The sequence below is a fragment of the Mytilus trossulus genome, chromosome 5 (assembly GCF_036588685.1).
Source record: "Mytilus trossulus isolate FHL-02 chromosome 5, PNRI_Mtr1.1.1.hap1, whole genome shotgun sequence".
Classification (NCBI taxonomy): domain Eukaryota; kingdom Metazoa; phylum Mollusca; class Bivalvia; order Mytilida; family Mytilidae; genus Mytilus; species Mytilus trossulus.
The window spans coordinates 74,858,574-74,930,662 of record NC_086377.1 but is presented as its reverse complement, the minus strand read 5'-3'; the positions used below and the strand labels follow the sequence as shown (position 1 = coordinate 74,930,662).

Here is a 72,089-nt window from a genome sequence, read left to right as displayed (position 1 = left end):
TCCTTGATTTAAGGTAGTTTGAGGGTTTAAATTTTCGCGCCGTCTGCACATAAAGTTGCGCAATGATATCGTAAGTCATGTATAGTACATTGTCGTAATTTTCCATACAATAAAATATGATCATTTAAAAATTCTTTTTTTATTCAAATACATTGAGAAAGAGTTGAATAACTTCTAAATGCAATTTTAAAAATTAATAAAGTTTATTGTTACAATTGTCACTGTCGAAATAGTACTTCCGTTCTAAAATTAAATATGGAGCATGAGAAGAATGAAGAGAGAATAACTTATATTAATAATCGAACACGTGAACTGCTTTTCATGAATACTGTAATGCAGATCAAAATTATAGATAACGATCTTCATTTTGGTAGCTTATGAAGCAGTATCACCCTTGACTTACACTAGAAAAGGTCCAACAAACATGCGAAAAGGGGTGTAAAAAAATCGTGAAAAGGGAGAAATTCAAACTGAAAAGTAAGTACTAATGAATTGTATATACATGCTGAAAGAGCGATTCACGACCACTGAAAAATAATATGTAAGCGTAAAATTAGAGGAAATAATTTCAAAACAATATCCGTGTCGAACAACAAAACAATGTCACCCCTCTTTTCAGGCTGAAAATTAATTATACATGTAACCATAGGCCTCGCCATAGGCATAGCTCATGGTACTTCTATTATGTAATAGATTTGAAAATTTGTGGACCTGAGAATTATGTCATCTGCATAGGGTGCGGACCATTTGGGTTGCTATTATTTTGTACTGTTTACGTATGGATTTATAAGTTTTTGCTGATATTTTGTATAGTAATCTGTTCTTATATAGTGGAATGGTAGAATTTAAAAAATAGATTCATTTGATTATAAAATGTATTATGTGCAATAATAGATAATTTGTGTAAATGCCTATTAATCCATGATGAATAAAAAAAAAATGTCCGTCCTTAAATACTTGATGCTTGTGTTTATTGATTCTGTATGTATATATATTCAAAATTTTCGGAAAAAAATGACTGACAAGAATGTATGTTTATTATAAAATTTCAACCCTATTTTTGTCGAGCCTTCGACTTTAGTCGAAAAACGAGACTAAGCGATCCTACATTCCGTCGTCGTCGGTGTCGTCGTCGGCGGCGTCCACAAATATTCACTCTGTGGTTAAAGTTTTTGAAATTTTAATAACTTTCTTAAACTATACTGGATTTCTACCAAACTTGGACAGAAGCTTGTTTATGATCATAAGATAGTATCCAGAAGTAAATTTTGTAAAAATAAAATTCCATTTTTTCCGTATTGTACTCATAAATGGACTTAGTTTTTTTCTGCGGGGAAACATTACATTCACTCTGTGGTAATTTTTTTTAAAAGTTTTAATAACTTTCTTAAACTATCTTTGGTTTGTACCAAACTTGGACAGAAGCTTGTTTATGATCAAAAGATAGTATCCAGAAGAAAATTTTGTAAAAAAATAAATTCATTTTTTACGTATTTTACTTTCAATTGGACTTATTTTTTCTGCGGGAAACATTACATTTACTCTGTGGTTAAAGTTTTTAAAATTTTTATAACTTTCTTAAACTATCCTGGGTTTGTACTAAACTTGGACAGAAGCTTATTTATGATCATAAGACAGTATCCAGAAGTAAATTTTGTAAAACGATAACTCCATTTTTTCTGTATTTTACTTTTAAATGGACTTAGATTTTCTTCCAGTTAACATTACATACAGTCTGCAGTTATAGTTTTCAAAACTTTTATTAGATTCATTAACTATCCTAAATTTTTACCAAACACAAGATAGTATCAAGAGGAATATTTTTATTGATTTTTTTCCTCATTTTTGTTGAGCCTGCGATTTACAGCAAAAGTAGGCGAGACACTGGGTTCCGCGGAACCCTTACAAATTTTTGTTTGTTTGTTTTAATAGTATTACCTTATAACATCTACATATATATGTGTACTATGGTACAGTTTTGAAAATTGTATTCACTGTGTTGCCCAACTATCCTTCCCGTCTTGATTTATTCACATTATAGATCGCATTTCAAATGCACACTATCGGTTTCGTTCTCAAAAAATGCAATTATACTAATTTCACTCGTGAATGCGCATTTTCGTTTTTCTTATCTATATTCAGGACACGGCTGTAAGAGATTGACATGTGACTTGCATGCACGGTCATAATTACTCACTTAATTTATTAGACCAAAAACAGTCTGTTGATAAGATGACCCAATCAGTTATATGCCACAGGTTTCGTTGCACATGTACATTGGACTTTAGATTTATCTATACAATTAACATATCCATTAGTACAGACGACTTCAATAACGAGTTGAGAACATGAAAGTCCATGCAGAAAATAAAATATAAAGATATGATAAAGTAAATGCATGCAGAATTCCAGTTTATAAAGCAAACTGGGTGCATAAATTTATATTGCGATTGGTTTGTGCAATTTGCATAAGTCATCCGGTTTGTAGAAATTTGGATTTGCAAAAGGGTTACCATCTGGAAAATTATATACATTCCCAAGTACTTAATAAAATAGTCTAGCTTTAAAATGTATATTCAAAACGTAGATGTAAATATTCACTATCAACTGACTTCTTCTAATCACAGTCGTTTATTTCATCTCAAAGGCAAATAAAAATTCAGCAACAATCTTTTGATGACCCAGCCGTCAGCGGTATTAGGTTCACGTATTGCTTTTCTTTTTTTTTAAAGAGAACAACTTGTTTTACAAAGTAGCTACACGTACATATGTTTGTGACATGGTGCATTCGCAAATTTATGTGACAGGGTTGAGTTATATATTTCAGTGACGGAGTACATTTAATTAGTTACATATTTCTGTGACCGGGCAAATTTACAGTTTTTTTTACAGAGTAGCTACCTATGTTTGTGACAAGGTGCATTTACAAAATGATGTCAGTGACAGCGGAAAGTTGCATATTTCTGTGACATGGTAAATTTACAGTTTATCTTACCGTGACAGATGTTACATATGTTTTTGACCATGTGTATTTACAAATTTCTGTGTCAGGGTAAAGTTACATATTTCTGTGTCAGGGTAAAGTTACAAATTTCTGTGTCAGGGTAAAGTTACATATTTCTGTGTTAGGGTAAAGTTGCATATTTCTGTGTCAGGGTAAAGTTACATATTTCTGTGACAGGGTAAAGTTACACATTTCTGTGTCAGGGTAAAGTTACATATTTCTGTGGCAGGGTAAAGTTACATATTTCTGTGTCAGGGTAAAGTTACTTATTTCTGTGACAGGGTAAAGTTACATATTTCTGTGTCAGGGTAAAGTTACAAATTTCTGTGTCAGGGTAAAGTTACATATTTCTGTGTCAGGGTAAAGTTACATATATCTGTGTTAGGGTAAAGTTACATATTTCTGTGTCAGGGTAAAGTTACATATTTCTGTGACAGGGTAAAGTTACACATTTCTGTGTCAGGGTAAAGTTAAATATTTCTGTGACAGGGTAAAGTTACATATTTCTGTGTCAGGGTAAAGTTACATTTTTCTGTGGCAGGGTAAAGTTACACGTTTCTGTGTCAGAGTAAAGTTACACATTTCTGTGTCAGGGTAAAGTTACATATTTCTGTGTCAGGGTAAAGTTACATATTTCTGTGTCAGGGTAAAGTTACATATTTCTGTGACAGGGTAAAGTTACATATTTCTGTGTCAGGGTAAAGTTACAAATTTCTGTGTCAGGGTAAAGTTACATATTTCTGTGTCAGGGTAAAGTTACATATATCTGTGTTAGGGTAAAGTTACATATTTCTGTGACAGGGTAAAGTTACATATTTCTGTGACAGGGTAAAGTTACACATTTCTGTGTCAGGGTAAAGTTACATATTTCTGTGACAGGGTAAACATACATATTTCTGTGTCAGGGTAAAGTTACATATTTCTGTGACAGGGTAAAGTTACACATTTCTGTGTCAGGGTAAAGTTACACATTTCTGTGTCAGGGTAAAGTTACATATTTCTGTGTCAGGGTAAAGTTACATATTTTTGTGTCAGGGTAAAGTTACATATTTCTGTGTCAGGGTAAAGTTACATATTTCTGTGTCAGCGTTAAGTATCATATTTCTGTGACAGGGTAACGTTACATATTTCTGTGTCAGGGTAAAGTTACATATTTCTGTGACAGGGTAAAGTTACATATTTCTGTGTCAGGTTAAAGTTACATATTTCTGTGTCAGGGTAAAGTTACATATTTCTGTGACAGGGTAAAGATACATATTTCTGTGACAGGGTAAAGTAATATATTTCTGTGTCAGGGTAAAGTTACATATTTCTGTGTCAGGTTAAAGTTACATATTTCTGTGTCAGGGTAAAGTTACATATTTCTGTGTCAGCGTTAAGTTACATATTTCTGTGACAGGGTAAAGTTACAAATTTCTGTGTCAGGGTAAAGTTACAAATTTCTGTGTCAGGGTAAAGTTACATATTTCTGTGACAGGGTAAAGTTACATATTTCTGTGACAGGATAAAGTTACACATTTCTGTGTCAGGGTAAAGTTACAAATTCCTGTGTCAGGGTAAAGTTACATATTTCTGTGACAGGGTAAAGTTACAAATTTCTGTGTCAGGGTAAAGTTACATATTTCTGTGACAGGGTAATGTTACAAATTTCTGTGTCAGGGTAAAGTTACATATTTCTGTGACAGGGTAAAGTTACAAATTTCTGTGTCAGGGTAAAGTTACATATTTCTGTGACAGGGTAAAGTTATATATTTCTGTGTCAGAGTAAAGTTACATATTTCTGTGACAGGCTAGGGTAAAGTTACATATTTCTGTGACAGGCTAGGGTAAAGTTACATATTTCTGTGACAGGCTAGGGTAAAGTTACATATTTCTGTGACAGGCTAGGGTAAAGTTACATATTTCTGTGTCAGGGTAAAGTTACATATTTCTGTGACAGGGTAAAGTTATATATTTCTGTGTCAGGGTAAAGTTACGTATTTCTGTGACAGGCTAGGGTAAAGTTACATATTTCTGTGACAGGCTAGGGTAAAGTTACATATTTCTGTGACAGGCTAGGGTAAAGTTACATTTTTCTGTGACATGGAAAGTATCCTAGTTTTGTGACAATTGTTTTTTACTGTTTTTATAAAGACCTTATAATGTACTTGCCCGTGCTGAGACCTGGTCAAGTAACTGTGAAGCTTTTGATTTGTTTATCTGTGTCATTATGTGAGGGTGTGGATGGGGAGTCCCGGTTCATTTCTTTATTCTTTATTTTTTTTCGCTCGTTATTCTTTATCTTTAAAAATAATGGCTTTTCTGTAATAACTTGATAACTGTATTCTGACGGAACATTGTTCTTTTCTGTAATCAGTATATGTTTACCCAATTCTTGACATTTTGCAGCTGTTCATTATATTTTAGCACCCCATTATTCTCTATTCTCTATTTTGCCAATTTTACTCTATTCTTTATTTTTTGCCCATTTTACTCTATTCTTTATTTTGCCCATTTTACTCTATTCTTTATTTTGCCCATTTTACTCTATTCTTTATTTTGCCCATTTTACTCTATTCTTTATACCCCATCCACACCATCTTTATACCGTCTGTCTAATGGTTGGATGAACGTGAGGGTGGACGATCTAGTAAACAGAAAATAACTTAAAATTGTCGACTGTTAACGAAACTTTTACCAGGAGATAAATTCTCAGCAAACAGAGGATTTGAAATATCAGAAAGTGTTAAGACTTTTGTGTGTGGAAGTGAAAATTCCTGCATTTCCCAAGGGAACACGTCAATTATTTTTTTCTTAATATAAAGCCAACAAGAAAATTAAGTGCACGTTCATGACTGTTTTCGCATACAAGTTGAACTTGTAGAAAACAAATATACTATTCTACAAAAAACATTGCTAATTAACTTTCTGAATTTACATGTGTCACTGAGTTGAATCAGTTGTTCTACGACATCCTCCTCCCCCATTCCACACCCCCACTGAGGTGACAAAGTCTTAAGAAACTGTGGTATGAGTGCCAATAAGCAATGAGCATACATCAAACTATTGAAATTTTGTAAAATAGTTTAAAAAAAAAATGTTTGACGTTTTTTTACTAAACATTTATATATTTTTATGTGAGTTCGTGGTGTTATGAGGGGGGGAGGGGTCCTGATCCCGAAATCCCGGGCTTAAAAACATGAAATCCCGAGGTCCCGAATTTAAATAAATTCAAATCCCGACATCCCGAAATTTGAAAAAAGAATTCCCGGATCCCGGAAGGGTCAATCTCGAAATCCCGAGCTTAAAATCACCCGTTCCCGACGTTCCTAAAAAGGTCCTGCCACCCCTTCTGTTATGGTTAAGACCGATGGCTACAGTGCTGAAGGTCCCGAGTGGGGTGCTAAAAATATCAGTACATCAGAAGGGTAATTTTTACCCTCTCACACACATCTCTGGTACCCAGACCGGAGTTTAAACTAGAATGGGTACTTTGGGGGCCTCGGTTGGTCAAAGTTGTCCCCTACTTTGACCTGGAGATCAATCTTTTGATATCTCTCTGGTTTGTTTGTTTCCACCGAGTGGCCCGGTGGTTTTCTCCGAGTACTTCCCCAGACAACATGAGTATGTTGGCCCAACATTGGCACAACGTATATCATTGCATTAGCCCATCGTTGTATTTTAATGTTGGCCCAACGTATAAGTGCAAAGTGGGCCTACGTTGGCCCAACATGATGGCTTCATGTTGGCCCAACGTTGTACGGTTATATGCAATACATAGAGCCAACGTTGGCCCATTGTATGAACAACGAAATCCATGTTGGTACAATGTTGGACCAACGTAGAAATATCTTTTCTTATGTTGGCACTATGTTGGCCCAAGGTAGGTATTTCTCATTTTTATGTTGGCAATACGTTGGTCTATTGTTTCAACCAAATTACAATGGATGCTGCACGAGGAGCTGTATATAATAAATACTCCGGAGCGCATTTGATTTTTTTTTGTATTCCAAACTGCCAAAGTTTAAGGTAGCAATTCTGTATTTTTGTATTACCCATTGTTGTTACTGTCCTTATTTTTTTCATGAACTTTGCCTCTTTAATTATATTTATTGTGTGACGCTAAGATATTTCTTTGGCAATGTTTGATGGATCGACAGATAAAGTTAAAACTCTGTGTCATTTGGTGTCTTGTAAAGAGTTGTCTCATTAGCAATCATACCACATCTTCTTTTTTCATATTAATTTCATTTATTTCTTTAACAGAACAAATGACGTATGGCTTATGGTTAGGCGATCGATACAAATAGTTTTTCGGAGATGTAATTTTAGTTGTATTGGTTTCAGATCCAGAATAAAAATTAAATAATTCAGAAGATGAAACTTTATTTATTTTAAATTTGATATCATTGGTCGTCACCACGAGTAGTGTCCTCCTCAATTTGAACTTCAACAGTGTCATTATTATTTATATATGTTATTCTTTTTTTCCCTTCTCTGTTTCTTGCCACCTTCTCTGTCAAGGCTTAAGCACTGCCAATCTTTAGCTGCATCATCTATCTCCTTATCCGAAGACTCTTTACAGCTATGGTTTTTTTCTAACCGACTCTGTAATAAAGTTATACGTAAACTTGAATTGCGTATGTGTCTAATGCGTGCGTGCGTAATCTCCCTTCTAGATATGTAATATAAATTAATGTATATTCTAAATATTTTAAACACTATTTAATACAAAATAAAATCTTAAATAACAATTTTTTTGTATATTGGTTATTTGTTTAATGGTCAGAAATTCATTAGTATTAGACGGATTTGTGGGTACAACAAACCCTTATTACTATTATTTCAGAATTCGGTATCATACTTTATATATTCGTAATATACATGATATATAAAGAATAATTTAGATGTGTATTAATGAACAGTTATATATTTGATATATAAAACACTGTTACACATTCAAGTGTGTATATGATTAGGTTTCACATATATATCGTATCTGTTTGCATGCGATTTAGAAATACAATAAAACTAACAAATTCATTTATATTTTAATGAAGTAGAAATCATTATACCACATTTTTGAAACATAACGGAATAAGGTACATCTTAAGACAATTTTATTCCATTAACTTCAGTAATGATCATACATGTTGTGGTTATAGATTTATATAATTTACCATTTGTTTCAAGATATTAATGTTCAGTGGCAAATATTTCATGATAATTAATAGGAATGAAATGATTTAAAATCTAGTAAATATTTCGCCCGAAACGAATAAACTTCCAAGATCTGCATTATAAAATGATAGAAATCAATATATGTTTTGATTTTTAAATCGTATATATATATATATCAGATTTTTTAAAGTTACAACTTACATGTTACTATCTTTCTCTTTGAATCTCAGATGACATGATTTTCTCTTTTTGTTTTCTTCGTATCACTGCTTTCTTACAAATACACAACAGGAAATAATCACAAAAGTGACCATCCCATTACATTCAGATTTTCTATAAACTTAATTACCATAGCAACTATCTTTGAAATTTGTCGAACATATGGTCAACCTTATCAGAATGGGCTTGCTTAACAGACTGGCTGTATCAAATATCACTCTGCATATAATTGCTATTATTATCATGATTATGTTTCACAAAGTTTAATAAATAAAGTTATTATAAATAATGATTGCAATAAATTTTAATTTTTAACCAGACAATCCATGTTTACAATATACATTTTTTTATTACAGTTATGATATTCCAGTATGAATTTTACCTGACTAATATATAGAGTATAATATATGATCACGCAACGTTGGGCCAGCATTGGCCCAACATAGAGTTGTAAATGTAATTTCAGTTGATAAACACTTTCGGTATAGCATTAACTTTTCATAAAGTCTGCTGCAATCGAAATTATCCGCCTCCCAAGAGAAATAAAGCGTAAAATATTATATAATCAATTCTATTAACAAAATTTCATATCGGCCCTATGTTGCTACTAACATAATGCCAACATGCGACCAATGTACCGACAATTTGCCAACGTTGGGCCAATGTTGTGCAGCCAACATAAACTTGAGACCAACGGACCGACAATTTGCCAACGTTGGGCCAATGTTGTGCAGCCAACATAAACTTGCGACTAACGGACCGACAATTTGCCAACGTTGGGCCAATGTTGTGAAGCCAACACCAACGGTCGACCAACGGGCCGACCATTTGCCAACGTTGGCCCACTGTTAGTCTGCTGATTGGGTCGGCTTCGGGTACAAGTCAAATCGGCACCAGGTTAAATCGGCATTTAAAATACTGAAAACAAGATATTAACATATTCAACATGTGTGCCGAAATGACTACATCGGGTGCCGAATTGACTATACCGGGTGCCGATTTGACCAGGTGCCGATTGAACCAGGTGCCGATTTGACTAGAATTCTTCGGCTTCCTCCACCATAATAACAGACTCTTCCCGGTGGCCTAGCACTCACGTTGTGTTGGGTGGGGATTGATTGTCCTTGTAAAAATAATTGTCGTATAAATTTACTTTTTGACACATCACCATTATTCCCGATAGAGAGTGTACATGGATGCCACTGTACCCTCGCAGCTTTCGAGAGGTTCTTCGGATAACGGAGGCATTTACCAGTACATATACATATTGCGTGAAAAAATATTTATTATTTCTGGCGATCAAACAAGGGGGTCTTACGTCCTCTACCCCCTTTTTCCCATTGACTCAACCGTTTTAAATGGGTCAAATCATTGTTTCAACCTGGTCCGATTTGTCTTTCAATCTAATTCGAGTTTCTTTAAAAGTGGTCCTAGTTTTCTTGGTCCGACTTGTCCCAATCCCGATATTCAGTGTCTCGTTTTGACAAAACTTCCGCGTTGCTGCTATCGACAAACTGCGAACAATTCTTTTTCACCAAGAAGACGTCATTTCGAGGGCTTTTAAGGGTAAGTTTTAAATATTTCTGTTATATTTGACTCATGTGAAGAAATGACATACTATTTTAGCTCATTTTAAAAATATTTTTTACATTTTTGAAACGGGTCAGCAACAGAACAGGTCGATGGAAATATTTCCGGGTTTCCATATCTCTTCTTCTTCGCATAAAGACGAAATATTCTGAACAAGTACAGAAGAAATGTTTAATTAATCATTTAACTAAGTGATTTTATTTTCTTCAAGGTAAAATTGTTTATAATGGAAACAAATTTGTAAGTTAAAAAGTGCATTTGAAAAGTGTAAGAGTTTTTAGACACCAGGCGGCGCTGATGTTTGTCACATTTTTTTTTTTAGATTTTAAAAGTTTTCTTTTTTAAAAAGCTTGCCTGAACCTTCATTTATAATGCGTATAGAATCAAAATTGTGCATACAATATATAATCTTTGTATTTGAAAATTAAAAAAAAGTTAATAACTGATTATTAACATCAAGTTAGGTTCCTCATCCACAGGTATGAGACAATATTAATTAAAGTTGTTACATTATTATATTCTCAGATCTGCAGTGACATCACAACATGTAACTGACCAATCAATGATTAGCATTTTTGTTATGTAAACAATGTTGATAGGTGATGCGGATAAGATTCCTCTAGATTTTCCATAGACTTATTGCAAATTAATTTAATTGATATATATCATAACCAGTTAAAAACACTATATACTATCTCCATTTTGAATTTTAACATACTATAACCTCTGGTTAAAAAATAATCAGCAATATTAATAATCAGTTATCCCCTTCAAATAGATGAAAAATCTAGAGGATTCCGGATTTCATCACCTCCTGACAAGTGTAAATGCCAGGATGTCCGGATCTGAGAATACCACAAAAAGTATACATGTAACCTGGGAACAGTATATCTAATATAGTTAATATATATGTTCCTGATGTAACTTAAACAAGTTATTTCAGAAAATAACAGGCATACTGTTATTTGGGAAATTCTTATAGAGTTATCTCCTCCTGTCGTGAATTGTGTTGAAATAACCCTTTATTTTACAAAGAAACAATGTATCATGTGTAATAACGCCTTTCAGTCATCACAGTGGGTCTCATTGGGGTCTTACTAAGTTAGCGTGATGCAGGATTGGCCGATTTTTGGTAAACTTATTTTGCGTGAAAACGGGAAACAAAAGTCGAGCGGGACACATGAAATTACTAAAAAAAATAGCAGGGAATCCGGGAAAATTATAATTGTATTAAGCATGATATCAAAATTTGTTGTCAAAAGTAGTGATGACTTGTTCATGTTGTTTGTATGTGTGACATCCCGTTAGTCTGACAACCATTATTCCGACAGCCCATTACTCTGACAGCCCACTATTCCGACAGCCCATTATTTTGACAGCTCTTTATTCCGACAATGCATCTGTTTTAAGTGTATGGGTAAAATTTCTCTAAAAAGACCAACTCCGTTCTCTATAATATTTGTGATGACAAATAGGACAAAATATGTGCTCCAAAAAGATGAGCAATTCCAGATTCTACCAAGACACCAACCATGCCAACCCGTGCGATTTTATGAATATCATGTTAGGGAATGTGAATCTACGAAATACAGAGACAGTACACAGCACTTCCAATAACGATCGATCAGACAAAGTCTGAGAGATGACACTTGATATATGTGTAGGGGTACCGATTTTATATCCCGAGCTTATTTTAAAATCTAGAAAAACATGCCTCTTTTATAATGGTTGGGGGAGAGGCAGGACTGATGAATTACAACAAAACTATTTACGAAAAACAAATATGACAGACATGAACAAACGACAACTACTAAACTACCAGCTACTTACTTGGGAGAGGCACATTACAAATGTGGCGAGCAGGGTTGGAAATTAGTTGAAAAGGGCTTAACTCATCAGATCGATACAAAGCACACAAACTTTTTGTGATTTAGCTGATATTGACAGCTAGCTCAAAGCCTATAACAACTAATAAAAAAATCATATATCTAAGACATGGTGTGACATTCTTGTCCCGCATGTGTCTTTGTCAAATGATTTGTTGAAAATAGTTCGATGAGAATCTGTACAAATAATTCCCTGTATAATGTACAGTCAGGGGTACTACTTCATGTACTTGTACAAGTACTTTTTATTTACTTGAAAAAGTAAAAAAAATATACTTATATAAGTAAATTTGTAGGATACTTTTACAAGTGAATTTTATTTACTTGTATAGGTAAAAAATTATTACTTAGTTATGTCCCTTAGACATTCAGATTCATCGTAAACAGATGTCTTATATTAAAAGCCTAATATTTCAGAAGGTAGAAGACCTGGATCCTTCATCCTTCGTACATTTGATATGCCTTATGTGATGAAGTTTCTATCTGTCATATGTCCATTGTCCTTGATCTCATTTTCATGGTTCAGTGACTACTTGAAAAAAAAATTAAGATTATTAGTATTCTTAATTTCTCTCTTATTACAGGGATGATTCCACTATATAGTTTAGGGCCGCTTAGCGGCCCTTAAATCAGCCAGCGGCCCCAAAAATATGTGTGTGAATATAAATTCCCAATTCAGGAAAAATAAAATAAAAATCGGTATTTCCGCAAAAGTTTCTGTCACCGATTACAGCAACTATAATTTTTCATAGTTTGTTGTCAAAACGTAATAAAATCCGGATAAGAATGCTGTTTAAGATCGCATTTTATTCACCACGATTTAATTATGTAAACATGAGGTAAACAATTTTAGCAGCCATTTTCAATTGATTAAAATGTTATGGCAGTATTTGCTCTCGTAAAAGTAGATCACTCAGCAGGTTGATCAAAATAAAATTGAGAATGGAAATGGGGAATGTGTCAAAGAGACAACAACACGACCAAATAAAAAAAAACAACAGCAGAAGGTCACCAACAGGTCTTCAATGTGGCGAGAAATTGCCGCACCCGGAGTCGTCCTTCAGATGGCCCCTAAACAAATATATACTAGTTCAGTGATAATGAACGCCATACTAATTTCCAACTTGTACACAACATTCACAAGAAACTAAAATTAAAATAATACAAGACTAACAAAGGCCAGAGGCTCCTGACTTGGGACAGGCGCAAAAATGCGGCGGGGTTAAACATGTTTTTGAGATCTCAACCCTCCCCCTATACCTCTAACTAATGTAGAAAAGTAAACGCATAACAATATGCACATTAAAATTCAGTTCAAGAGAAGTCCGAGTCTGATGTCAGAAGATGAATTAAACCAAAGAAAATAAACAAAATGACAAAAGCATGCATTTTGTCAGAATGGGTGTAAAAGCAGACCTCGGCAAAGAGCAAATTAAAATTTTGATACAACATTAATGTATACTTTTTGTTGGGCGACGATCTTGAATAGCAGATCACCCAGCAGAGCCGGTTATGTAATTTGATTAAAACTTGTTTTGTAATTAAAAATCTTTTACATTTTGCTCTATTTCCTCAAAAGACAAAAGTTTGAGCGTTTTTGAAAATAATTTTTTGATGGTAAACCATTCATGATATGAGCCCCCCTCCCCCCATCACTGAATTACGATGTCATCAATATGGAACTGTTTCAAAATTCAAAAGATATGAAAATGATCTAAATAATTTTAAAGTTCACTGGTTCAATTGCTTTAAATAACTTATCAATTAAGAATATAAACTTTTGTAATTGATTTTCCGAATTAATCAATTAGCCAGTACAATTTGCAATCCATTTGAATCAAGGCAAAATTATAAAGATGATCTTTTGAAAAAATACCCAATGGATGATTTTTTTCAGTGGTTAATATGGCAGGCCGTTTTGCTATTTGATCTAACTGTCTTCAAGATATCTCATAAACTTTATAAAATATCTTCTATAATAGTTCATAAGTTATCTTATATATAGTTTGTAAGATATCTTATAAAGTATATAATATATCTAATAAAGTAAATACGGTATCTTTAAAAGTATATATTAAGATATCTTATCAAGTATAGAAGATATCTTATAAAGTATAGAAGATATCTTATAAAGTATAGAAGATATCTTATCAAGTAAAGAAGATAGCTTTTAAAGTATAGAATATATTTTTTTTTAGTATAGAAGATATTTTATAAAGTATAGAAGATATCTTATAAAGTATAGAAGATATCTTTTAAAATATAGAAAATAACTTATAAAGTAAAGAAGATGGCTTATAAAGTATAGAAGATATCTTATAAAGTATAGAAGATATTTTATAAAGTATAGAAGAAATCTTATTAAATATATAAGATATTTCATATAATATAAAATTGTAGCCTTTGTATGAGGTCAATACAAGAATATATTGACCTGAAAGAATTATATTGACTGAGTATGAAGTCTTAGGTCGATATACATCTTTGGGTCAATGTATCCTGTATTGACCTCATAAAGAGGCTATAATTGTTATATAATTAATTTCCTACCATATTTATATCAAAATCTTAATCTGATTTTGTTGATATTTTATATATCGTATTGTCTACTTGACAATTACAACATATTAGTTGTAAATTCATTTACTTTTTTGTTTGTTTGACTTCTTATAAGTGTTATGTATTTGAAGATTTTTTTTCGTCAAATAATGGATCAAAGATATCATTTGTTTCAAAACGTTAACAATATCCTGAATTTCATAACATGACGTCACAAAGAATATCGGTGCAATATGCTTTTTGCTATCCGCCGTTTTCTCTCTTCATTCAAAAATATTGTTTTACATGTGACTATCCCTAAACGAATCAGATTTGTTGAAATATACGAATTAATAATATTATCTTTTATAGTATGACATAATTTGAAATTCAAATAAATAGCTAAAGGGCTTGCAACAGGTTTATGTGAGCTGGAATATGTGTTTTGTGATACCCTATAAGGCATCGTATACCAAAGTTAAGATGATAGTGAATCATGTGCAATGATATTCATGTATTATTACAACTTCCCTGCTCTGAATCCATTAACTTCTTCAATAAGTGTATAGGTGAAACTTAATATACATTTTCTGTTTTTACATGAAAATGATAGTATTTAGTATTACATTGTATGCATACAAAAAATCCCAATTGGGATAAAAATTCCCAATTTGATGTTCAAGGGACCCATTTGAAAAAATCTGGAATCATCCCTGTATTATGAGTAGTTGGATAACTATATTTGGTATGGGTGCGTACCTTGCAGGGTCCTAGTGCCTGTCAGACAGTTTTCTATTCATGGATCCAGAGCTCCAGATAAGCTGTGTATTTGCGTGATCATGCAATACAAATAATAGAAAACCCAATGCAATTGCCCATTGCAGGGTTCAATAACCCAATTAATTTAAAGGAAAACCCAATTTTATGCCAAAACCATGAGTTCTCAACCCCTTTGTTGGCTACCGTTTGCGTTATTTACCCGTATCTGTTTTCACTTGTTGCGTAAATCTGTTTTGATTGTATTTATAATTGGAAATGTCCTTTCGTTCTAAAAATAGTTCCCTGCATCAAGTAGCTGAAATGGGTCCCTGTTGGAATTTTCCCTTGCTCAAAAGGTACACGTGTTTTTGAAATCATTTCGATTTTCTCGGCGTTTATCCAATTAGCGTGTGTCATGTTGTCATATTTTTTTCGAATTGATCGAGATTTATCATAACATACATTGAATTAAAACGAAAGTGAATGTCCAATAAAAATATTGAATAGAAGCATGTTTACGGCTTCTTTTGAATAACTGAGGGAAAGATATGATGATAACAACACTCAGCCAGTGTTTTTAGGAAGCGTCCGTCGAACCCATGGGCGTGTTTGCGTACCTTAACGAGAACATTGCTAATAAACACGAGACTTCCTCAAAACTGAATAAGTTGCCGTTAGAAAATGTGAAAGGCCAAATCAATTATGAAATGATATGTTATTGGAAACCAAAAGTTCTAATAAGGGATAACTTAACCCAGATTTATGTTAATTGAATAAAACAAAAACATTCAAGTATATTTAGAGTTTATATACTATTTTTTTTTCGTTTTACGGTTAATGAGTGAATACACACCCAGGCATTCCTCTCAGAACTTTTATATAAAGGTATATAAGAGAAAAAATAGATTTGAGGCGAGTGCCTGGGAATACTCATATCCGTTATTTACAGTTTACATAAGATGTGAGAAAATACAAAACTGGCAGAAGGTTTGAAACGGGACACAAATTCAACCTACAATTGCTTGTCAGTGAATTAAGAAAATAAAATAGCTATATTAATCAAAGAAAGAAACATATTTAAAATGGAAAAACATCCGGGGTTGATATTGTCTAAATATTAAATAGTATGCTGATGAAAAAACCCAATACATTAAGGAGCTTGGTGGTGAAAACCCCAATTTGTAATTAACTCGAGGGGTGAATTTGAATTGATAATGCAATTAAAAATCTGTATCACCCAATTACATAAGAAAATGGTGGGTAAAAAACCCAATTTGTGAATTCTTATCTGGAGCTCTGTGGATCAGTGAACATGCAAGGTTAAATTTGTATGGGTCGAGTCCATATGCATGTTTTTAACTTCTCTGTAACCTATGTACTTCATGGTTTTATGAGAATAAACTATCTATCATATCTCAAATACTGTAATTAATAGGTCTACTATATTTATGCCCTTGTTGGTCTGTGCATCCATCTGTCCCTACATACATGTATATCCGTGCGTCCCAAAGTTGGTATCCGTTCTCTAACTTTAGTTTGCCTCAACCAAATGTTATGAAACTTATACACAATGCTTATTTCCAGAAAGGACAGATCAAGTTTGAATTTTGGTGCTTCACTTAAACCGTTCTAGAGTTATGCCCCTTTACAAATGGTAAAGGTGCTGAATTTTTCGTTTCTGTTCTCTGACTTAAGTTAGCCTCAACCAAATTTTGATAGTGACCTTTACCGTTCTTCAGTTATGTCCCTTTATAACTTTATATGATATGCAAACGGGGGCAACTTCTGTGTCCCATGGAAACATTCCCAATTTATTTGTATATGGAATCATTATAAGATGTACATGTCCAACTGGCAGCTGTCACCCGACGTTGACCTCATTTTCATGGTTCAGTCAGTCAAGGATATAACTCTATAGAGTTATTACAGAAAAATAAAATACATTTGTTATTGTGGACTAAAAAATCAAAGAACTGTGATAACATATATGTATGTTACATGTTTCAAAGGAACAATACATCATTATTAGTTTTGTTAAAATGTATACAAGTTCTATTGATATTAATACTATTGTCTTTATGTACCGGTATACTCAACTATAGCATGTATAGAAAGATATAACAGTTCATAGTTTTCCAATCATGCATAGTCAGATAGTACACCTATGTTATTACAGAAAAAGTACATGTATGTCTGTAATAACTAAAGGGTGTTATTACAGCTTCTCTTCATCACCCCAAAGCATTTGCTCAGACATATACATGTACATGCTTAATTACAATGTATTTTAATTTATTGTAAGAAATAATGATCAGAGCATGTAATGAGGTTCTGCGCAAGCTTCCCAGTAATTCCCAAGTTTCTCATATATACTAGGTTACATGCCTTAAATAACTAAGCCTTGTTATAACAGCTAAGTTCATCCCTTAAAAGCCTCGTCTCATTGATTTACCATGGTTAATGAAAAATGTATTAATTTAATTCAAAAATTAGTTATCATGGCTATGCATTTAGTTTCTGTGCACAGTTTCAAGAGTTCCCTAGAGGCCACTAAAAGTTAAAATATTTATGATTTATTTTACAAATAACAAACATATTTGCCTTTACTTTGCTGAACTAGTAATCATTATTGTTTAGCCTTTAGGGGCCAGATCAAGTGTGCCTCTGGGTGCGGAATTTTTTCGCTGTGTTCATAGTGTTGATGACCCATTGTTGGCCTTTGGCTGTCTGCTCTCTGGTTGGGTTGTTGTCTCTTTGACACATTCCTTGTGTCCATTCTCTATTCTGTTTAATCTGTTTACATGTTTTAAATTTTAAAACTTTTTTTCAGATTCTGATTGACTGGTGGCAGAAGGGGTATGAAGGGGTATGCATTTAAAGTGGCATTAAGGCCTTGCAGACAGACTTAACAATATATAACATGCTGAAGTTGCAATAACAGTTTGACGAAGACCCACATGTAATCCCATATTGACGGTTGTAGAACTCGTACCAACAGATTTCACTTTGGGTATTTAATTGTATTGTAATAAGTAAGGGACTTTACTTTAACACGTTTCTTTAAAATTACATAATCTTCAGTTTGCATGCTCAGATTGAAAAAGTTTTGCTTACGAGCTTCACTGTTCGACTTTCTTTCTCGCCTTGTAAAAGTAGTTAAACAGGTTTTTTCCATTGTTATGCATTGTACCTGTGCAATAATTTCACGACTTGAAACTTGAAATTTCGTATGAAATGATTACTGTCAAGTATGACAATTTTGTAATCTCTTTAAAACATATATAATGTCATTCCAAAAAAATTTCTGCCTCGAAAAACACAAAAACTGGCACAGAAACACTACTATATGTACTGGATGTGTAAACTTTTTATCAGGATCTGAACATCATAATATTCAGTATGCTAAAAATAAGTGTTATTAAAGCTCGGACGGTAAATAGCTAAACATATTTTGTATAGTTTCATCACTCGATGCATAAAATTGAGAATGGAAATTGGGAATGTTTCAAAGAGACAACAACCCGGCTATAGAACAGACTACAGCAGAGTCCGTCATAGGTATTTTTATCATTCGGCTGCTGTCCTGTGCAATATCTCCGATTATAGAAATAATCTGGATCATAGTGGGTGCAATATTACCTATTAACATGATTAAGTTAGAAATACGACGATGATGTATGAGTGCCAATTGAGATATCTTTCCATTCAATACACAATCTAGTAAAGTAAGCAATCATAGGTTCGTTGCTGAAAAGTAAGCTTTAGAGGGACCAAAAATTATTTGTGTAAAATAACATAAAAAAGAACGGCCTTATTTCATGTGTATTTTATATGCAAAAATATAAATTTTTATATCCAATGCATAAAAGAAATATAGTAGGTTTAGGTGTAACGGTGCAATTTTCACAAAATATATCAAATTTCCCACGTTGTCGAACATAAACATGGATTTTAACATGATTAATGATTTTATTAAGATTGACAAATGTTTGAGTCAGAGTCCGTTAAAAATTAAAAAAAAATTTAATATCTCCATTTGAAAAAAAAACTTAGCAAAGACGAAAACCATATGAAACAACAGTTGTTTTCCACTACCGTCAGAGCAAAGGGAACAGTTTGAAAGTGGCAATTACTGAAATATGTCAAAAATCAATACATTTTTGTAAACACTGTCATGTATGTAAATACTTTATAATAGTGTTGGATAATCGGTTGAAATTACCATCGGATGACAGCAACCAACCGACTATCGGTTATAATTGCTTCATAATACCTTGCCCTTTTGTTATAAATGAAACCATGCATTTAGTCTCATTGTACATGTCTAATGTGTATATTCCATATCATTGCAAAGTTTATATATTCATATTTATGATCTTTTATTTCCCTTTTATATTCTGACGTACTAAATTATAATCCTGGTACCTTTGATAATTATTTATTTAGCAGTTAAAACAATGAATTAAGAAGAATCAAGATTCATATTGAACATATTTTATCTCATAATTACAACATTAATTACCAACAGTGACACTAACCATGCTAACATTTCTAAATTTCAATGGTGTAACTCACAATAAAATTTCAATAGCATAGCTGTATAAACATTTGAATGCTTCTAATTAGGAAAAGATATATTAAGTTTTTAACTTTAAGAAATTTAAAACAAACAGGAAAAAATCCAACAATGCATTTGCATTATACATGTTATAATATATACAGTGAACAAAGGGGATTAAGCTAAAGTCTGTTAATTCGTGTAGAATGCTTTTTTGTTCATTTTTGTGTTCATTATTTTCTGTCAATTGTGTCATTTGTGCGTCTGAACTTATAATTGCAAGAATGCGGAATTATAACATAGTTGAACCATATCCGATTCGTGATTCTTATATTTATTAATGGCGGACAAATTTCGGAAAATTTACAAAAATAAACGATGTTTGGCAAGCAATTTGGAAAGAAATATTACGTTTTGTTATGCTACAAATGGATAAAACATTAATAAAAGGCAATTTGCAATACGTTCTAATGAAGCAAAGAAATTATTTTGTCTAAAATCAGAATGATTTGTACGCTCTCAAGTAACAAGTACCGGTATTGAAAGAAAGTATTTCATACAATGTTATTAATCTTAAATAACATTCCTTCAATCTGCAAATATGTATAGTCAATGCTTTTGTCACGTTTATAAAGAAGGAAATTGGTTATTTAAGAAATAATTAATGGGGTCTGGAATATATCGTGATTTTACCATGGGTTAGCCCTTTATGACAAATATTTTACCCTGAGCGATAGCGAGGGTTAAAATATCGGCCTAAAGGGACAACCCGTGGTAAAATCACGATATATTCAAGCCCCCATGAATTATTTCGATTCTAATAGGACAAATACGGCAACAGTTTGTGAAGTCATTATTTGCCGTTCCCAGAAATAAACGCACTGTCTATTAAATTGACGTAAAAGAACGGAGAAAACTGAATAAGAAACATGCTAAAACTATTTACAAAACATATTTAGATAGATATAAATAAATCTAAATGATAATTGTACTTATATGTCTTATTTATTTACAAACAATGGCTGATATAACACATTTTAGAATCGTTGTTTACGTTTCCTTGTTGTAATGATTTTCGGGTTCAAAAGCGTGTATTTTCCCGTAAAATGCTTATATTCTGACGTCATCATTCTATGACGTTGGATAGCTCATTCGTATAAAAGCATATGACGTGGGAGTACGATCGTAACAGCCCAAACAATATATTCATATTTTACCACGGGTGTGTACTCTAAGTGTTTGAAGGACGTCATGTTAGAATGGTAATTATAGGATGTTTTACATTGTTATTGTCATCGACTGGTATTTTTGTTAATATTTGTTTGACTGCACATATAAAACGCAAACCGTAAACGGACCGGAAGTTTACAAGCTAAAAGTCCGGAAACTTTTAACGACAGTCGATTGAACAAAATCCCAATGGATTATCGACATCGCCAGGCCGTACCAACTGATTTCCGACTTATTCCGTTCATCGGAACAACACTACTTTATAATGGAAACCCGAACTTCTGAGGGATGTTTATATACAAAAATTAAGAGATGGGGTATGATTGCCAAATGGGACAACTATCCACTTAAGCACAAATAAAGTGGATGTAAGTAATGATAGGCAACTGTAACGCCTTCAACTATGAGAAAACCCCATACCGTAAAGTCGGCTATTAATGGCCACGATTGATGATTATACGCTATTCCCTCTTAAAGACAAATATATAAACACATTTTGTCCTCGATTTAAATTACTTTTTAAACATAAAAGTAGGTGCAATATATATTTTTAAACTCAAAAAGTTTAGTGACCCCATCAGATACGTGACAAACTCTTAGTCTTTGTCTTTTGTATGAACACAAAATTCATGGATCACACATTTCTCTTTAACTATCTATACGAAAGTTTCTGCACTCATGAATATTAGCATCGACTGTAATCGACGGGTAACTTTACACTTGTATGTTTGTCTGATGTGTAATTGTGATTTTCACTGTTGTTTCGTTGCTGTCTGGTGGACAAATACATGAATTCTGCATGTCATCATCAAACACGTGAATAGCTATATATCTGGTAAATCAAACACTTTTTTCTTCGCATAGAAAGAACTCTTCATTAATCTGAGCATGGAACGAATACTTTATATCACGAACTATAAATGTGGATACAAAAAATGAAAAACTAAGCGAAATTGTTAATCCCGCATTGCACGACAAAATGTGTTTTATTTAAGTAAGTAGCACGTGTTCTTGGTTGTTGTAAACACGTAAATGTCCATAATGCATTGTTGCTCATTTAGTGGATTGGTAAAAAAACTTTTTTTTAAAGTCATGTGTGTTATGAAGGTAGATGTCACAGTTGTTATGTGGTAATTCATTTTTGCTGTGTGTGTTTATGTTTATTTTTTTACATGATCCTGTTTGTGTTTCAGATTTGCAAATATCATTTTCATTATTAATCAAAAACGTACTTTCAATAAATTTTAGGGAGGAAGCTTGATGGTTCGTGGCATTCCCTCTTAATTAGAAAATAATCTATTATAAATATTCAATCAGAATCCAAATTCAGAGCTGCTTTAAGCTTAAATGTTGTGTCCATACTTTTTCAACTGTTCAGGGTTCGACCTATGCAGGAAAATCCAGTTTGCTGTCACTTGACAGCCTCTTGTTCTTATTGTAGAAGGCCGTACCGTTGCCTATAATTGCTTACATCCACTTCATTTGAACTTAAGTAGATAGTTGTCTCATTGTTTTAACATATCTCCTTATTTTAATAAATATACAATGATTTCATTTTCTTTTACAGGATATAATGGCAAGTTGGGATGAGGTAAGTTTTTCTTCTTAACTCATTCGCCCCTAAGAGATTTCTGGAAAATCAGGCATTTTCGAAAATTTGCAATCATATGCAACCCATCCCCACTGAAAAATGGTCATTTTCCGTCTTTTTTCCGATTTTAAAACGACCTTGAGAGGTGGACATTAACCAGACTGTGTTTCTTTGTCATTCAAGTATTACCCTATAGTTACAGCAGTGCATGCATGCTAACTGGGAGTATATGGGACTTAAGTGTCTTGCTGGCGAATTATTATCGTCAAGTCGGGTCTGCCTAAATGTCCGTTTTTACGGATTTTTGACAAAACGGTGACCTAGATTTTACAGACTAGATTCCTATTGGCCATATTATACCTCTTTGTGTTCCTATACCACCTATGCATGCATTTACGATAACAGTTTATACCTACAATGACTACCAGTTAAGTAGTGGCCATCAAAAGATGCCCACCCCCACCTGATTTTGGCGACTTTTCACGTTTTTCCGATTTTGAACTCTTAAGCGGCTTTCAAAATGCCATATTTTCATAAACAGACGTCTGAGAAGAGTTTATGGACCATGAACTGCTTGGTTGAAGTCCCTGCTATCATGACAGTTCAGGTGGGGCAGTTCAAAAAAGGTATGGAGGGTCATACGGGTCATCAAAGAATGGTTGTCACCATGACGCCTACAGGCGTCATTGGGGGTTAATGGGTTAAAAGTCATTGTGATGTGACCTATGTCATGTGACTTATGTTGCCTATAAACTGTACATAAAGATACAGGTGTGTAGTATTCTCAGAGTCAGTCAGTGTCATGTGACCTACACAATGTATGTCATGTGATCTATGTTGTCTACAAACTGTACATAAAGATACAGGCGTGCAGTATTCTCAGAGTCAGTCAGTGTCATGTGACCTATGTCATGTGACTTATGTTGTCTATAAAATGTACATAAAGATACGATACAGGCGTGCAGTATTCTCAAGAGTCAGTCAGTGTCATGTGACCTATGTCATGTGACTTATGTTGTCTATAAAATTACATAAAGATACAGGTATGTAATATTCTCAGAGTCAGTCAGTGTCATGTGACCTATGTCATGTGACTTATGTTGTCTATAAAATGTACATACAGATACAGGTGTGTAATATTCTCAGAGTCAGTCAGTGTAATGTGACCTATGTCATGTGACTTATGTTGTCTATAAAATTACATAAAGATACAGGTGTGTAATATTCTCAGAGTCAGTCAGTGTCATGTGACCTATGTCATGTGACTTATGTTGTCTATAAAATGTACATACAGATACAGGCGTGCAGTATTCTCAGGGGGAGAACAGGAGAAATCAAAATGACTACAGTGAACAGAATTTCAAAAAAAATGATGCCTTTCCTTTAAACCTTTGTCAGTCTCTTGTATGATACTATATCTGTAATGTTTTTAGGTCAGATAATGTATTATGATTAGTTGGTCCTAACTACTAAAGATAATAGCAGTATGTGCTCTGTTTAAAAAATATTGTCCAAAATTGTACCTCAAAATGTCAGGAGTGTAACGCTTTTAGTGTGACATTTAGAAGAAAGCATGTGCATTCATTGATGATATAGAATAAATAAGGGCAGATACAATACCAAACAATATCTTTCATCCAACTATTATATCTTGACTATGATTTCTTGTTTAATTCTTCCATATATTTACATTTTTATGAGCCTCATAAGGTAAGTCAAATAAGTTTGTGTTAAAAAAAAAAATGTTAGTAAAAGTCAATATGCTGCCAGAAAATGTCTTTGTAGGTGAAATAACATGTTTCTGTACATCTTGCACGGTTTATTTTTTTTGGTAAGTATCATAGCTTGGCACAGGTGCATCCAGTTGACCCTGAAGTTCTACTACTGAAATATTATGGTTACAATTAGAGGACTACCCAGGTCTGTCAGGAGTGTAACAACTGGGTTAAGATGTATTTTTTTTAGAAACAATGTTGTTATAGTTGTTGTTTTTTCTTGAATTTCAGTGAACATTACCTGTTACAGTTTATCAGTAACAAACATGCCATTATTATGGCCTTCATTGCTTTTGTATGCTCAATACTTCAATGTCAGGAGTGTAACACAAAAAAATGCCTTATTTCAATCTTATTAGCAAAGGTAAGTTATTGGAAGAAAAACAAGCTGACAATTATTATAAAATGACATTAATACACCTCAGCTTAACACAGAATACAAGTCTACATCATTACTTTTGAAATTTTTGAACTAAAATTGCAATTGAACTAGCTTGTTTAAATGTGTTACAGTCCTGACATACAAGTATTGAGCATAAACAAGCAATAAAGGCCATAATAATGGCATGTTTGTTACTGAAAATATGCAACAGATGGTGTTCACACTCAAATTCCAGAAAGGAAAACCAATAATAACAACATTGTTTCTATAAAAAATAACATGAATGTTACACTTAAACATTTTTAAGCGTTACACTCCTGACATTTTTGGGTACATTTTTGGACAATTTTTAATATACAGAGCACATACTGCTACCATCTTTGGTAGAACGAACAAACTTATCATAATACATTATCTGACATAAAGACAGCGTATATATAGTATCAAACAAGAGACTGAACAAGGTTTAAAGGAAAGCCATCTTTTTTTTTAAATAGACAATTAGCAAAATTTGTAAATATGTAAGAAGTATATAATTTTTTTTAACCTGTTCTTAATTTGCACTAAAATAATATGTGAAATATAAAGACTCTACATGATTTCAGGTCAGTTTCAAGTTAAAATATTGTAGCAATAAATTATGGTCAGGAGTGTAACATTTGTTACACTCCTGACAAGTTTCAGATGTAGCTTATCTATAACAAAATTCAACATGATTCTTAATTAAAATAATTGTAACATCTTTACAATGTTATGAGAAAGCTGATCTGTCTTGTAAAATTGATTTTTCTGCACACTATTCACCAAAGATTCTTAAAAATTAAAGTGTAATTCTCATTAAACATGTTAAAAGTTTGCTCTTTGCTCAGAAATTAAAAAAATATGTAATCAAATATCTAATAAATTTATTTATTTGTGAGATTGTAAATTTAAAATAGATATCATTACTGATTTTCTAAACATTCCATTAAAAAACAGTCTTACAGTTACTGAACAAATATGTCAGGAGTGTAACAAAAGGATAAAAAACACATGTTTGTATTTTTTAAATGAAGAAAACTTAGAATTGACTGAAGCAATTGTTGTGAAATTTTCAGAGGATGTAATTAGATCATATATGTTTGCTTCCTTATACTTTTTATATAAAATTAAAGCTTTTGCAAAGATATATAAAAACTTTTGAAATAAGATATTAAAGAATACACTTAAAATTGGTGAAATTTACATATTTAAAAAAAAAAAACTGTTTATAAGTAAAAAAAAATTGCAGGAAAATCATTTAGTACCTTTATTGCAACAAACAAAAAAATTACATTGATATTTATATTCTTATTTATGTTTGTCTGTTGATATTATTATTATGTTGTTTCCTTTGAAAAGTGGATGAATTCTTATTAGTAAAATGTTGTTAAAATTTTTGTTTTTATTATTTTGCATTAACCCTTGGTAGTTTTGTAAACTTGAATGTCTCTGGATTAAAGAAAAAATGATAGAAAAAAGGTTAGCAATGACTTAATTTTTTACCATGTTTGTCACACTTTGGCATCATTTTTTTTTAAATAGCCCATATACAAAATACCAGGAGACAAAAAAAAAAGAAACGTAAGATATTGTAGGACATTCACAACTCTTTAAGTCAAAGAGAATCTGAACGCCATGGAAAAAAATGAAAAACAATCAAAATTCAACGGTCTACATTAGTCATTTCAGGGCCTTTTATAGCTGACTATGCCATATGGGCTTTGATCATTGTTGAAGGCTGTACAGTGACCTATAGTTGTTATTTTCTGTGTCATTTTGTCTATTTTGTAGAATTGTCTCATTGGCAATCATACCACATCTTCTTTTTATATTCAAAACATTACATAAAAAACTAAAGACCGAGCAACACAAACCTCAACAAAAACTTAGGCTGATCTCAAAACTGACGCATAATACAATTGCCTACAGACTTTTCTACAAAAAACCTCTGAAATTATACACAACAATTTCACTCCTTCTTGCAATTGGTAATCACTGTATTTGGTATAAACTGTTGAAACTGTAAAAATGTAGATTGTTTAATTCAATTATTACATTTATAATACATTTGTATGTTCTAGAGGAAAATGTAAAAGCTTTGTTTTGCTTACAGAAACTTCTTACAGCTGCAGAGGAGGGGAATATAAAAGAGGTAGAATTATGTATAAAGAACAGAACTAACTTGGAATGTAGAGATGGTGATGTAAGTAAAGTAAAATGTTTAACACATTTACAGATATTTATTATATAGTACACATAATGTGGATCAGTTAAACATTGCCCTTGTTAGTGTTCAGTGATTCAGTGTACATTCTATTTATTGCAAATACTCTTGTCTTCTAAATATTAAGAAACATAGTATTATGATAAATTGTGATTAACTTTATAACACTGATGAATACCACTCCAGTTTGTATGTCAAAGAGTTGCTGTCTGATACTTCGTAACTGTATATAATTGAAATATTTATTACACGTAACATAGTATTCTACACAAAAAACATTACTTTGGTCCCAAAAAAAAATGACCATGACTTGAGACATGACACCTGATCATACAACTTTCATTGACCACCCCTGTACTAAACATGACATGTGACACCTGATCATACAACATGCATTTACCACTCCTGTACTGAACATGACATGTGACACCACATCATACAACATTCATTTACCACTCCTATACTGAACATGACATGTAACACCAGATCATACCACATACATTTACCTCTCCTGTACTGAATATGACATGTGACACCTGATCATACAACCTGCATTTACCACTCTTGTACTGAACATGACTTGTGACATCTGATCATACAACTCTCATTTACCACTCCTGTACTGAACATGACATGTGACACCTGATCATACAACATACCTTTACCACTCCAGTACTAAACATGACATGTGACACCTGATCATACAACCTGCATTTACCACTCCTGTACTAAACATGATATGTAACACCTGATAATACAACATCCATTAACCACTCCTGTTCTGAACATGATATGTAACACCTAATCATACAACATTCATTTACCACTCCAGTACTGAACATGACATGTGACATCTGATCATACAACATTCATTTACCAGTCTTGTACTGAACATGACATGTGCCACCTGATTATACAACATGCATTTACCACTCCAGTACTGAACATGACATCTGACACCTGATTATACAACCTACATTTACCACTCCAGTACTGAACATGACATGTGACACCTTATCATACAACATGCATTTACCACTCCAGTACTGAACATGACATGTGACATCTAATCATACAACATTCATTTACCAGTCTTGTACTGAACATGACATGTGCCACCTGATTATACAACATGCATTTACCACTCCAGTACTGAACATGACATGTGACACCTGATCATACAACATTCTTTTACCACTCTTGTACTGAACATGACATGTGACACCACATCATACAACATTCATTTACCACTCCAGTACTAAACATGATATGTAACACCTGATTATACAACATGCATTTACCACTCCAGAACTGTACATGACATGTGATTCCTGATTATACAACATTCATTTACCACTCCAGTACTGAACATGACATGTGACACCTGATCATACAACATTCATTTACCACTCTTGTACTGAACATGACATGTGACACCACATCATACAACATTCATTTACCACTCCTGTAAGGAACATGACATGTGACACCTGATTATACAACATGCGTTTACCACTCCAGTACTGAACATGACATGTGACACCTGACCATTTAACATTCATTTACCACTCCAGTACTGAACATGACATGTAACACCTGATTATACAACATTCATTTTCCACTCCTGTACTGAACATGACATGTGACACCTGATCAAACAACATGCATTTACCACTCCAAAACTGAACATGACATGTGACACCTGATCATACATCATGCATTTACCACTATTGTACTGAACATGACATGTTACACCTGATTATACAACATTCATTTACCACTCCTGTACTGAACATGACATGTGACACCTGATCATTCAACATGCATTTACCACTCCTGTACTAAACATGACATGTAACACATGATTATACAACACACATTTACCACTCCAGAACTGAACATGACATGTGACATCTGATCATACAACATGCATTTACCACTCCTGTACTGAACATGACATGTGACACGTGATCATACAACATTCATTTACCACTCCTGTACTGAACATGACATGTTACACCTGATTATACAACATTCATTTACCACTCTAGTACTGAACATGACATGTGACATCTGATCATACAACATGCATTTACCACTCCTGTACTAAACATGACATGTGACACCTGATCATACAACATGCATTTACCACTCCTGTACTAAACATGACATGTGACACCTGATCATACAACATTCATTTAACACTCCTGTACTGAACATGACATGTAACACATGATTATACAACATTCATTTACCACTCCTGTACTGAACATGACATGTTACACCTGATTATACAACATTCATTTACCACTCCTGTACTGAACATGACATGTGACACCTGATCATTCAACATGCATTTACCACTCCTATACTAAACATGACATGTGACACCTGATCATACAACATACATTTACCACTCCTGTACTAAACATGACATGTGACACCTGATCATACAACATACATTTATCACTACAGTACTAAACATGATATGTAACACCAGATTATACCACATACATTTATCACTACAGTACTAAACATTATATGTAACACCTGCTTATACAACATTCATTAACCACTCCTGTACTGAATATGACATGTGACACCTGATCATACACCATGCATTTACCTCTCATGTACTAAACATGACATGTGACACCTGATCATACAACTTTCATTTACCACTCTTGTACTGAACATGACATGTGACACCTACATAATGTCACTCTTAAAGTCAACACCAACATGTCACTTAGCAATGATACTCTTATAGTCAACACTAACATGTGACAGCAATGACACTCTTATAGTCAACACCAACATGTGACATAGCAATGACATTCTTACAGTCAACACCAACATGTGACATAGCAGTGACATTCTTATACTCAACACCAACATGTGACATAGCAGTGACACTCTTATATTCAACACCAGCATGTGACGTAGCAATGACACTCTTATAGTCAACACCAACATGTGACATAGCAGTGACACTCTTATAGTCAACACCAGCATGTGACGTAGCAATGACACTCTTATAGTCAACACCAACATGTGACATAGCAATGACATTCTTATAGTCAACACCAACATGTGACATAGCAATGACACTCTTATACTCAACACCAGCATGTGACATAGCAATGACACTCTTATACTCAACACCAACATGTGACATAGCAATGACATTCTTATACTCCACACCAGCATGTGACATAGCAATGACACTCTTGTATTCAACACCACCATGTGACATAGCAGTGACACTCTTATATTCAACACCAGCATGTGACGTAGCAATGACACTCTTATATTCAACACCAACATGTGACATAACAATGACACTCTTATAGTCAACACCAACATATGACATAGCAATGACATTCTTATACTCAACACCAGCATGTGACATAGCAATGACACTCTTATAGTCAACACCAGCATGTGACATAGCAATGATACTCTTTACCTTAACACCAACATGTGACATAGCAATGACATTCTTATACTCAACACCAACATGTGACATAGCAATGACACTCTTAAACTCAACACCAACATGTGACATAGCAATGACACTCTTTTACTCAACACCAACATGTCACTTAGCAATGATACTCTTATAGTCAACACTAACATGTGACATCGCAATGACCCTCTTATATTCAATACTAACATGAGACATAGCAATGACACTCTTATAGTCAACATCAACATGTCACTTAGCAATGACACTCTTATAATCAACACCAACATGTGACATAGCAATGACATTCTTATACTCAACACCAGCATGTGACATAGCAATGACACTCTTATAATCAACACCAACATGTGACACAGCAATAACACTCTTATACTCAACACCAACATGTGACATAGCAGTGACACTCTTATATTCAACACCAGCATGTGATGTAGCAATGACACTCTTATATTCAACACTAACATGTGACATAGCAATGACACTCTTATACTCAACACCAACATGTGACATAACAATGACACGCTTATAGTCAACACCAACATGTGACATAGCAATGACATTCTTATACTCAACACCAGCATGTGACATAGCACTGACACTCTTATAGTCAACACCAACATGTGACATAGCAATGACACTCTTATACTCAGCACCAACATGTGACATAGCAATAACACTCTTATACTCAACACCAGCATGTAACGTAGCAATGATACCCTTATAGTCAACACCAACATGTGACATAGCAATGACATTCTTATACTCAACACCAACATGTGACATAGCAATGACACTCTTATACTCAACACCAACATGTGACATAGCAATGACATTATTACACTCATCACAAACAAGTTACAGATCACACTTATAGGCAATGCAAACTTGAAAAAAATAAACATGGCTTATTGCAGTTCTTTACTTATACTCACCACAAACATACGCCATTGCTATATTACCCTTATACTCACCACAACTTGACCATACTTGACAGAATTATATAAAGTGGGGTCTCATTTTTCTTGTCTTTTCGTACTGAATCAGAAAATATTACTCGTTTTAATGATTCTTGATTTTATTTTTTTTTAAACTTTAATCATTCTACGTAATCATTGTTAATCAGACAGGTTTAATGGACAACAAATATTTATTAGAATTATATAAAGTGGGGTCTCATTTTAATTGTCTTGTCCAGCTGAGTCCATTGATATAAATATTGTTTATGTTTCTAGAAAAAAGTTTTTTTTTAACCTGACAGTTCTGATTGAAGTTCTGACATCTCACAATAAAACATGTTGTTTATTTGTTGTTTATGTAGAATATAAATACAAGTGTGACTGGTCATTTTATTCAGTTTTGACCACTGATTCATGTGATATATATTTTGTTTATATTTATTACACAACATTGTCCAGTTTATGACACAAGTTTTGATGTCTGTTATATGTTGATATTACAGTATGGATTGACACCATTAATGTTGGCAGCTGAGGGAGGACACCTGGAGGTGATGACTTACCTGGTCACTCACCGCAGTCAGTTAGAGACTACAGACAAGGTAATGATAGATATAATGACCTTACTCTGACCAAACATCACTTTATACAGAATCTACACAAAATCATGTTGTTAATCAGACAGGTTTAATGGACAACAAATATTTGTTAGAATTATATAAAGTGGGGTCTCATTTTATTCGTAACACAGAACTGAATCAGATAGTAAAGGTTTTATTTTGTTTCTTGATGAAATTTTTTTTTGTTAACATTTTATTTTAATAAGAAGGTGATGAAAAAAAATTTGCGTTAACATCTTTAGTCAGATAATGTTAATTCTACAGATTTAATGTAAAACATCTTTTAAAAATAACAAATACTTGACAGAATTATATAAAGTGGGGTCTTATTTTTTTCGTCTCTTCGTACTGAATCAGAAAATATTACTCGTTTTAATGTTTCTTGAAAAAAGTTTTTTTTTATCACTTCCTCCATTTTCTTAATCATTGTTAATTGAACAGATTTAATGGACAACAAATAGTTGACAGAATTATATAAAGTGGGGTCTCATTTTAATTGTCTTGTCCAGCTGAGTCCATTGATATAAATATTGTTTATGTTTCTAGAAAAAAGTTTTTTTTTAACCTGACAGTTCTGATGGAAGTTCTGACATCTCACAATAAAACATGTTGTTTATTTGTTGTTTATGTAGAATAGAAATAGAAGTGTGACTGGACATTTTATTCAGTTTTGACCACTGATTCATGTGATATATATTTTGTTTATATTTATTACACAACATTGTCCAGTTTATGACACAAGTTTTGATGTCTGTTATATGTTGATATTACAGAGAGGAAAGACACCATTAATGTGGGCGGCTTGGGGAGGAAACCTGGAGGTCGTGACTTACCTAGTCACTCACGGCAGTCAGTTAGGCACTACAGACTGGGTAATGATAGATATAATGACCTTACTCTGACCAAACATCACTTTATACAGAATCTACACAAAATCATGTTGTTAATCAGACAGGTTTAATGACAACAAATATTTGTTAGAATTATATAAAGTGGGGTCTCATTTTATTCGTAACACAGAACTGAATCAGATAGTTAAGGTTTCATTTTGTTTCTTGATGAAAAATTATTTTGTAAACATCTGATTTTAATGAGAAGTTAAAGAGAACAAGTTGTGTTAACTTCTTTAGTCAGATAATGTTAATTCTACAGATTTAATGTAAAACATCTTTTAAAAATAACAAATACTTGACAGAATTATTTAAAGTGGGGTCTTATTTTTCTTGTCTCTTCGTACTGAATCAGAAAATATTACTTGTTTTAATGTTTCTTGAAAAAAGTTTTTTTTTTCAACTTTAATCATTCTACTGAATCAACATAAAATCATGTTGTTTATCATACATGTTAAATGGACAACAAATACTTGTGAGACTTATATAAAGTGAGGGTTGCTATTATTTAACTTGTTACACTTATATAATTAAGAGTTTACTATTTTTTTACCTGTTTTGTTTCACTGAATCAGAAAATATGCATTGAATTTATATATCTTAATCTACCATTTAATAGTTTATTATAGGATTAAACACATTTTTTCTAGAGGTTATTGATGTGTAAACCGGGGCGGATAACTCACAAACTGAATAAAAGTCCGAAGGACTTTTATGTCAAGTTTGTGAGTTAGAGACCCGGTTTACACATCAATAACCTCTAGAAAAAATGTGTTTAATCCTTATAATTTTTCAGCCAAACATACGCAATTATTAATTTACATTATAACTATGATGGCTACTATATGTACCATCAGAAGCACAATGACATGTCGTAACTTAGGAGTACGCCGCCATCTTGACTTTCTAAAAAACTTAAATGTTCGATAAATGTAACAGAATCTAAAATGAATATAATAGTTTATACACAAATATAATTGGATATTTTCTTACCCGATGTTATATTTCTTACATTTGATAAATTGTTTTGACTCCTCTCATGATTTTTTTATCACACACTATTAACATGTTTATATTTTTATATTGTTATAGTTTGGACAAACAGCTTTACATCTTGCTGCTGAGTTTGGACAGATTGATATAACAAAATGTTTAATAGATCAAGGATGCAGTCCTTGGGTGAAATCATTGGAGGTAACATTCAGTTTTATTCTTATTAGATAGATAGTTATTTTATTCTCTAAAAACTAAATACAAGTCAACTGAGGAAGTACAATTACAATATAAATACAAATACAATAGTTGAGGGTAAACAGATGCAGATAATATATAATAAAGTACAACTTTTAAGTTTATGATGAAATACCTGTATAATAAACAGGTTAAACTAAATATGAAGAAATCAGTCTGTGCTTAACTTTTACATGGAGGGACAAACCTTTTTATTAATACACCTAATGAATGAACACAGTTTTCTTGAGGAGGCTTGCGGGTATAAGATTTTAAGAAAAAAATTAAACAATAATTTTTCATTACAAATTTCATTTATTACCTTAGGTAGTTATTACTTTATCATTATGGTACAAGAATCATTCCAATAAATCAATTGGTGTTGGCCTCAGGTGACTTTTAAAATGTAGATATCATTGGAAAAGCTCAAAATCATCTCTTTTTTGTGCAAAAATGCCATTTTTGGCATTAAATTTGAAATATCTTTTTTAACTCATCGGTGACCTATATTTTTTTTTTTTTTCGAAAAAGCTGTACATAAACTAATTAACTGTAAAATTTAAGCGATTTCTGTAATTTAGTTCTTTTTTTATTTCGATATTACAACTATTTCCCCTATTAGGTCAACAGAAAAAAGGACATTAAGAAAAATGTATGCGTCTTTCGAAGGCAGATTGTGGGCGTAAATGAATGGTGACCACATTTTTTTAAAAATTAAACAAATGATTCAGACCCGCGAGCCCCCTTAAAACTGATTGTTTTTGTCGAGCTTTTGACTTTAATCTCAGAAAGCTCAGCATAGGCATAGTGATCAAGCAGTGGCTTTATATTTTAGAAGGTGGTAGACCTGGATGCTTCATATTTTGTATATGGATTCCTCATTTTACGAAGTTTCCGCCAGTCACATTTCCAATGTCCTTGACCTCATTTTCATGATTCAGTGACTACTTGAAAAAAACTTATTTTGTAATTTAAATTCTCTTTTATAAGTAATAGTATAACTATATTTGTTATGTGCGTACCTTGCAAGGTCCTCATGCCTGTCAGACAGTTTTCACTTGACCTCGACCTCATTTCATGGATCAGTGAACATTCAACATGGTTAAGTTTTGGTGGACAAGTCCATATCTCAGATACTATTGGAAGGACTGTAAGGTGTACATGTCCAACTGGCAGGTGTCATCTGACCTTGACCTCATTTTCATGGTTCAATGGTTATAGTTAAGTGTTTGTGTTTTGGTCTGTTTTTCTTATACTGTATGCAATAGGTCTACTATATTTGGTGTATGGAATGATTGTAAAGTGTACATGTCTAGCTGGCAGGTGTCAATTGACCTTGACCACATTTTGATGGTTGAATGGTCAAATATAAAAAAGAAGATGTGGTATGATTGCCAATGAAACAACTGTCCACAACAGACCAAAATGACACAGACATTAACTGTACGGCCTTCAACAATGATCAAAGCCCATACTGCATAGTCAGCTATAAAAGACCCCGATAAGACAATGTAAAACAATTCAAACGAGAAAACTAACTGCCTTATTTATATAAAAAAATGAACGAAAAGTTAAGTTTTTGAGTTTTGGTCTTTTTTCTAATACTACACAATGTATATACAATAGATCAACTATATTTATGCCCCATGCAACGAAGTTGTGGAGGGTATAATGTTTTTGACCCGTCCGTCCGTCGGTCCGTCCGTCAGTCCGTCCGTCCGTCAGTCCTGTTTCTTGTCATCGCAACTCCTCTCAAACCACACAACAGAATTTCACGAAACCTTTTCAGATAATAAGGACATACTATGTAGTTGTGCATATCGACTGGAAATTGTGATTCAATTTTTTTTCTAGGAGTTACGCCCCTTTGAAATTATTTACTTTAATGTACTACTGCAACAGTTTGTCATCGCAACTCCTCTCAAACCACACAACAGAATTTTACGAAACCTTTTCAGATAATAAGGACATACTATGTAGTTGTGCATATCGACTGGAAATTGCGATTCAATTTTTTTTCTAGGAGTTACGCCCCTTTGAACTTATTTACTTTAATGTACTACTGCAACAGTTTGTCATCGCAACTCCTCTCAAACCACACAACAGAATTTCACGAAACCTTTTCAGATAATAAGGACATACTATGTAGTTGTGCAAATCGACGGGAAATTGCGATTCAATTTTTTTTTCTAGGAGTTACAACCCTTTGAACTTATTTACTTTAATGTACTACTGCAACAGTTTGTCATCGCAACTCCTCTCAAACCACACAACAGAATTTCACGAAACCTTTTCAGATAATAAGGACATACTATGTAGTTGTGCATATCGACGGGAAATTGTGATTCAATTTTTCTAGGAGTTACAACCCTTTGAACTTATTTACTATAATGTACTACTGCAACAGTTTGTCATTGCAACTCCTCTCAAACCACACAACAGAATTTCACAAAACCTTTTCAGATAATAAGGACATACTATGTAGTTGTGCATATCGACTAGAAATTGCTATTCAATTTTTTTTCTAGGAGTTACGCCCCTTTGAACTTATTTACTTTAATGTACTACTGCAACAGTTTGTCATCGCAACTCCTCTGAAAACACACAACAGAATTTCATGAAATTTTGTAGATAATAAGGACATACTATGTATATTGAAATTATTTTTCAATATTTTTTCTTATACAATTTTTTTTCTTATACTTATTTAATTTCTCCAATGACAATGTGGGGACATGGGGTATGTGAGCGTGCTCACTAAGGTTCTTTAATTGGTGTATGGAAATGTTTTATGATCAATATGTCAGTCGCGTAGGTTTTATTTGACCTTGACCTTATTTTCAGGGTTAATTGCTCAGTGTTAAGTTTTTGGGTTATGGTCTGTTTTTCTTAAACTATAAGCAATATGTCAACTATATTTGCTGTATGGAAGAACACACCCTACACCAATCCTAAACTACTGACACAACTACCATATCATCATACTCCAACAACACACCCTACATCAATCCTAAACTACTGACACAACTACCATCTCATCATACTCCAACAACACACCCTACATCAATCATAAAATACTGACACAACTACCATCTCATCATACTCCACCAACACACCCTACACCAATCCTAAACTACTGACACAACTACCATCTCATCATACTCCACCAACACACCCTACATCAATCCTAAACTACTGACACAACTACCATCTCATCATACTCCAACAACACACCCTACATCAATCCTAAACTACTGACACAACTACCATCTCATCATACTCCACCAACACACCCTACATCAATCCTAAACTACTGACACAACTACCGTCTCATCATACTCCAACAACACACCCTACATCAATCCTAAACTACTGACACAACTACCATCTCATCATACTCCAACAACACACCCTACATCAATCATAAACTACTGACACAACTACCATCTCATCATACTGTACCAACACACCCTACATCAATTCAATTACACATCTAACACCAATTATACACTACCCACACATCAACCATCTAATCATACTCCAATTACACATCTAACTAAAAAAATACACTACCAGCACATCAACCATCTAATCATAGTTCAATTACACTTCTACCACTAACCTTACACCAATCATAAATACTGACACAACTACAATCTCATCAAACTCTACCAACACACCCTACACCAATCCTAAACTACTGACACAACAACCATCTCATCGTACTCTACAAACACACCCTACATCAATCATATACTACTGACACAACTACCATCTCATCATAATCTGCCAACACACTTAACACCAATCATACACTACTGACACAACTACCATGTCATCATACATCACCAACACACCTCACACCAATCCCTCAGTACTGACACAATTGCCATCTCATAATACATCACCAACACACCTAACACCAATCCTACACTTTTGATATAACTACCATCTCATCATACTCCGCCAACACACCTAACACCAATCCTACATTACTGACACAACTACCATCTCATTATACTCCATCACCACACCTAACACCAATCCTACATTACTGACACTACAACCATCTCATCATACTCTACCAACACACCCTACACAAATCCTACACTACTGACACAACTACCATCTCATGATACTCTACCAACACACCCTACATCAATCATCTACTACTAACACAACTACCATCTCATCATACTCCACCAACACACTTACACCAATCATACACTACTGACACAACTATCATGTCATCATACATCACCAAGACACCTAACACCAATCATGCACTACTGACACAACTACCATCTCATCATACTCAATCAACACACCTAACACCAATCCTACATTACTGACACTACAACCATCTCATCATACTCTACCAACACACCCTACACAAATCCTACACTACTGACACAACTACCATCTCATCATACTCCACCAACACACCTAACACCAATCCTACATTACTGACACAACTACCATATCATCATACTCCACCAACACAGCTAACACCAATTATACACTATTGACACAACAACCATCTCATCATGCTTTACCAACACATCCTACACCAATCCTACATACTGACACAACTACCATCTCATCATACTCTAGCAGCACACCTAACACCAATCCTACACTACTGACACAACTACCATCTCATCATACATCACCAATACACTTAACACCAATCCTACATTACTGACACTACAACCATCTCATCATACTCCACCAACACACCTAACACCAATCCTACACTACTGACACAACTACCATCTCATCATACTCCACCAACACAGCTAACACCAATTATACACTATTGACACAACAACCATCTCATCATGCTCTACCAACACATCCTACACCAATCCTACAGTACTGACACAACTACCATCTCATCATACTCTAGCAACACACCTAACACAAATCCTACACTACTGACACAACTACCATCTCATCATACTCCACCAAAACACCTAACACCAATCCTACACTACTGATACAACAACCATCTCATCATACTCCGCCAACACACCTAACACCAATCCTACATTACTGACACAACTACCATCTCATTTTACTCCACCAACACACCTAACACCAATCCTACACTACTGACACAACTACCATCTCATCATACTCCACCAACACACCCTACATCAATCATCTACTACTAACACAACTACCATCTCATCATACTCCACCAACACACCTAACACCAATCCTACATTACTGACACAACTACCATCTCATCATACTCCACCAAAAAACCTAACATAAATACTACATTACTGACACAAGTACCATCTCATCATACTCTACCAACTCAACTTACACCAATCCTACATTACTGACACAACTACCATCTCATCATACTCTGCCAATTCACCTTACACTAATCCTACACTACTGACACCACTACCATCGCATCACACTCCACCAACACACCTAACACCAATCCTACATTACTGACACTACAACCATCTCATACTCTACCAACACACCCAACACCAATCCGACATTACTGACACAACTACCATATCAGCATACTCCACCAACACACCTAACACCAATCCTACACTACTGACACAACTACCATCTCATCATACTCCACCAACACACTTAACACCAATCCTACATAACTGACACTACAACCATCTCATCATACTCTACCACATACACACTACACCAATCCTACACTATTGACACAACAACCATCTCATCATTCTCTACCAACACACCCTACACCAATCCTACATTACTGACACAACTACCATTTCATCATACTCTACCAACACACCCTACACCAATCCTACACTACTGACACAACTACCATCTCATCATACATCACCAACACACTTAACACCAATCCTACATTACTGACACTACAGCCATCTCATCATACTCAACCAACACACCCTACACCAATCCTACACTACTTACACAACTACCATCTCATCATACTCCATCAACACACATAACAGCAATCATACTTTACTGACACAACTACCATCTCATCATACTCTACCGACACACCTAACACTAATTCTACACTACTGACACAACTACCATCTCATCATACATCACCAACACACCTAACACCAATCCTACATTACTGAACCTACAACCATCTCATCATACTTTACCAACACACCTTACACCAATCCTACATTACTGACACAACTACCATCTCATCATACTCTACCAACACACCTAACACCAATCCTACACTACTGACACAACTACTATCTCATCAACACACCATCAACACACCTAACACCAATCCTACATTACTGACACTTCAACCATCTCATCATACTCCACCAACACACCTAACACCAATCCTACATTACTGACACAACTACCATCTCATTATACTCCACCAACACACCTAACACCAATCCTACACTTCTGACACAACAACCATCTCATGATATTCTACCAACACACCTTACATCAATCATATACTACTGACACAACTATCATCTCATCATTCTCCAACAACACACCTAACACAAATCCTACATTACTGACACAACTACCATCTCATCATACTCTACCAACTCACCTAACACAAATCCTACATTACTGACAATACAACCATCTCATCATACTCTACCAACACACCCTACACCAATTCTACAATACTGACACAACTACCATCTCATCATACATCACCAACACACCTTACACCAATCCTACACTACTGACACAACTACCATTTCATCATACTCTGCCAACACACCTAACACCAATCCTACACTACTGACACAACTACCATCTCATCATACTCCATCAACACACATAACACCAATCCTACTTTACTGACACAACTACCATCTCATCATACTCTACCAACACACCTAACACCAATCCTACACTACTGACACAACTACTATCTCATCATACATCATCAACACACCTAACACCAATCCTACATTACTGAAACTTCAACCATCTCATCATACTCCACCAACACACATAACTCCAATCCTACACTACTGACACAACTACCATCTCATTATACTCCACCAATACACCCTACACTAATCCTACACTACTGACACAACAACCATCGCATCATACTCTACCAACACACCTAACACCAATCATACACTACTGACACAACTACCATCTCATCATACTCTAACAACACACCCTACACCAATCCTACACTACTGATACAACAACTATCTCATCATACATAATCAACACACCTAACACCAATCCTACATTACTGACACAACAACCATCTCATCATACTCCACCAACACACCTAACACCAATGCTACATTTCTGGCACAACTACCAACTCATCATACTCCACCAACACACCTAACACCAATCCTACATTACTGACACAACTACCATCTCATCATACTCCACCAACACACCTAACACCAATCATACACTACTGACACAACTACCATCTCATCATACTCCATCAACACACCTAACACCAATCCTACATTACTGACACATCTACCATCTCATCATACTCCACCAACACACCTAACACCAATCCTACATTACTGACACAACTACAATCTCATCATACTCCACCAACACACCTAACACCAATCCTACATTACTGACACATCTGCCATCTCATCATACTCCACCAACACACCTAACACGAATCCTAAACTACTAACAAAACAACCATCTAATCATACTCCAGCAACACATATTACTTCTATCTAATCACATTCCACTAATGCACCTCACACCAATCATACACTATTAACAAAACTACCATTCAATCACATTCCACCAACACACCCTACACCAATCATACACTTTTATCAAAACTACCATCTAAGCATACTCCGGCAACACATCTTACACCAATCATACACTACTAACAAAACTACCATTTAATTATACTCCAGCAACACATCTTACACCAATCATACACTATTAACAAAACTACCATTTGAGTATACTCCAGTATTACATCTTACACTACCATCACAACTACCATCTTATCACATTTCACGCACACACCCTACACCAATCATTCAATAATTTCTTTAACAGCAAAATCTCAAATATTATTCATTGATCTCTTTATAATGACACTTCATATTTGTTGTTGGTTTAGGTTCACTGGTTTTTATTTCAAGTATATATAAATAAGACAACACTCTGCATTGCATAGGTAAAATTAATGCAACAGTTACCTATTATTTAATGTTTTACAGTTTTTGAAATAAAAGATATATATGTGTATGATTAATGAAAGATTATTTGATTGTATTTCAGGGTAAGACTCCTTATGATCTGGTAACAATATCAACGTATTGTTCTAAAAAGAAGAAGAAAAAAGTGATGGACTTCCTTAAGGTAAATAGTATTGTCTTACTTTAAAAGATATTCACAGATTATAAGAGACAAAACAGACTGGTACAAAGAAATTACAATAAAGTAGTTGCCTGTAGTTTTCAATGTCATTGTAGTATTTGTTGTCAGTTAACAATGAAAGTTGACAATTCCAAGCTTCATCATCTCATGTTAAATGTCATCAGCTCGCTGTCTCCTAGGTACATACATCACATCATCTCCTTGTATGTGTCACCAGCTTGCTATCTCCGAGATATATACATCTCATCATGTCCTTGTATGTGTCATCAGCTTGTTATCTCCTAGGTATATACATCACACCATTTCCTTGTATGTGTCATCAGCTTGGTATCTCCTAGGTATATACATCAGATCATCTCCTTTTATGTGTCATCAGCTTGGTATCTCCTAGGTATATACATCAGATCATCTCCTTTTATGTGTCATCAGCTTGCTGTCTCCTAGGTTTATACATCACATCATCTCCTTGTATGTGTCATCAGCTCGCTATCTCCGAGATATATACATCTCATTATGTCCTTGTATGTGTCATCAGCATGGTATCTCTAGGTATATACATCACATCATCTCCTTTTATGTGTCATCAGCTTGGTATCTCCTAGGTATATACATCACATCATCTCCTTGTATGTGGCATCAGCTTGGTATCTCCTAGGTATATACATCACATCATCTCCTTGTATGTGTCATCAGCTTGCTGTCTCCTAGGTATATACATCACATCATGTCCTTGTATGTGTCATCAGCTCGCTATCTCCGAGATATATACATCTCATCATGTCCTTGTATGTGTCATCAGCTTGGTATCTCCTAGGTATATACATCACATCACGTCCTTGTATGTGTCATCAGCTTGCTGTCTCCTAGGTATATACATCACATCATGTCCTAGTATGTGTCATCAGCTCGCTATCTCCGAGATATATACATCTCATCATGTCCTTGTATGTGTCATCAGCGTGGTATCTCCTAGGTATATACATCACATCATGTCCTTGTATGTGTCACCAGCTTGGTATCTCCTAGGTATATATACATCACATCTTCTCCTTTTATGTGTCATCAGCTCGCTGTCTCCTAGGTAGATACATCACATCATGTCCTTGTATGTGTCATCAGCTTGTTATCTCCTAGGTATATACATCACATCATCTCCTTTTATGTGTCATCAGCATGGTATCTCTAGGTATATACATCACATCATCTCCTTTTATGTGTCATCAGCTTGGTATCTCCTAGGTATATACATCACATCATCTCCTTTTTTTGTGTCATCAGCTCGCTGTCTCTTAGGTATATACATCACATCATCTCCTTTTATGTATATATAATGCATACCTCTGTGCGGAAAGGTTGATTTACATGTTTATGCAAATATGTAATAATCATATACTAAAAGAAAAAGCACATCTTTACAAAATATTAAGTATGCTGTCAACCTGTGTATAGATTTTAAACCTTTCAGTATGTAACGGGGAGACAAAGCCACCTACATAGATAAAACCTCTATGAAATTAGTAAACTCAATAACGTTAACTGTCCTGCACAACCTTTTTAAATTACATACAAAACAAATCAATCAAATCATCATTAAATAAGCAGTGTGAGATATGTCAGACCACCAATTCACTCACTCCAATTTATAATGTAAAGTTCTATATTAAAGTAGTCCTTCCCTAAAAAATATATAGTGCTTTTGATGTCATTGTTTACTTGACTTTTGTCTCAGAAAGCTCGACATATGGATAGTGATCCGGCGGCGGCGGTGGCATTAGCTAACTTCTTTAAAGCTTTATATTCTAGAAGGTGGAAGACCTGGATGCTTCATACTTTGTATATGGATGCCTCATGTTACAAAGTTTCAGTCAGTCACATGTCAAATGTCCTTGACCTCTTTTTCATGGTTCAGTGACTACTTGAAAAAAGTTAAGACTTTTTGTAATGCTTATTTCTCTCTTATTATACGTAATAGGATAACTATATTTGGTATATGCGTCCCTTGCAAGGTCCTCATGTCCGTTAGACAGTTTTCACTTGACCTCGACCTCATTTCATGGATCAGTGAACAAGGTTAAGTTTGTGGCGAAATCAGACTAACACGGAATCCTTTAATATCTTTAATCAAATACCTAACAGTTATTTACCAGTATGTACAGTTAATAAATACCACATTAGAATAATCCGTCTTTTTCTTTCTAGTTCAACTGATAATACTTCTATACTTCTGTTACTACTATTTTTACAATGAAAATTATCCATAAAAACCCTTAACTTATATACTAAAATCATAAGAACATTCAAAATCTAGAACAAACTATAATTTACTAGAGAAATGATAAATAATCTATTTTTAGTAACAGGGTAAATTCCGGAATTTGCCAACGCTTTCTTAAACATAAATATACACAATTACTTTCACTATCCATCTAGAATATTCTAGCATGATTCATTTACTATAATTAAAATAACAATGTAATATGATTACATAAACAGTGTCAAATAAAAGTCCAATGTCTTTATAATTGCGTACTATTCGCAACAAAGTTTTGGTGGTCAAGTCCATATCTCAGATACTATAAGCAATAGGTCTAGTATATTCGGTGTATGAATGGACTGTAAGGTGTCCATGTCCAACTGGCAGGTGCCATCTGACCTTGACCGCATTTTCATGGTTCAGTGGTTATAGTTAAGTTTTTGTGTTTTTTTGTCTGTTTTTCTTATACTGTATGCAATAGGTCTACTTTATTTGGTGTATGGAATGATTGTAAGGTGACATGTCTAGCTGGCAGGTGTCATCTGACCTTGATCTCATTTTCATGTTTTTTTAGTTTTTGACTTTTTTTCTAATACTATACGCAATAGGTCAACTATATTTGGTGTATGGAAATATTTTATGATCTGTATGTCAGTCGCACAGGTTTTATTTGACCTTGACCTAATTTCACGGTTCATTGCTCAGTGTTAAGTTTTTGTGTTTTGGTCTGTTTTTCTTAAACTAAAGCAATATGTAAATTATATTTGTTGTATGAAAGAATTGATAGCTGTACATGCCTGCCTGGCATGGTTCATCTGACCTTGACCTCATTTTCGTGGTTCATTGGTTGATGTTTAGTTTTCTTGGTTAATGTATGTGACAGTTGTAATAAAGCTTTATATTTAGGACTATCAACATAACATCAATGATTAGTAAAGAAGGCGAGACATTTCAGCGTGTACACTCTTGTTAGACATAATTTACTTGCTCATGAGTTCGCATTAAAAATTTAGGATTAATGCGCTCCATACTATATTTATTTAAGATTTCCAGAAAAATCAGGGGCTATGATTAATAGTTACCTTCTGACCGTTGGTATTTTACTACAAGTGAAAAACATTAAACCTGGATTTAAAATTGGCAGATAGAAAGGTGGTACATGTACATTTTAAAATATATACCTGCTTTGTATGAAGTTATGCTTAGGTAAAAAATTAAGAAAGCTGTGACAATTAAAAAATGAAAAATTTGTTGGAATAGGTAGGGATTTTGAATTGGTGGTCTGACACTTTTAAAGCAAGAAACTGTGAATCACAAAAATCAGAAAACAATTGATTTTTTAGCTCACCTGGCCTAAAAACCCGAGTGAGCTTTTCTCATCACTTGGCGTCCGTCGTCTGTCGTCCGTCTCCGTCGTCATCCGTCATCGTTAACTTTTACAAAAATCTTCTACTCTGAAACTACTGGACCAAATTTAACCAAAATTGGCCACAATCATCATTAGGATATATAGTTTAAAAAATGTGTCCGATGACCTCGCCTACCAACCAAATTGGCCGACATGGCTAAAAATAGAACATAGGGGTAAAATGCAAGTTTTGTCTATTATTGTTTGAAATGTTATAAATAGAGAAAATCTGAAAGGAACAAAAATATTCAGAATGATGAGCTCTACCAATTGTTCATATACATCAAAACTGTTAGAAATATTCTTATAGGAGTTATTGCCCATAAATGACAAATTTTACCATTTTGTTTCATTTGTGCCTATTATCATGAAAACTATGATATTTAGAGAGAAACATTTTTTTTTTCCGTTATGCCTTATATGATTTAAATTATAATATATACTTTAAATCACACAAATGATCAGCAAGGCAAGATCTATTTAAAAGTCAAATTTTGTCTCTATAGTTTATAGTAGACTGTCACTCTTCATACATCTAAACAGACTAAAAAATCAGTAATACAAGATCAACAAAAATAGAGATTTTTGTCATGAAGTCTTATCTCGTCTACAACGTTGGAGAGTGTCTTTTGTTTGATGTGTACATAGACCAAGGTGAGCGACACAGTCCCTTTAGAGCCTCTTGTTTTCTTAACTGATCATTTCAAATGAAGGTAGCCACATTACATGCATTACAACACATATTGCCAGATTGGAGCCTAAAACCTGAAAACTTGAATATGTGCTATTTTCTTGCAATTAAACAATGGGAGAAATAAAACATACTTTAAGAAATGATGCATTTTCTCCACTATGAGTTTGGTTGATAACACTACTGTTTTCGAACTTGGCAATGATGGCACCTGAGAAAAAAAAATATGAAATATTTGAAAAAGGACATCCCACTAAAAATCATTAGTAAAATTTTGTTTGTCGTCCATTATTTGGGTATTAGGATTTATGACCGAAGTCACCATCACACAACTTAAATGCCAGTAAGTGTGGGTTGTATCATCAGCCTGGTCAAACGAACAACTTGAAAATATGTATTCCCAACTTCGCTATAAAGAATAATGTGTCTGACATATGTATTTCTTTATCTTATATGCATTTTCCAAATATTATGTGCAAAGTATGGGCAAATTTGAAATTTTTCTAAAAATCATTATTCTCATTGACAAAAATGGGCCTTTAAAGTATATGTATTAAACTATTAGACAATTTTACACATAGGGCATGATAGTTTATAGCATATTCTTTTTTTGTAGACTGTCATGTCAAAGACATCCCCAGAAGTAACTCCTGACACCCATTTACAGGAACCTGCAGCACCAGTAGTTGAAGGTAATCATCTAATGTTTATTATTCAGATACCGGCTGAAATGATTTATAATTACCTGTTTCTAATATACGGAAACCTTGATAACTGCTTATATTGCTATAATGAAAAATGATGAAAAAAAATAACAAATTGATGGGAAAAGTGAAGTAGGCTATTGATGAAGATTGATTGATGACAGATCACATTAACTTTAAAATCATTCTCATCTAATTTATACTTTCCTCAACGTGTTGAATATATTTATGCCCCACCTATGATAGTAGACGGGCCTTATGTATTCTGGTCTGTGGGTCCGTTCATTCTTTCGTCCCTCCGTTCGTCTCGCTTCAGGTTAAAGTTTTTGGTCAAGGTAGTTTTTGAAGAAGTTGAAGTCCAATCAACTTAACTTAGTACACATGTTCCCTATGATATGATCTTTCTAATTTTAATGCCAAATTATAGTTTTTACCCCAAATTCACAGTTCACTGAACATAGAAAATTAAAGAGAGTGGGACATCCGTGTACTTGGGACACATTCTTGTTTTGATAATCATTCTTACTAGTTCCTCTCACAAGGCATTTGACGTCAATATCATTCCTACTTGTTCCCCTCACAAGGCATGTGACGTCAATATCATTCTTACTTGTTCCCCTCACAAGGCATGTGACATCAATATCTTTCTTACTTGTTCCCCTCACAAGGCATGTGACATCAATATCATTCTTGCTTGTTCCCCATACAAAGCATGTGACGTCAATATCATTCTTACTTGTTCCCCTCACAAGGCATTTGACGTCAATATCATTCTTACTTGTTCCTGTCACAAGGCATGTCACATCAATATCATTTTTACCTGTTCCCCTCACAAGGCATGTGACATCAATATCATTCTTTCTTGTTCCACTCACAAGGCATATGACGTCAATATCATTCTTACTTGTTCCCCTTACAAGGCAAGTGACGTCAATATCATTCTTTCTTGTTCCACTCACAAGGCATATGACGTCAATATCATTCTTACTTGTTCCCCTTACAAGGCATGTGACGTCAATATCATTCTTACTTTCTCCCCTCACAAGGCATGTGAAGTCAATATCATTCTTACTTGTTCCCCTCACAAGACATATGACGTCAATATCATTCTTACTTGTTCCCCTCACAAGGCATATGACGTCAATATCATTCTTACTTGTTCCCCTCACAAGGCATGTGACATCACTATCATTCATATTTGTTCCTCTCACAAGGCATGTCACATCAATATCATTCTTACTTGTTCCCCTCACAAGGCATATGACGTCAATATCATTCTTACTTGTTCCCCTCACAAGGCATGCGACGTTACTATCTTTCTTACTTGTTCCTCTCACAAGGAATGTGGCATCAATATCATTCTCACTTGTTCCTCTCACAAGGCATGTGACGGTACTATCAGTCTCACTTGTTCCTCACACAAGGCATGTGGTGTCAATATATTCTTACTTGTTCCTCTCACAAGGCATGTGACATTAATATCATTCTCACTTGTTCCTCTCACAAGGCATGTGACGTCAATATCTTTCTTACTAGTTCCTCACACAAGGCCTGTGGTGTCAATACCATTCTTACTTGTTCCTCTCACAAGGCATGTGACATCAATATCATTCTCACTTGTTCCTCACACAAGGCATATGCCGTCAATATCATTTTTATACGACCACATTCAATTTTTTCGTCGTATATTGCTATCACGTTTGCGTCGTCGTCGTCGTCTGTGGCGTCCGAATATTTTTAGTTTTCGCACTCTAACTTAAGTAAAAGTGAAAAGAAATCTATGAAATTTTAACACAAGGTTTATGACCACAAAAGGAAGGTTGGAATCGGTTTTGGGAGTATTGGTTCCAACATTTTAGGAATAAGGGGCCAAAAAGGGCCCAACTAAGCATTTTCCTCGTTTTCGCACTATAACTTTAGTTTAAGTAAATAGAAATCTATGAAATTTTGACATAAGGTTTGTGACCACAAAAGAAAGGTTTGGATTAATTTTGAAGTTTTGGTTCCAACAGTTTAGGCATAAGGGCCCCAAAAATGGCCCAAATAAGCATTATTCTTGGTTTTCGCACAATAACTTAAGTATAAGTAAATAGAAACCAATGAAATTTAAACACAAGGTTTATGACCACAAAAGAAAGGTTGGGAGTTAAGGTCCGAACAGTTTAGGAATTAGGGGCCAAAAAGGGGCCCAGATAAGCATTTTTCTTGGTTTTCGCACCATAACTTATGTATAAGTTAATAGAAATCTATGAAATTTAAACACAAGGTTTTTGACCATAAAAGGAAGGTTTGGATTGATTTTGGGAGTTTTGGTCCCAACAGTTTAGGAATAAGGGGCCCAAAAGGTCCAAAGTTAAACTTTGTTTGATTTCATAAAAAAATAAATAATTGGGGTTCTTTGATATGCCGAATCTAACTGTGTTGTAGATTCTTAATGTTTGGTCCCATTTTCAAATTGGTCTACATTAAGGTCAAAAGGGTCCAAAATTAAACTTAGTTTGATTTTAACAAAAATTGAATCCGTTAGGTACTTTGATATGCTGAATCTAAACATGTACTTAGATTTTTGATTATGGGCCCAGTTTTCAAGTTGGTCTAAATCAGGATCCAAAATTATTATATTTTAAAGTATTGTGCAATAGCAAGAAATTTTCAATTGCATAGTATTCAGCAATAGCAAGAAATCTTCAATTGCACAGTATTGTGAAATAGCAAGAAATTTTCAATTGCACTGTATTGCACAATAGCAAGAAATCTTCAATTGCACAGTATTGGGCAACGGCAAGTATTTTCAATTGCACAGTATTGCGCAATAGCAAGAAATATCTTATTGCACAATATTGTGCAGTAGGAAGAAATTTTCAATATTCTTTGAAAATTTGAGTTATCTTGCTTTGTCCAGAATTCAGTAGTAGTTGAATCAACTAAAATCATTGTTTTATACAATGTACAATGTATATTCACTTTTACTAATAACTGATAAATTAAAACAATCTTTACCATTCAGTGATAACAAGCACTTTTTACGTTTTAATATTTTATGATGTATTTAAATGAGTAGTTATTGTTAGGGGCCATTAGAAATTTGAATTGAGATCAGTTTGGGAATTACGGAAAGGGGGATGTGATTTTTTTTTAATTCAACAGCATAGTGAATTGCTCAAAGACAAAACAAAAAAATTAAGTTCGTTAGACCACATTCCTTCTGTGTCAGAAACCTATGCTGTGTCAACTATTCAATCACAATTCAAATTTAGAGCAGAATCCAGCTTGAATGTTGTGTCCATACTTGCCCCAACCGTTCAGGGTTCAACCTCTGCGGTCGTACAAAGCTGCGTCCTGCGGAGCATCTGGTTACTTGTTCCTCTCACACGGCATGTGTGGGTACTATCATACTCACTTGTTCCTCACACAAGGCATGTGGTGTCAATATCATTCTTACTTGTTCCTCACACAAGGCATGTGGTGTCAATATCATTCTTACTTGTTCCTCACACAAGGCATGTAGTGTCAATATCATTCTCACTTGTTCCTCACACGAAAATCGCCAACAAGTAATGTGTAATCCGAGTAAAAACATATCTGACTGTCGAAAACACCAATGGCTGCCATCAACCGGAAATGTAGACAATACAGGATCAGATTCCGGGTTTGCCGATCAAATACAATAAATAAATTTTCAAAAAATCCAAGAAGGTTACAGCTATGAAATATAAACACTAATATTGAAAACCAAAAGATATATGAAAAAGAAAAAAGAAACAGGAAATATTTTATACAGAAACTCTAAATTTTTTTTAGTTCACAAATATTTTTTATGTCAAAATCCAATAAAATGTGACATTACTTTTTCTTTATCACTGAAATGCATTCAAGCAATTGTGCACAACTTTCATAACTTTTACAATCTGGTCACATGATTTCGTGTTTGTGCATTTTTGGAGAGGAGTAGGGCATAACAAGTCATAAGTGTTTTTGTATTTTGTCTTATAATATACAATTAAATGTAAAAATAAATTGGTTTGTTAAAATTATATTCAGTCTGGTAAATCTAGGTTGTTTACCAGACCGAATGTCCTGTAAAAATAAATTTCATTATTCACATCCAATTTAGGGACGACATCAAAAGATCGATGTAGTATAAAAAAACTTAAATCCAATAGTTTGGGGGTGGGGGGGGTTAAGATTCTGCAAGTTTTGTATATCTAAAATCGATTTTTACATGTATCCCTATAGGTAAATCAATTTTTCCCAAATTAAGTTAAGAGGGGGGGGGGGGGGGGTGGGGGGTCAGTGAACAAACTATGTGAATTAAGTTTTTTTTATCCTACATTGAACTTTTGATGTCGTCCCTTAATGAAATATATATAACTATAGAATAATGTCTATCAAGCATTGGTGTTTATTGATGAACATATGATTGTTTATATTATCATGCACTGATCGTAAATAAGGTGTAAGTCATATTATTTTGATAAATGCAATAAGATTGGACAATATGCTTTTATTTCCTTGTCTAAAGGAGAGTCGAATATTTGTTGTCCCAAGTACATCCATACTTTCCTGAGAGTATTGTCACAGTGGGGCATAGATGATCTGCCTAAGACAAATAAATGGATGTTTTATGTTCTGCCTACAATAAAAGAGGGTCATGATGTTTTTCTTGTTTGTGCGTCTGTCCCAGTATCAAGTTAACATTTTGAAATAAACATGTAGTTTGTGATCACATCAACTTGAAACTTAGTTAATATATATAACTCAAGCAATTAAATATAAACAGTCCAAGGCCACCCATTGGTCTCTAACAAAGCGAGAAAATTCCACATCTAGAGGTTGCCTCAGCTGGCCCCTAAACTTTAATGTATACAAGTTCAGAGAAAATGGACATCTCACTAAAACAAAATATCAGTATTCACAAAGTGTGGAATAATAAAATAAATTAAATAAATGGACAGGACATCCCGCAATTACGTATTGAAGGGTTTCTTTGCAAGTACAAACTGATGGACGCCACTAGTGGATCAATAATTGTTCTCATGGACGTTAGGTGAGATTTGTGCTCTATCTACAATTTTATGTTTAGTGTTTTTAATGGACTTGTGTTTGTCTTTTTATGTTGAATAAGGGGATGTTGAATTGCTGAAAACCAGCCATCGGCTCAACTGGATTATACAGAATAAGTTTTTTTTTGGCATATTAATACATTGACAGATAGACTGATAGACACATTGACCGTTTGACCTATAAACAATCGAAATATTAATCAATTGACATATTAAAACATTGACAGATCATCATCTCAAAATTGAGGTATCAAAAGAGTATCAAATTCAAACATTGACACATATACATATGGACACATTGACCAGTTGACAAATTAACAAATGGACATATTAATACATTGACAGTTCTAAAGCTTTTTACTCATCAACGCCTTGAGAGATCTACACATTGACATATTGACACATTGACATATCTATACATAGACAGATCAACACAATAACAGAGTCATCCATTGACACATTGGCATATTGATACACTGACAAATCAACACATAAACAGATTCATACATCAACACATTGCCATATCGACACACTGACAGATTAGATAAAATAATAGACTCATATGTCGACATATTGAAACACTGACCGATCAACACATCAACGGTCTCATACATCAACATTTGACGTATCAACACATTGACAGATCAACACATTAAAAGACTCACACATCGACACACAGACATATTGACAAACTGACAGAACAACACATTAACAGACTACTACGTCAACATTGGACATATTGACACACTGACAGATTTAACACATTAACACATTTATATATCAACACATTGAAATATCCATACACTGACAGATCAACATATTACCAGACTCGTACATCAACACATTGACACACTGACACATCAACAAATAAACAGACGCATACATCGACACATAGACATATCGACACACTGACAGATTTAACACCTTAACAGATTCGTATATCAACACATTGCCATATCGATACATTTACAGATCAACATATTAACAGACTCTTATATCAACACACTGAAATATTGAAACACTGACAGATCAACTTTTTAACACATATACATCATCATGATGATAGATCAACACATGACCAAACACATTGACATATATACACACTGACAGATCAACACTTTAACACACATATATCATCACACTGATCATGCTGATAGATCAACACATTGACAGGCTCATACATCAACACATTGACATATTGACACACTAACATATCAACATATAACCAGATTCAAACATCAATACATTGACATATATACACACTGACAGATGAATACATTAACAGACTCGTACATCAACACATTGAATATTGAAACATTGACAGATCAACACTTTAGCACACATACATCATCACGCTAATAGACCAACACATTGACAGGCTCATACATCAACACATTGGGTATTGACACCAGACTTTGAACTTATAACGTACAAGTTCTGAAATAGAACAAATAACTCTGGGTGGATCCTGTACTTTCAATATTGATGTGTCAGTACAGGGGGTGTTGAACATTGCTTACGCAACCTGATTGAACCTCCTTCTAAATAACTTATTGCAATATAAATGTGAATCCCTTTTGACAGCAGAAACCTGATATAACTTTTACAACAAGTGCACATATTATGGACGCCATTTTGTTTTTTTGTTTACACACTGTGAAGAAGCCTCCATGACCCAAACATTAACAGTCCGAAAATTTAAACTTGATGCAATAATATTTCATCAATCATGATAATCTTCATTAATATTCAGATGAATTCGATGTTTAAAGAAATCAAATTATAACAAATACAATTTCAGTTTAAAGACTCTGCTCAGGTTATAATCTATTAATAGCCCACAATTAGCTTACCTGTGATAAATGTAAATATGGACATTACTGTACTTCGTTTATAAAACATTTATAAAATACCCAAACTATGGATGGTGATATTTATTCACATAAATATTTGAGGTTATTTAATTTATTTTAATAAATAGAATTTTAAAACTGAAAACAATGAGCATAACATAATAAGCTTACCAGCTAATAATTCTTTTACACAAACGAAACCCCTCCAATCCTTTTATATACCCATGCATAGCGGTCAAGACTTGTATCATCTCTGGATTTGGTCAACTCATTATTACAGAATATTCAGTGAATATTCAATTATCAATTTATTGAATATATCTGCTAATCGGATATTTTTCGCTAACATCATTAAGTTTTGGGTATCCAATTCGCAAAAATCTACTGTACAATGGATGAATAAGTTTATAGAATTCACTGTTATTGCAGCAAACTCTGAATTTGTATGGCATACTAGGGCTAGCAGGTCAGTTTTGTTGGGCTAGTAGCTCTTCCAATTGGGCTAGTAAAATCCTGCTACCAATGAGCCCTGAGCTAGTGAGCTATAACAACATGTCTTAACCCTGTCAACACATTAACATGTAGACATATCAATACACTGACAAATAAACATATTAACAGATACATTTTTTCAACACATTAACAATCTTCTACATCATCACATATACATATTGACACACTGACCTTTCAGGACATAAACAGGCTCATACATCAATATATAGACATATTGACACACTGACCTTTCAGGACATTAACAGATTCATATATCAACACACGGACATACCGACAAACTGACACTGTCCTATCAATACATAAACAGGCTCATACATCAACACATATACATATTGACACACTGACATGTAAGCACATAACAAATTCATATATCAACACACGGACATACCAACTAACTGACAAATCAACACATTAACATACTTCTACATCATCACACTGACAGATCAACACATAAACAGGTTCATACATCAATATATAGACATATTCACTCACTGACATTTCAGGACATTAACAGACTCATATATCAACACATGGACATACTGACAAACTGACAAATCAACACATCAACAGACTTTACCTCATCACACTGACCGATCAACACATAAACAGGATCATACATCAACAGACTTTACCTCATCACACTGACCGATCAACACATAAACAGGATCATACATCAACACATAGACATAGAGACACTCTTGACAGATAGAACCACAAACATATTAACCAACTCATACATTAACATATTGACACGCTGACAAATCAACACATTAACAGCCTCTAACATCAACAAGTTGACATATCGACAAATTAACAGACTCACACAGCGACACATTGGCATATTGACACACTGAGAGATGAACATTTTAACAGAATCATAAATATGCACATGACATATCAACACATCAACACATTAACATATCGGCGCGATCACTGTCTTACAAAGGACGAGTTTGAATATTGTACTGTTTTACTGTATTGTTTTACTTGGTGGAATGTCAATACACTCACAGTTACAGTTATTCTTTACTTGCTTCCACAATAATTGTTGCATGGTATTCTTTGAATTTCTCGGCAGTTATAGTTCTCTTCAGACATGCTTTTTTCAGAAATTCGTCTGGTTGAATAGCGTAAATCAGCCCCTCAACTTCTTTTTACATAAATACTAACTTTGGCTTCAACGCCTTGTTCGTCCTTGTCTGGAGAACTTGTTGTAGTTCCAGTTTGGCAAGCATTTTGGAGACTTTTCCATCCACTCTTAACTTGTAATCTCTAGTGATAAATTTTGCCGTTTGACATGTTGTTTTTTTTGGTTACCGGGTAATTAGGGTCTCATACTATGGCTCCATATTATATTATGAGATCATTTCCTAAAGGTCTAGTTCATTATCCAATCTGACACAAATTTCAATAACTGGAATACCACCCAAGTTGAATATATGGTGACCCGCTATAACAGCATAATTACTTGGAATTGTGTTTAATACCATGATGGTTCAATGGCATACACTTAAATGGAGATAGACATTTTACATGAAAGATTGTGGTTAAGTGTAAAATAAAAACAAAACTAGCTTACTATGATAAATGGTTAAAGAATGAATATCAAATTATATGGGTCATGGGCAGAGTTATAAAATATCAATATGGCAGAGAAGTGGTTTCAAGTTTCATATAAAGGGACCTGACTGACATGAAATAAAAAAATCAATGGAGTATCCCTATTTGTCTAATCTTCAAGGTGAAATAAAACAAGTATAACAATATTATGCTATTGTGTAAATCTACAGAAATAGAATTGCTTCAAGTAACATAAATAACTATGTCACTAGTAACTTATTTAATGTTATGTGGGTAAAATTAGGGCCCCGCCTTTTAGGCGGGTCGCCCCATAGTGATCAGTCTGTCCGTCCGTCCGTCCGTAACACTTTAACTTTGTGTCCGCTCCATATCTAGAGAACCAACTTCCTAGGTCAAAGGTCATGGTCAAAAACTTTGGTTTCAGTTGACAACCCCGTGTCCTGTGGTGAAGATCGTGTCCGCTCCATATCTAGATAACCGTTATGATTTTATACTTAATACTTAACATGTTTATTAACCAACACCAGAGGGTGTGTCATGATGTATGTACAACTTCTTAGGTCAAAGGTAAAGGTCAAAAACTTTGGTTTCAGTTGACAACCTCGTGTCCTGTGGTGAAGATCGTGTCTGCTCTATATCTTGAGAACCGTTATGATTTCAAATATTATACTTGACTTCCATTTTTACCAACACCAGAGGGTGTGTCATGATGTATGTACAACTTCCTAGGTCAAAGGTCTGTCTGTCTGTTGGTCTGTCCATCGCTAACAAATTTGATCCACACTATATTTTGAGAGGACAGTTGTTATTATTTCGTACTTTATTTTCAACTTAACATATATATTAACCAACACCAGAGAATGTGTCATAATGTATGCATCCTCTTTGACACATCAATTTTATCCTAGGTCAAAGGTCAGTCCGTTGGTCTGTCCATCCGTTCATTGTTCTTAACAAATTGTGTCCGCTCTACCGCTCGAGAACCGCTAATATTTCATACTTTATACTTGACCGTCTGTCTGTCGGTTTGAATATTGACCATTTGTGAATCAATTCTGGTGTCATTGTTTCTCAACAGATGCTTGCAGGATCTCCTTACAGTGATCATTTCCAAATTTTTGCTGATTTACAATTGTAAACAATTTTGTATAAATTTTATTACAAAATTTTCCTGATAGAAATAATTTGCTTCTTTGTGTTATATTTTTCTTAAATTAAAATCATATATTTTTCAAAAAGTTGCAGCCCCTCATCAAATTTTTTTAACATTTAATTAGCATTCTTTTTTGGAGGGTCATAATATATTGAAGGCATAATTCTAAAAATATGTGACAAATATCAATTGTGCAGCACCTTTAAACATATTGTTCAAACATCAATCCATATATCCAGAAGTCACCTTAGAGTAGTCAACAATGAGTTCACAGCATGCAGTCATATCACTATTATACTATGAAAGTAATTTGAGAATATTTATCAGTTTTAACTTAAAATCTAAGAATAAAACCACACATGAGACTATGTAATAACTTCAAATAATGCTTCATATAAGAGTATCCATTCAACTTATTTACCCCACGTTATTGACAGCGGGGCCCACAGAGATGGCTCCCATCTCAATGGTATCTAGTTAGTCCTATAACATATGACCTCGGGAGCATTATTTCAAAAACTATTTCTATTTACTGTTCTGATAAAAAAAATTACTATCAATGTGTCACACTTCGCATTCAAAAAACGTTTAAAATTGATTAAGAATGCGAAGTCATATGTTATAGGACTAGTGGGGTATAAAAGCCTTATTGTTACAACAGGCTCTTCATAATCATTTGGTTTGAAAGATACTAGTAGTCTGTATTCTTGATTTAGAAAAATGTAATCGCAAGAAAAAAAATACACAAAACTTAGAATACTTTAGATAATTCAGGTAGTCTTTATTGAGTATGTACAAAAGAACAGCCAGTAGTCATTGGATAGTGTAGATCATTTAAATAGTCTTGACCTATTTATTAGTACAAAAGAACATCTAGTTATCATTGGATATTGTAGATCAATCCAGTATTATTGACATATTTATTTGTACAAAAAACAGCCAGTAGTCATTGGTTACTGTAGATCATTCAGTTAGTCTTGACCTATTTATTTGTACAAAAAAACCCAGCCAGGTGTCATTGGATACTGTAGATCATTCGGGTAGTCTTGACTCTTAACCTGTTCATTTGTATTAAAAAAAAACGTCAGTTGTCAACTTCATTTCACACACACATATACGAATATCAATTATATGCTTACGAGATATGGTGCAATGTTAAACTTATTACGGTATGTGAAAATCAAGACTTCCATAAAAAAATATCCTAATATTAGAGGCAGTGGCATCATTTTTCCTCAGAGCTTTCAGCTCTTTGAATAAGTTGATTGGTCATTATCTTCATTAACAATTATCCTGACCTAAAACTTTAACCAAAACTTGAACCTGAAGCAGAACAGATGAAAAGATAAACAAACAAAAGCATGGATCATTAAACATGAAGCCCCTCTACTATTGTAGGCTGGCATAACAATTTATTACAACTATCACATTTTGTAATTTATTCATGCACATTTAAAAGATTTATTGATTTGTATCAGTTTAGTTTTTCAATTATATTTAAAAACTAACTCCTACTATCATTGTTTGGTCTTATTGTGTAGAATATTTACAACTTTTATCATTTGACTTGTGATCCCCACAGGGGTTCAGTCTTATATTTTGGCGAGTGTTTGATGTGTCTATGGGGCACAATGGAGGTCTTAATTTAAGAAGCACACCCTTTTCCCCCAAGAGAGATTGTTATTGGAATAGCTCATTATTGATTTTGCTGTCTTTATCAATTTCAATATAAATCACAATATTAGGTACAGCTATTTTGTTTTCTTTTGACATATAAGAAGTATTTGTAAATAGTACATTCAGCTGTATACAATATAACCAACACAAAAAATCTGAAACTGGATTACTGCCCTTTTAACTAATTCTACTTAATACACAATTATTTTGATTTTTTGTTGTTGTTTTTTTCCTGCAATTATTTTGTGACACTTTAGTAAAATGCGTATGAATTCAATCCCCCATGACTCTATTCATGCTATTTGTAAGATGTCTCTACTCTCATTGGCAATCACACATAATCTCCTTATAAATTTATTTTCGCAGGCCTCATCTAACAGTATTTTCCATAAAATATATAAAACAATAAAAAGCTAGCACAATCATGAATTGTGGTCGTATATTGGTATCACGTTCTTGTCGTCCGAAACGTTTGGTTTCCTGACAATAACTTCAGTATTAGTGAATAGAAATCTATGAAATATAAAAAAAACAAGGTTTATAACTGTTCCAGACCATATGAGTATTTGGACCGCACGCGTACGGTCTGGACCGTATACATATACTCGTACGGTCCGACCATACGCGTATGGTTGGACCGTATGAGTATATAAGCGTATGGTCAAGTAAATCGATTGAGAAGGCCCTAGTATGAGCCGTATGTCTCAGACCTAATATGTATAAATCAGTAGACGAGTATTACCTCTTCCTAATGACGTTTTAGAATCAACATTTATTTATTTACATTTCAGACAGCAAAATACCAGAACAAATAAAAAATATGGATCATGAGTCGATTGACATTTATCTGAACGCCCTTGAATCAGGTTCAGAACGAAGACGGGATATAAATTTAATAATTGTTGGAAAGAAATCTGTTGGAAAGACTTCCTTAGTACGAAGATTGTTTGGGGAGGAGTTACAAAGCGTAAAAAGCACAAATGGTATAGAAATTCATCGGCGGAGATGTCGAATAAATCTAAGTAACTGTGAATGGAATAAAGTGTTAGGTAAATATGCGATTTTTTTCTCACTCTCGTTTTACATGTTTTATTCATTGCAAAGTTATCATAGAAAAACTAAAACATAGTAAACATAATTTTCAAGGTTTTTTCAAGTTCTGTGTATGCTGTTTTTATGTATTTACTTTTTTTTATTTTTTTTTTCAATTCTTGGAAACACATTTTCGTATTTGGCACAACTTTTGGGAATTTTGGGTCCTTAATGCTCTTCAACTTTGTATTTGTTTGGCTTTTTAACTATTTTGATCTGAGCGTCACTGCTGAATCTTATGTAGACGAAACGCGCATCTGGCGTATAAAATTATAATCCTGGTACTTTTGATAACTATTTACACCACTGGGTCGATGCCACTGCTGGTGGACGTTTCGTCCTCGAGGGTTTCACCAGCCCAGTAGTCAGCACTTCAGTGTTGACATGAATATCAATTATATGGTCATTTTTAAAAATTTTCTGTTTACAAAACTTTTGAATTTTTTGAAAAACTAAGGATTTTCTTACCCCAGGAGTAGATTACCTTAGCCGTATTTGGCACAACTTTTGGGAATTTTGGGTCCTTGATGCTCTTCAACTTTGTATTTGTTTGGCTTTTTGATCTGAGCGTCACTGATGAGTCTTATGTAAACGAAACGCGCGTCTGGCGTATAAAATTATAATCCTGGTACTTTTGATAACTATTTACACCACTGGGTCGATGCCACTGCTGGTGGACGTTTCGTCCCCGAGGGTATCACCAGCCCAGTAGTCAGCACTTCGGTGTTGACATGAATATCAATTATATGGTCATTTTTATAAATTTTCTGTTTACAAAACTTTTGAATTTTTTGAAAAACTAAGGATTTTCTTACCTCAGGAGTAGATTACCTTAGCCGTAGTTGGTACAACTTTTGGGAATTGTGGGTCCTCAATGCTCTTCAACTTTGTATTTGTTTGGCTTTTTAACTATTTTGATCTGAGCGTCACTGATGAGTCTTATGTAGACGAAACGCGCGTCTGGCGTATAAAATTATAATCCTGGTACTTTTGATAACTATTTGCTAGACCCTAGTATGAACCGTATGTTTCAGACCTAATATGAATATTCAATATTTAATTAATGGAATTAAAGATTGGCATGTTGGAAAATACAGACTAAAGATCTCTACTACATTATCGCAAAATATTTTTATTTGCAAAAATGACTATGCTTATGTAAACTTATCCTCACATCCGTTTTATTATATGTAAAAATGTTTGTTTTCTTTTATAATTATACTGTTTTCTAGAGTACTCTTTTATACTTGAGACTTAAAAAGCTGTGTAATAAGGATTTTTTTCAATAGATTTTTAGTGCCTGCATTTCATGTTTATATGATCTTCAACATCTTATTAAATGTCCGATGGATGTCTAATCAGATGGATGTTTAATCAGATGGATGTCTAATCAGATGGATGTCTAATCCGATGGATGTCTAATCAGATGGATGTGTAATCCGATGGATGTCTAATCCGATGGATGTCTAATCAGATGGATGTCTAATCAGATGTCTAATCAGATGTTTAATCAGATGGATGTCTATTCAGATGGATGTCTAATCAGATGGATGTCTAATCAGATGGATGTCTTATCAGATGGATGTGTAATCAGATGGATGTCTTATTAGATGGATGTTTAATCAGATGGATGTCTAATCAGATGAATGTCTAATCAGATGGATGTCTAATCAGATGGATGTCTAATCAGATGTCTAATCAGATGGATGTCTAATCAGATGTTTAATCAGATGGATGTCTATTCAGATGGATGTCTAATCAGATGGATGTCTAATCAGATGGATGACTAATCAGATGGATGTCTAATCAGATGTCTAATCAGATGGATGTCTAATCAGATGTTTAATCAGATGGATGTCTATTCAGATGGATGTCTAATCAGATGTCTAATCAGATGGATGTCTAATCAGATGGATGTCTAATCAGATGGATGTCTAATCAGATGGATGTCTTATCAGATGGATGTCTAATCAGTTGGATGTCTAATCAGATGGATGTGTAATCAGATGGATGTCTAATCAGATGGATGTCTTATCAGATGGATGTGTAATCAGATGGATGTCTTATTAGATGGATGTTTAATCAGATGGATGTCTAATCAGATGAATGTCTAATCAGATGGATGTCTAATCAGATGGATGTCTAATCAGATGGATGTCTAATCAGATGTCTAATCAGATGGATGTCTAATCAGATGTTTAATCAGATGGATGTCTATTCAGATGGATGTCTAATCAGATGGATGTCTAATCAGATGGATGTCTTATCAGATGGATGTGTAATCAGATGGATGTCTTATTAGATGGATGTCTAATCAGATGTTTAATCAGATGGATGTCTATTCAGATGGATGTCTAATCAGATGTCTAATCAGATGGATGTCTAATCAGATGGATGTCTAATCAGATGGATGTCTAATCAGATGAATGTCTAATCAGATGGATGTCTAATCAGATGGATGTCTAATCAGATGGATGTCTAATCAGATGTCTAATCAGATGGATGTCTAATCAGATGTTTAATCAGATGGATGTCTATTCAGATGGATGTCTAATCAGATGGATGTCTAATCAGATGGATGACTAATCAGATGGATGTCTAATCAGATGTCTAATCAGATGGATGTCTAATCAGATGTCTAATCAGATGGATGTCTAATCAGATGGATGTCTAATCAGATGGATGTCTAATCAGATGAATGTCTAATCAGATGGATGTCTAATCAGATGGATGTGTAATCAGATGGATGTCTTATTAGATGGATGTTTAATCAGATGGATGTCTAATCAGATGTCTAATCAGATGGATGTCTAATCAGATGGATGTCTAATCAGATAGATGTCTAATCAGATGCATGTCTAATCAGATGGATGTGTAATCAGATGGATGTCTATTCAGATGGATGTCTAATCAGATGTCTAATCAGATGGATGTCTAATCAGATGGATGTCTAATCAGATGGATGTCTAATCAGATGAATGTCTAATCAGATGGATGTCTAATCAGATGGATGTGTAATCAGATGGATGTCTTATTAGATGGATGTTTAATCAGATGGATGTCTAATCAGATGTCTAATCAGATGGATGTCTAATCAGATGGATGTCTAATCAGATAGATGTCTAATCAGATGCATGTCTAATCAGATGGATGTGTAATCAGATGGATGTCTAATCAGATGGTTGTTTGAATTGAGTGTTGTATAAACCCTTTGGCAATTTAATCCTTTAGCAAATACTTTATTTCTACTGTAATTTTATTATTTCAATTACTGCGATAGTTGTGACTGTAAAGTTTTTATATGAAAATAAAATTTTATTGATATCTATATTTTTTAAATGCAGATACCCTTATTCGTTTAATGTGTTTGAGCTTTGATTTTGCATTTGAATATGGACTTTCCGTTTTGAATTTTCCTTAGAGTTCGGTAATTTTGTTAATTTACTTTTTTCTTGATAATGACCTGTTGCCTTAACATATTATTGTTTATTAGTTTAGATTCTTTATTGTTTCTTTATTGTATACCATCTGAAATCGGTGAAGTTTAATCATAACTTCCATAGATTTCTTCTATACTATGAACACGTTTTAATATTTTTTTTGTAGATACAGGATTAGTGAAAGAAGCAAGTATCAACAATAGAATATTGCAGTCAATTGTCAAAGAGTTGCATCAAAATAAAGAAAAACCAAAGCATGACATATTGGAGATATCTTCATCAGATCAGATATCAACGGATGATAATAAGGGCAAATTCACAAAAAATATTGAACATGACGAAGAATCTCAACCCAAAATGAATTATCAGTTTGCTTATCCGGAGATTACAGAATCGCCGTTGTCTAAACTGGCAAAGGATGAGCTGTTAAGTATAATCGGATCTGCTGTAGACTTACAAGACGAAGACGACTATGCAAATTTAACAGTGTGGGATTTTGCTGGTGACATTGAGTATTACAACACACATCAAACGTTTTTGAATTCAGAAGCAATTTTTCTTGTCGTAGCAAATTTACATGACATAGATGACACAGTATCCTACGGTTTGTAAAGTCAAGATATAATTATATTAAACCTAGATACGAATTATTCTTGATGTTCAGTTCATATAAAAACAATGAAACTAAACATTTAAGACAGCACATTTTAATACGTGGCTTTTTTGTTAAATGATTTTTATTATTTGCTCTAAACGACACTAATTTTCGTGTTTCATTTAATATAGCCATTTGCTATCTTCACTTGCATTTAGAAATTGACAATGAGGATCGGATGAAAACAAAAGTTTGTGACAAAAGAGATGACTTAGCTTTCCAATTGTTCTTTCATTTTCTATGTAGCAACATTCTAGCAGTGTCTTCCCATGAAGTATATATCTCCAAATTGATACAATATTCTAGGACTTGTATTTCCTATCATGATGTCCTTATAAGAAGGTTGCTGCTCACACAAAAGCTATCAAACCAAGAGTCAAAGAGGTGCAGTTGAAATTATCCCTTCTAAAAATTTACAGACGCCATCAATAGTTGGTTTAACGTCATTGAATATCTGTTTTATAGATGATGGCGGATATGTTCCAAAAGTCTTAACTACAATCCTGCCACTTTTTGCATACCGAATTATACTTATCACCAGGTTTTTAAATACACGAACAACACGACGTGTGCACATGGAGAGTAGAATCTTCCGTGAGTGTATGAAATCACCCCCGGTTTTTGGTTGGGTTTTCTGTTGCTCAGTATTAAGTTCTCTACGTTGTGTTTTGAATATTTTTGATTGTCGTTTTAGTCTTTGGCGTTCTTTGTCATGTCTTTGTCAGTTTATTTTCGTCTTATGATTATAAATGTTCCTTTTATATCTTTCCCCTCTCTTTTACACGTAAAATCGTGTAATATACTTGTATCTAACCTATTTTATATCTTGCTTAAAAAGATATCACCCCAAATGGTGTCTTCTTCTTATCTCATACAAACATCCTTTGTTATACGACCGCAAATATCTTGCGTTGTCCGAAGACATTTGATTTCCAAACAATAGCTTACATATTAGTGATTGGATCTTGATGAAATGTTACCACAAGGTTTCATATACAAACATGAAGGTTGGGATTGATTTTTGGGGCAATGGTCTGAACTATTATGAAAAACGGAACAAAAAAAAAACTGTTCTAATACAAATGTATCAATTGTTCATTTCTATTCAATGGGATTTAATTCAAAGGCTAGAACACGGTGGGTTCTTTATTATGCTAAATGTAACCGTATCTTTAGATTTTCGCCCAAACTGTTTAGGGTTCGACCTCTCCGCTCGTATCAAGCTGTGCCTCGCAATGTGTTTTATTAATGTATAGCATTTTGATTTCTGTACCTGGAAAATTCATGGACTCCATCATTAAATTGGCTTTATTACCAGATTACCATAGGCATGTTCCATTTGTAGTTACCACAATTTACGTGGACTATGACGTACAAGTGAGACTCATTGCCAAATTTGTACTTACCACAAACAACAAGACGGGTGCAGAATGTGATATAGGATCTGCGTACCCTTCTTGAGCACCTCGATTCAACCCTGATTTATACAAGGTTCATTTTGTTCTCTCGATTGTGTTCTATATAATGGTGTGCATACTTTTGTTTGTCTATTCTTTGGGTTTTTTTTTTTTTTTGCCCGATCGTTATCGCTTTCTTTTGTTGTCTATTCTTTAAAGTTTTTTATCTGCCCATTCGTTATCGCTTTCTTTTGTTTGTCTATTTTTGGGGTTTTTTTTATTTGCCCGATCGTTATCGCTTTCTTTTTGACTGATGAATGTTGATTCGCCCGTGTGTAACTTTCGCTTCTTTTTATACACTGATTTAGATAGTTATATTTTTTACTTGCAATATTGTAACGGTCTGCAGGATAAATCATTATATTTTTTTTATTGAATGAAGTAATTATATTCTTCAGACACATTTCAAGTGCAGTCATCCACCAAAATATTTAAATATTAATTTGTCTTTCATAACAGGCACATTCAATTTTTGGATGGATACAATACATTGTTATGGAAGCATAAATGACAAAACTGAAGCTGTATTGCTCGAAGGAGCTCACAACCTTCTAGATCCACCAGTTATTGCAATTGGTACACACAAGGACAAATTTCAGGTATTTATATCAAAGTAACAATGGAGTAGACATTTTAATTTAGTCTCTGTTTATAAAAACTTGACGACTAAATTTGGGCCTTTGAAAATATTTAGGTAATGTTAACTTGTGTTCGTATAAAAACGGTATTCTAGTTAAGTTTAGACTATGGACATTGGAAATACTTCACCAATGTATTGGATCTATAAGATACGATTAGATCAAGTTTGCCAAGACGTCTTACACATCTAACGGGCTGTTTACGAATCGCTGATTCAATGTTACATTAGAGCGCAGTTTAAATAGAAACTATCGAAATGGTTTCAGTCTAGATTGTATAATATCTATTTCATTTTACTGTACGAATATGTACCTTTGTCATATTGATAATAATGTATATCTTTTTCTGTCCTGACGGTCATGCTCGTCAATGCTGATTGTCGTTTTTGTTTTTAAAGTTGTTCTCTTGGACATTTTTTGAGTGAAGTGTGAATGAGATGATGCCTATTAATTGACACATAGTAAATTAAGAAAACCAGTGTTTTACAAGTCAATAATATTGCAAATAAATTGACATTTAATATGAAAAAAAAATGTATCAATTTTGTATTAGTAGTTTTAGTCTCTACTCCAACATTGCCTTATTTTAAAGACATTTTTTACGGATGTCACGATTATAGTTTCCTTTGGTATTGACAGGTTTATCAACATTTCCTTATTTGTCAAAATTATTATTATTCAAGTCACTAGACGGATTAATGTTCACCATCAATTTGATTATTACAATTACTATAGACACTTTTTTCTCTTTGCATGTGTTGGTGTCTGCTAATTTCAATAAGTAGTGTTTTATCACTCATTCTTAATTTTGTCAACTTCCGTTCTTAAATAGTAACCAATTTTTTGCCCCAGTGTTCGATTCTTTATGAATATAGAAAATAAAAACTATCATTAAAAAACCCAACAATATACAGAACACAGTTTTCATAGGAAAATTAAAACTGAGCAACATGAACCCTCTGAAAAACGGGGATTATTCTCAAAGGCCCTGGTTGGGTTAACAGATGCTGATGAAAAACCTGTACCATATAACCGGCTTAAAAACACCCCGATTGAAAACATATGAAACAATTCAATGCCAAAAACTAACCGTCTAACTTATATCATAACAATTTACGAAAGCCAGAGTCTTTATACATCTGCTCTAGAAAAACATCACAGAAAAGTACAGATATGAGAATAGTAATAGTTACTGACAGCCAAAAACATCATAAGAAATCATGTATCTAAGACTGTTTTAGTTAAATGATAATGAAATAATACAATATCACTGTTTCTGTTTATGCAAAAGGACGAAGAACAATGCAGAAAACGTCTCGAATCCTACACTGATAAAATATTTAAAGATTCCAAGCGTCACCTCAGATCAATTCACCTGATATCCAACACAGAGGATGAAGAAGATGCTTTTGGAAAATTGAGAAATAATATATTTGCCACAGCAAAGAGTAGCGCAAATTGGAATCGAGAATACCCTGTTAAATTTATTCAGATGGAAAAAGCCATCAACTCTGAACTAACGATCGGAAAACAAATAATTTCTTTTGAAAGAGTAAAAGAACTAGGTGAGAAAATACCACTTCCGATAACTGATGACAAGGAGCTTCATCTCTTTCTCAGGTATCAACATGAAATTGGTAACATGATATTTTTTGAAGACATTCCGTCATACATCATACTTGATCCCCAATGGTTAGCAAATGCCTTTACATGCATTGTTACAGCCCAGCAGTTTCAACTGGAATTACCACACTTACAATAGAACAACTTCAAACAAACAGGTAAGATGGATCCTAAGCTATTGGAAGAAATATTCAAGAAACAATCAGAAGACATGAGGATTCATAAAGAGCATATACTGGAAGTAATCGAAAAGTTTGACATTATCATCTATCCATTGCTATTGACGGAAAGTGGAAATGTACAAAGGGAGCATAGATTTTTTTACGTTCCATGCATGCTTCAAACATTAAAAATTAAGGATATTGATGTATTGTTTAACGTTTCAAATGCTAACAAATCTACATGTTTGTGTTTTGTCTTTAGTTTTTTACCGCCGTATCTAATCAGCAATCTGATTGTCTCTTGTCTACGAGAATATCCTCTAGCAGTGGTAAAGGGCGAGATAGGCCTCTTCAAGGATTGTTGTGTATTCAATATTGACAGAACTGGCTGTGCAAAATTTGTATTAGCAAAGAGTAGTCATATGATTCAGCTGCAAGTATGGCAATGGGACGAAGTAGATACAGAGGTTAACCAAGCTGTTTTAAAAGTTGTCGAAAGAGAAATCAACAGAATTATCAACACGCGATACAAGTTGAAAACGGTATCTTTCGAGAAAAAATGGAAGTGTGAGACTACCAGTTTCTCTTTTGACACAGGATTCCATGAATTTGATCAAGTAGATAATGGGAAACAATTTTATTGCGAAGAACATGCGACAACTCATAACTATAAAGACTATTGGTCTGGTGAGAAACCAAAGGTAATGTTTCAATTTTTTTAAGATTATTTTCATTGAGTGGGCATATCTTTGTGAGACGATGAAATCCAATTATTGGTAATTTTTATTTTTATTCATTTGATGTGTACTCGTTGCTAATGTCAGTATCATTGTGGATTCGTTGTGATAAAAAAAAAGTATTGGGTCCATTCCCAATTGATATGCGCGACTGTACCACGTATTGATCTACTATCAGTTCCATTTACAAAATCGCGCGTGATTTTGTTTTCTTCAAAGAAATGCATGTGTTTTGTTAATTAAACGCTTGTCATTTTGTATCTTACTTTTTTGTGTCAGTAAAGATAGTTGAGTTTTTAAGATCGACTTTGTCTAATTCGTTATCAAAGTTCCAGGATTATAATTGAGTACGCCAGACGCGCGTTTCGTCTACCGAAGACTCATCAGTGACATTCATGTCAAAATATTTATAAAGCCGAACAAGTACAAAGTTGAAGAGCATTAAGGATCCAAAATTCCAAAAAGTTGTGCCAAATATGACTAAGGTAATCTATGCCTGGGATAAGAACATCCTTAGTTTTTTTTAAATGTGTCAAATAAAGGCAACAGTAGTATACCGCTGTTCGAAAGTCATAGATCTATAGCGAGAAAACAGATCCGTGTTACAAACTAAAACTGAGGTAACCACATCAACTTTAAGCGGAAAACAACGAAACTTTGGTTCTACAGGAAATGTACGCAAAACCCGACCAACTTCAAACATTTGCGTAATCCACAATATAACTTATAATTTAAAGCTCACCTAACCGTCTTCCGATCAGAGACAGAGTTTTCATTTATAAACTTGAATATTAAAAAGTCTTGTGTTGTTCTTATGTGTCTTCTTTTTATACGACCGCAACCAATTTTTGGGATCGTATAATGGTATGATGTCTTCGTCAGCATCGTCTGCGTCGTCGTCCGAAGACACATTCGTTTCCGGATAACAACTCTAGTTAAAGTGAATAGATCTACATGAAATTTTTTCAGAAGGTTCAATACCACATAAGTAAGGTTGGGATTGATTTTGGGGATGATGGTCCTAAGTGATTAGGAATTAGCATTTTTCTAGTTTCAGGATTATAACTTGTGTAAACGTATGTCAACTGCTCTGAAATCACACCACAATGTTTAAAACCACAAGAAGAAGGTTTGGATTCATTGTAGAGGTTATGGGGCCAAAGTTTAGGAATTATGATCCAAAAAGGGGTCAAAACAAGCATTTTTTCTAGTTTCAAAATTTATTCGTTCTTTGTGTAATCATACGTTTTTTGATTGAGTTAAGTCTGCTAATTGATATTTTATCGTCTGTTTTTATATGTTGTGATGTTATGCTATTGTTTCAGAAAAAGGGAGAAGGTTTGGGCCCATTAAAACGTATAATCCCGCTGCAAATGTTTGCACCTGTCCTAAGTCAGGAATCTGATGTACAGTAGTTGTCGTTTGTTTATGTAATATATACGTGTTTCTCGTTTCTCGTTTTGTTTATATAGATTAGACCGTTGGTTTTCCCGTTTGAATGGTTTTACACTAGTAATTTTGGGGCCCTTTATAGCTTGTTGTTCGGTGTGAGCCAAGGCTCCGTGTTGAAGGCCGTACTTTAACCTATAATGGTTTAATTTTTAAATTGTTATTTGGATGGAGAGTTGTCTCATTGGCACTCACACCACATCTTCCTATATCTATATAACGTATGTGTAATTGCATGGATCTCTCAGAAATTATATCACAATGTACCAAATAACAAAGGGGAGGTTGGGATTAATTTTGGGGTTAATTGCCCAAAATATGTAGGAATTAGGGGCCAAAAAAGGGCCAAAAAGAAGCATGATTCTTGTTCCAAACAATCATGACAAAAACACAGGATTGAGTTTAAGGGTTATTGCTCCAAGGGGGTTTCAAAAAGTTTGGGGGGGTGGGGATTTTTTGTTTACCTTTTAAGGGCTTTCTTTTTTTCAAAATTTTTGTTGGAACTTTGACTACAATAATTTTGTGACAGAAACCTATATTATGTCAAAAATTTGATCACAATCCAAATTCAGACAGAATCAAGCTTGAATATTGTGACCAAATTTGTCCCAACTGTTCAGGGTTCAACCACTGGGGTCGTATAAAAGCGGCGCCCTGCGGAGCACCTGGTTCTGTTTGTTTAGAAGGATTTGTTCAAACTTTTAATTCACTATTGAGGGTTATAATTCATATTCAGACGCAACACATAAAAAGTGACCAAAAGGTTATCGCATGATACATGTGAGAGAAGCTAATAACATACACACTTTTCACATTTTTTGTGGGACATTCGTATGAAATAAAGGTTGCATTGTAAATATATAAATAGCTTTTCTTAGATCAAAGCACAATGTGCAAACAAATACAGGTAACCCTAGGGTCTTCATCGATTCATATTTCTGTTCCTGGTTGAAAAACAAATAACATGACACGAAACATATGACGTAAAAGTGAAAGTAAACATTTGAGTTATATCTATTTATATCTATTTATATCTATTTATATCTATTTATATCTATTTATATCTATTTATATCTATTTAAATGTGTGAAATCAGAAATGAACTTTCAGATAATTTACAGCCATCCTACAGGCTCCACGCCCACACCTGACAATTTTTTTTAAGTGCCTCCTTTTTAAGCATGTTAAGTGCTTTCCTAAAATTAATGTGACCGTCTACAGGATTAACACTGTATTACGAAAATATTAATGTGATTTTTAATCAAATTATCCATCCTATTTTACTTGTTTATGATCGTATCATACGATGCTATATGAAAAATAAAGAAATGTTACTGACCTGTATGTTGCTATTATATTCTGAGTGGTTTTATGTATGTTCAAGGCAGAAGTAATGAAATGCATGTAATAATGCATCTTCAATCAATTGAAAAGAACGCCATGTTTACTTGGTTGC

The 72,089-nt window shown here is 33.9% G+C and overlaps 2 protein-coding genes and 1 long non-coding RNA gene across 3 annotated transcripts; 2 read left to right on the top strand and 1 right to left on the bottom strand.

The window, feature by feature from the left end:
* Nucleotides 1–7,356: 7,356 nt before the first annotated feature.
* Nucleotides 7,357–8,533, bottom strand: LOC134717468 (uncharacterized). Its single transcript, XR_010107323.1, has 2 exons — nt 8,366–8,533; nt 7,357–7,591 (listed from the first exon to the last, which is right to left on the bottom strand). It is a non-coding gene; the product is annotated as an uncharacterized LOC134717468 (long non-coding RNA).
* Nucleotides 8,534–22,517: 13,984 nt separating this feature from the next.
* Nucleotides 22,518–65,587, top strand: LOC134718304 (ankyrin repeat and sterile alpha motif domain-containing protein 1B-like). Its single transcript, XM_063580799.1, has 10 exons — nt 22,518–22,535; nt 23,077–23,161; nt 26,795–26,916; nt 31,884–31,982; nt 32,774–32,872; nt 33,983–34,084; nt 42,386–42,466; nt 47,454–47,529; nt 60,173–60,430; nt 64,080–65,587. Exons 1-10 carry the CDS (start codon nt 22,518–22,520, stop codon nt 64,523–64,525), a joined length of 1,386 nt encoding a protein of 461 aa, XP_063436869.1. The 3' UTR covers nt 64,526–65,587.
* A 908-nt stretch (nt 65,588–66,495) lies between these two features.
* On the top strand, nt 66,496–68,447 carry LOC134717467 (probable serine/threonine-protein kinase roco6). Its single transcript, XM_063579996.1, has 2 exons — nt 66,496–66,624; nt 67,955–68,447. The coding sequence occupies exons 1-2, from the start codon at nt 66,502–66,504 to the stop codon at nt 68,423–68,425; spliced, it is 594 nt and encodes a 197-aa protein (XP_063436066.1). The 5' UTR covers nt 66,496–66,501; the 3' UTR covers nt 68,426–68,447.
* The last annotated feature ends 3,642 nt before the right edge of the window (nt 68,448–72,089 follow it).

What these genes read in the sequence shown, in the direction of transcription:
- LOC134718304 (XM_063580799.1), top strand. An exon ending in TGGAATGTAGAGATGGTGAT is followed by an intron (nt 26,917 to 31,883) that starts GTAAGTAAAGTA and finishes TTGATATTACAG; the next exon opens with TATGGATTGACACCATTAAT. An exon ending in AGTTAGAGACTACAGACAAG is followed by an intron (nt 31,983 to 32,773) that starts GTAATGATAGAT and finishes TTGATATTACAG; the next exon opens with AGAGGAAAGACACCATTAAT.
- LOC134717467 (XM_063579996.1), top strand. Translation starts at nt 66,502, where the DNA reads ATGGATACAATACATTGTTATGGAAGCATAAATGACAAAACTGAAGCT. An exon ending in CACACAAGGACAAATTTCAG is followed by an intron (nt 66,625 to 67,954) that starts GTATTTATATCA and finishes TTTATGCAAAAG; the next exon opens with GACGAAGAACAATGCAGAAA.